The following is a 63,061-nucleotide window of genomic DNA, read 5'->3' as shown; positions in this document are numbered from 1 at the left end:
TTATATATATATATATATTTATATATTCTTTCTTGTCAGCTTTTCTTTCTACCTTATCTAGCTATTCAAGTTATTTCTGTGAGCGTCTGTTCTTTGTCTTATATTTCTGGCGTAGCTATAATGTGCAAGTTTCCCCAGTGAGGGACTTAAAAAGTGGGGTGGCAGTCACTATAATGCTGGTTAAGCCCTGCTGTCTCACAGCAAGAAGGTTCTAGGTTCAATTCCTGGAATGGGGCCTTTCTGTGTGGAGTTGGCAGGTTCCTTCCAGTTTCCTCCCACAGTCCAAAGACATGCAGGTTTAGGTCTGGTGGCATGAATGTGAATGGTAGAGACAAACATTTGTATGTCCCTGTATGTGCATACAAAGTGAACAAAGCATACATTTTATGTTCATAAAAAAAAAATAGTCCTAGAACTTAAAATATTGAGTGAAAATTCCTGAAATTTGCCATGATTTAAAAAAACAAATACACATAAAAATCATGACAACCACTCAACAAACACACAATCAGCAAGTATAGGAACAAATTTATTTCAATTTAAAACAGATACCTTGTCATTATGTTTCTCTCTTAGAAGGCGGCAATGATCATAAGTCATGTTCATGTTTGAATGAGGATCAGGCAACAGTGGTTGAAACAAATACATGAAACACATAAAAAAATATGGCAAAAGTTATGTAAATCAATAAATCGATAACCAACTGATTGAACCCCCTTCATCAAGGACTCTGCTTCAATGAAAACATCCAAGCCCTCACTTCCAACACAAAATAAACAGCACATGCAATTATAATTACAGTTTCTTAAAAAACAGCAGATTATCTTTTAAATCTTCAATCTTAAATACAGAATAAAGTCTTGGTGTGTACTTAATCATCTATCCTTTTAGTCTTTGTTTTGTTTTATTTAAAAAGGGGGACCATCACAGGTGGTGGTCCTTTTGATAATGACCACAGCGTTGGCACTTAGAGAGAGCCTGGCTCTAGATAGAGTGGGGTTGGCACACTCAGTATGATACATAATTTACATTTGGTTTACATACAAATTAAAAAAAAAAAAAAAAAAAGTTTGTACACCACTACACAACTGACCTTCAGGTTTCATTGCAGTGAAGAAAAATAAATCAAGTGGTCCTAAATAAGTGTTCTGGTAATGTCTTATAAAAAGAAGATGGGGGAAGAAGAAGGGGGGGGGGGGCAAGCTTAAGTTTTTGAATATGCACTGACTCCATACTGGTATCCAAAAGATAAGTTTGATTACACTCATTACGACAGGCCCACAGGAAGGGACATCACAAAACCCCGTCGACTGAAATGTCACAGGAGCATTTGCTCCGAAACCATAGCAGGCCGGTAACACCATCTGTCACTATTCAAGGCAAAGAAAGGCAATAAAGTAGTGTTATAGTGGAAAAACATGTCCATTAACACTGGTTCATGTTCAAAAAGGACAAGAATGAAAGAATGACAGGTTTAAGTGTCACACATACTGCCTTCCCTCTTTCCAGCTCACACATATTGAGATAAAATTTGTCAGAAACACACTGCACCAACCGGTTGCTAACCAACTAAGAAACCCACACTTAAAGGCCAGTCGGCCCTTCACCATGTGCCAGAGTTGTAGTATCAAGTTTAAAAATACAACATTGGTTAATCACTAGGAAAGTGAGCTGCACTCAACACATAGTAAATCTTAACACAACTACTGATAAATACTTGGTTATTCATACTGGTATAATCAATCCATTTTAATACTGGCATCCAGACCCTCTTTATCACTGCTGTTGACCAGTTGGCTGTCTGCTTTCATAGTTAGTTATTTTTTTTCAACAGACAAAATGGCAGTTACGACCACACTGGTATTTCTAGAGTATGTTTTCACAGCCCCTTTTTTTTCAATCCCAAGTTTTAAGATTGATTCTCTCTCTTTTCAGCAGCTTTTAGTGTTGAAAATCAACCTGGAGTTATATGAAACTGGTTTGAAACCTGTTCTTTCCTTTATTATTATTTTTTTTCCAAGGTAACGGGGTGATTCAGTTGAGAAAATGGTACAACAAAATATACACCAATATTATTGATCAGTGCCCGTTTTTACCTAATTAAGCAATCAAGTGTATCAGGCCAGAGATTATCAATCTACATATTCAGTTTGTCAGTGTCACTTAGTGTTTTCTTTATCCATTAGACGTGATTCAGTTTTTAATGCCATGGCTGGTTGTATATAAATAAAATGATTTCAATATGGCTGCCCTATTTTGAAAGCAGCTACAAGAAAGATTAAAAATAGCTTCGGTCACTTCTTTAAGACTGCAACAACCGTGCCAAGAACGCAACAGTGACAATAGAGGAGAAAAAATATGAGACTAAACATCTTCTCACAATCACTTCTCAATACTGTGCAAGTTACTTCCCAACATTACTGCCTTAAACAGAAACCAGGAGCTGCCTGGAAGGTAGGAAACCAATCTATATAACCAAGGAAAGATCAATAGAATAGTGAACTGGTTACAATATGCAAAAACACCAGTATGGTCATTAAAAATATCATGGCTATCAAGTACAACTCAAATACTTGGGGAAACGTGCAATACTTTTCCTGGTAGTAGTGTCTTGCGTGATAAGGGTCTCTACACTGCATGAGGTGCAACAGGTAACACTGTGATACCAATGCAAACAAACATGAAGTAGTTGAAAGTCAGAGAGCCAGAGATACTGGGTCCACCTAATTCACTGAAGGGCCAGATACATAAAGAAATACATAGAGAAAAATGCTTAATGAGGGTAAACTCTCTACACACACACTTTATGTTTGCATTAACACCCTGCGTATACTTCTTATAACACATACTGCGAGTAAATCTCCATTTCTAAACAAGAATTAGTAGTGGATGACTTGGTTCACTGTGGTCCTGTACTCCACTCCCTGCTGTCTGATGCCTGATGCACTGTGATAGCCCTTAATGAGGATGAAGGATAAGTCACCTGTAGAAAAGGTCAAAGACCACAAAAGTATCTGCACTTCACTGGCACTATCAAAGCAAGCCTCAAAAAACTGGAAATTAACAATGCAAAAAACCAACAGTAGATTTTTTTTTGTGTTAAATTACAAATAGCAAGCATAGATCTTCAATCACTGATTTAAAAAAAAAAAAAAAAAAAAAAAAATCCACCTATGTTCGTACTGTACATTTTTCTAGGTATGCATTACAGCGCTGTCTATAAACCAAGAGGAAATACAAGTTTCTTGTATGGTTTTTTTTGTTTTGTTTTTTTTTTTATATGAAACGAAACAAATGTGAGGGCCTCTAAAGAAACAGAACAGTTATTATAAATGGATGGAGATGTGATGCAAGTACAACTGGAAATGTCTCAATAAGAAAGAGAAAGCAGAGATAAAGTCCTTACTATACCAGACATTCGTTTTTACAGCAGTTCAGACTCAAGTAGGCTCCATCATGAGAGAAGGAGCACTTCAACATGACAGAATCAAAAGCAGTCAAATTATCAACACCTTCAAACCTGGTCCATAAATTAGATAAATAAAAAAAAAAAAATCTTTAATTACTCTTAAAATCATCTTGTCACCATACTGTGAAGATTTTTACCAGCCCTAGTTAGTATTACTCTGGAGCCAGAGCTGTTGCAGTAGTGTGGAGTTGTGAGGTTGGTTGGGAGGAACCTCTTTTCTCTAACTATTGCTCCATTCTGATCATTTTCCTCAGCACCACTCAACTCTGCGTAGTCCTATTTATCAAGTGAACAAAATCCATAATCACAGTATCAATACTACCATAAATTCATAGGAAAAACTGTATGCTAATGCAAGAAGTTTAGTTTAGTGTTGTTTTTTGTTTTTTTTTTTTCAAATTTTTTTTGTTTGTTTGTTTTTTTGTTTTTTGTTTTTTTTGCCAAAGATGGTGTACCACAGAGCGTTTTTGTAAAGGAGTGTTTTGTGTATATGTATTTACAAACAAGTATACACAATGACATTTGCGGACTTCAGAGTGCTTTTTCTGTGAAAGGTTCACAACTCCCTCTTTCTCTCACCACTCAACAGCAAGCATATTTTTTTTTATAAACAAAGTGACTATACAGTAAAAAAAAAAAAAAAAAAAAAAAAGTAAACAGAAGCACGTCCTGATGTAATGGATGACTATGTCACCATCAGGAAGTGGGTCTGATTGTTTGGCTGAGTGACGCCATCAGAGATGTTACCGTTTGGATTCTACTCATACATCCCCCTCCCCATTGCACTACCTTCCACTTTTGCTTTCACTCAATTGGAGGAGAGCCTGTGTTCACCCCAAAAAAAAAAAAAAGCAGGGCTCTCACCTGCTAAAGGGTTGTGTGTTTGTTGGGGGAGGGTCAAATGGAAGATTGTCCCTGTGAATCCATACAGAAAACATCTGGATGAGGGAAGAATGTGATTAACCTAAAACATTACAGAAACCTTTAAAAGATACTTATGTCAAGTAAATTTCTGGTTGCTTGTTTTTTTCAGATTTCCACGTTTAAAAGTAGTTTGGTTTTTTGTTTTTATAAATTTTCTTACCATTTCTTATCACCATTCCATTTAGCCATTATCTGTTAAATACAAGTAGACGTAGCAACAAATTTCTATCATTAAAAACATTTAAAAAATCTCAGCAATGAACAGATTTTGATTAGCTAGGTCTTGTCCTCTCGTGCTTTTTGTCTTAAGTGTGTTTAAATATGCATTTACTTCATAATATATATATCTATTTTTTGCGATTGCGATGCTCACACTGGTGGGTACATTCGTAGATGCAAGGTGGAGACAGAATCCTCAGCCCCATCCCCTTGCATCCTGTGTGCAACCTCACATCCTGTCCGACTCACTCTGAAGTATCTCTTCTACAGCATCGAACCGCTGGTCCTTGGGTAATTTCAGCAAATACAGCATTTGCTTCTTTCCACACTGGGAGGAAGGAGATGACAGGAGATGCCGCTATTCACCAAAACACAGCTCCTTACGAGTCATTGCTGCGCAAAATACACACCCACCCACCCGCCCGCGCACACACGCGCGCACACACACACAGACACACATACGCGCGCACACAGGCCTTTCAGTCACTGTACAGCCCATGTGAAAAGTTTGTGTGTCAGAGCCAGCAGCCGGGCCCAATCTGATGCACAGAGCAGCTTTGGGAGGAGCGAGGATTCTTACACAACAAGCTGCCGAGCCAAGGAGGAAGAGGGCGAGCTTTGGTGAAGGAGCAGTGGCGGCGTTTGCAGATGGGTAGATCTGTGAATGTAATGTACTTGGAGGGGGCGGAGGGGGAAAAAAGAAAAAAGGAAGGGATCTGTTGGGGTGTCTGCTTGTGTCTGTGAGTGTGGTTGTGTGTTGGCATGGTATGCTGTGTAATGCATGTGGAATTGAGCGCACACTCCCAAAGAGGTGTGCAATTGTGCAATGGGGAGGAGATGTGCGTCGAACGCAAGCCCTCACACCAGGTTGTATTCCTTAAGATTGAGCTGTAGGATGGTGTCTTTGACAGCTGCAAACACAAAGCGGATGTTCTCAGTGTCTGTGGCACAAGTGAAGTGAGAGTAGATGATCTTGTCGCTGTCTGGGTTTAAATCCACAAACATCTTGAGGATGAATTCCCGCGCTGCCTGTGCATCTCTCTGGGGACCTGGGAACATGTAAACAAGTGAAATTAAAAACACACTGTTCTCTCAGTGTCCATATCAGCCCACAACTAGACCTCATAATTTAAATTATGGCAGATAGGGTCAAACGCAATACAAAAAGAATCGTATTTTATTAACTGGGACACAGATTATGTGAAGACAATTGACTACTAGAATGCACTGAGAAGCATAGCAGCTCAACACACACACACACGAACTTTTAAAGAATACCTTTAGGACTGAATGAGTCTCAAGATGCTATCTTTAGCTTTGAGTAATTAAATTTTATTTTAAATGAAAAGCGAAGATGAATAAGTCATTATTAGAAGTAATAGCTCATAGAGTTTTGGAGATTGCATGCCATATCTGGGTTTTGAATAAAAAAATAAAAAAACCTACAAGCGAAAAATCCTGTGGTTGGTCTGCTTTGTTAAACTGCATTGAATTCAAAATTGTGTGAAACAAGCATAGAACATAGCTCAGTTTGTTTGAGCATAGGCGTGAATACAGCCTTAATACCACAAAGTCACTGAGAAAATACAAATGAATAGGATACACAGCCAACAGGCCACAACTATGCTCTGTGGGACTCTGTCACAGTGAGAGAGATCAGGATGTGACACAATTCGGCACGCAACACAACGTATTGATGAGCTCACCATCAAACTCAGGGAAATAGTCCACCAAGTGTGAGTAGGCGATCTTCTCCTCTAGCAGATCCTTCTTGTTGAGGAAGAGGATGACGGAGGAGTTTTGAAACCACGGGTAGGTAATGATAGTCCTGAATAGGGCTTTACTTTCCTCCATTCGGTTCTAGTGTAGAAGAAAAGTGTGAGAAAACACAAGTCCTTTGGCAGAGTGTGATATTTTTAAACCAACATTCAAGTGTTGTAAATATTGTATGACAAACAAAACACAATCCTGGTCCACCCACCTCGTTGTCTGACTCCACCAGGACCTGGTCGTACTCACTGAGCGCCACAAGAAACATAATGGAAGTGACATTCTCAAAGCAGTGAATCCACTTCCTCCTCTCTGACCTCTGACCCCCTACATCCACCATCCTGATGGTAAGATGAAGGTGAAAAGGAGGATAGAAAATGAGTAACAAGACAAAAAAAAAAAATTCCATTGTATAAATCCTGGTGCTGTAGTGAAGTCATTTAACCAAAGATTGGAGACCAAAATGAGTTTGTAAACTTGCTTTAAAGGACAGCTCTTTGTTGTTCGCGCCAAGGGTTTGAATCCATCAAGACAGATTTCATGACCGCAACAAATCCTCTGTGTTCTCTGACGTTTAGTTTCAGGTCCAGCAGCCCTAAAGATATTTTCTGGTGTATGTCTTCCTTAAACATTTTCAGCACATGACCCGAATAAAAAAAATATAGTCTTTCATCCTGGGACGCATGGAAGCATATTTTTATTAATGTGTAAGGAGGCATCAAAAGTAGGCCTTGGATTTATTTTAGGCTCTGGCCATTTGTTCATAAGGAAAAAAGACCATATTATAGTTCTATTAAATTCATTTTCAATTAACAGTCAACTGAACACTTGATGGATTCAAAACCTTAAGAAGATGATTAACCTAAGTCACTTATTGAAAATGTGTACCGTTATCTCTATTTGGCAAAATAAATATACACAGATAAAAGAACCCATGAACATAAACTGAATATGATTTTCTCTTTTATTGTGAGCGAGTCATGCAAGCCACCACAAAGACAAAAGCTTCCCAATTAAGACAGATTAAAAATCAGGAAAACCACCCAATTTAGTAAATCTGATCAGTCCATTGAGGGTCAATTAAATATTTGTGGGCAGAGAAAAAGCAACACAAAAATCCAATGTAAATAAATATAAATTTGATTTTTACAAACCTAAAATTAATCTATGTGCAAGGTTTAACTTTCTTTTGTGGAAAGATAAAAACTGCAAAAGCTTGGATTTCTTACTAGAAATGTTAAACTGAGTGGTTTTCATCTGGTACTACAGGAATTCAACATCAAATCTTTTGCTAGATCAATGTATGATACAGTGAAAGCTTTTCTCACCCGTGTGTGTGTTTGTGTCTGTGTGACAAAGCATCACACAGAAACAATTGCAGCTTTGAAATGCATTTTGAAAAGAAATGGAGGGAGGGAAATAAAAAGATGGACAAAGACAAGAAAAAGAGCAATACAGGTCTAAAGAAGAGAGGACGGACTTGGGATAGGAGGCAGATTTGAAACGTTGTTGAAAGATACAGGGGGCACTTCTGATGGTGGGATTCTTGTCACTGCAGACGAACACCTCCTACATTATCTAATGATAAGCTATAAACTGAAGAGGTATGACATTTATAATCCTTGTCAGATATACTAACAACTAACTAAGCAAAGGTTGTCATGAAAGGTGTGACATTTTCATGCAGGATCCAGCATTCAGGCTCAGTGAAGCCATTCATGAACATCAAGCCTGACTGATGAGATGTGTGAAACCTCAGAAGGTTTCTATTCTCCTGAGCTTGTCCTTGACAAGGTCAAACTTCACTCAGTGGGGAGTTTAGGGCCCCAGTTTTATTACACCTTCATCAACTGATTCTGCTAAATCTTCCATGTCAAGAACCTTTCCCAGTTAAATCTCTTTTATAAATGGCTCTGGGGCTATGCAATGCCTCAGTCTATATTTCTGTCTACCTCTAGAAGTGCAGGTCCAAGCAGATCCAGACAAAGATCAATGTGGTGTCTGAAAGAGCTGACCGATTCACAACACAAGGGTGCCCCCTGGTGGTGGCCCAGTCCACTTCCGTCCACAGAGACCTGGGGCCAATATAGGCCCTGCAGGACCTGCTGCCCAAAATAACATTCCTCCACCGCAGAGAGGACGACCTCGTTTCTTCTGCCAGCCGGAGAGGGAAGGAGGAGAGGAGGAGGAAAGGGGAGGTGACCCATTTACAGAGGCCGGGCACCAGAATGTAGGACTTTGTGTTCATTAGGGGGTTGTGTTATGTGTGGTATGATTGCTGTTGATGGCAAGAGGTAAAAAGATAGTGATGGTCTTTGGGGATACTATAAAACACTAATGACTTAATATTTGTGATTGGAGACTTAAGTAGGAATTAGAAAGAGGCACTCATGTCAGAGTCTTGAATCAAAAGCAACAGGTTACAAGATCTTTCCAAAATTGAGGAGGACAAACAGCATGGTTGAATTGGGGCTTTGGACAAAAACACACTGAATGATGCATGAGTTAATGATGTCACGACAACACGTAGGGACTCAGCGAAAAGTGGCATCTTTCTACCTGAAAATGATGCTTTGCAAGTCGAAGGGGTACTCTATGATTCCTGTGGTGGGGATGCGCACCCTGAGCACATCCTGCTGAGTGGGAAGATAGTTGGCATCTGAAATACGATCCAGATCGGACAGATAACTACAGGCAGGCCGGTGGAGAAAAAGAGAGATATAAAAAAAAAGAAAGAAAGAAAAAAAAAAAAAAAAGACAGGGAAACAGTTATATAAAGCGTTACAGGCAATTACTGCAACTCCATGTCATTCCAGGAAGTGTGGATCAGTCCTGTTGGAGGAGCTTCACAGAAAATGCCACTTCTCAGAAACAAAAAGGGTGTTTGTTAGTGTCACTGCTCCACCAACACTCTATCCATAAACCAGCATCAGACCTTTGAGATTGGCTGTTAACTTGCATTCATAACTTTTGAGTTTTCTGCACTCTTTTTTTCCACGTCAACAATTATTGTGGTGAGTGAGGTCAAGTAGTTTGTGGATATCGTTGCTGATGGTGTGAGGTGACATCAGTGACAGTAGAAGCAGTGAATTCAGCAGCAGAAAGAGCAGCACCTGGACTTAGATAAAGAAGGTTTGGACAAGTGTGACATCAAAGACGGCAGGAAACATACCCCTTTCATTTTCCAAAGGCCTTTAAAATTGCAAATATGCTAGATTTGATTTGTATAAATAGTCTTAGAGAATTTATAACAACTTCCTGGAGAGTTTTTGCCATTGCTGTCTAATCCTTCTTCATCTGGCATTAGGTGGCTGCTCCCCACACGCTACAGTGCAGCATGTCTGGCCTTAGTTTTTATCCAGGGGTCAGAACCTCAGTACAACACTGGACACAAACCATTGGTCTAATCAGGTTAACCAACCTGGCCCTCAGGCTCATTTGACATAAACAGAATTATTTTAATTATCCTCTGAAGAGCAACTCTGTCTTTTTACCAGCAATATTTTAACTCTGGTCTAATTGAAATGACAGGTTACAAAGAATCTTGAAATGTTTCCCCTTTTCTGGCCCAGTTATTAAATTGAGTAAAATTAATAAGAACTAACCCCTTCTGAACTAATGTGCTAATATCCTGGCAGTCATCAGTGGTTTGTGTCCTCTAACTATAGTGATGCTGCAGTCCTGGTGCCTTGAGGGTACCTGAAGATGACGTTCTCCAGGTCAAATGGGTACTCTATTATACCCGTGGTGGGAACACGGACCCTCAGCACATCCTGCTGGGTGGGAACATATCCCTCCGCAGTCACACGGTCTATATCACTAAGGTAACTGGAGATATACATAAACAGCGTAGATGACACTAAAATAAAATACATATTCAACCATATTCTCCTCTTTCCCACATTCAACAACATGCAGGACATACACACAGCTTATTCATTTACTGTCACAAAGCAAACATGCCTCCAGACTTGAAGCAATGGTTAACTGTAGTACAGAAATCCCACAAGCAGGGGGCACTAAGGAGTGACCGAGGCACCTTTGGACATTGAGCATCCTGTCACATATCATTTCAATGTAATTGAAGAAAAAACACAACCACAGAGCTGGATGCTCACATATTTGGTTGCAAATGAGAAATATGAAACACAGTGGGAATACACTGTGCTCTTGTTTAAATCTTTGGTTTGTTGGCTGTCGTTCTCATTAATAACACAGGTAGCTTAAAGTGGAGACCTGATGAAATCATTGCTTTTGTTTTTTTTTTTTTTTTTTAATGATGTGTGAAGTATTGAGATGAGGAGCCAATGTACTTTGTGCTTCCCAATTACTGCTCATAGATGGTGGCATGTAATTTATACATGTGTGAGAAGCTTTGGCTTCAAAGTCACTGTTTTGCGTTCTCTTATTTCAGTGAGGCACTACGAACTCTCGGTCAGGCCACACAGAACCCCAATAACACATCTGCTGCTATCGTATTATCATGCATTCATCATTCCTTGTAAATAAACAACCATGTTGGAAAAGAACTAGAAAATTAAAAGCCAAATAGTGGCTTTGAAAAATTCTTTCATGAGGTTGTTAAATTGTGTAAATAAGCAGGTGGATTTTGAAACCTGTCAATCAGTACTGTGTGGAGAAAGGGCTAATGTGGGGATCTGCCCAGCGTAGGTTACACAGCCCACAGGGTAAACAGATCATATATGCACAACCTACCAGACGGACATCAAAACACACCTTGATTACTCTTAGAACAGTAAAATCTGAGGGTCAGTTCCCCAAAAATCACACAAAATGTTTTTTCAGCATAGTCTGGTTAGTATCTAGCTGTGGAGAGAATTTCACTGACTGATCATTAAAAAATGCTTCTGAAGAGCAATAGATACATTTTATCAGCTACAGAAATATTGTGAAGATATTTTTGGGATTTTGGTGAAGTGGCCCTTTAAACTCAGTCTGCATGGAAACAAACTCACTGCTGTTGGTGCACAAACAGCATTTTGATCCCACACAGATATATGCACATTTACTTTATGGCTTCTTTATGACTACTCAGGTGTAAGGTTTAGGATAGAAGGCTTGGGTTTTTTTCAATAAGGTTTTAATTCCCCATTAAAATCTCTGGCATCAAATTCTACAAAAGCCAGTATGCTTAATGATGGATACAATAGTTTGGGAATTTTCTTTTGTGCATAAATAATTCAATTAGAAAAACTAATAAAATTGTATCACTTCCCAAACCATTACAGGCGCTCACTCAAAACTGAATAAGCACACTTTCAGATTGTGTCACATACATTCACACAAAAATCCCTTTGAAATCCTAGACAGACATCATGGCAGCTGTCTACACAGAGACAAACCTTTACACAAAGAGTGACGGACAGACAAACTTACTATTTAGTTGAGTCGGACAGCTGGTACTCTCTGCGGCGGTCGTACGCCTCCTGGATCCCGGGATCAGCCCACAGGCTTTTGATAGCTGCAATGTAGGGATGGTCGAACCCATTGATCTTCTCAATGTCCACCTCCTTCACAAGCATGGCATTAGACTGGGAAGATACAAACAAGAAGGTGCGATAGAAGCATAAAAAGATAAACAGAAAAAGAGAAGCAAAATGAAACCAGGTCTATTGAGGTGTTAAGTTACACATTTCCTAAATATGTCCAGTTGAACATATTTATCATATCTTTGGATAAGTTTCTATTTTTTCTTGAGACATGTTGGTTGATCCTAACACCCACTTATTTTATTCATCCCAAAGATAATTTTCATGTGAAAAACAAACCCTAAATCAGTTTTTGCGCACGCGCAAATTTTAGATCTGTCGGTCTCTTTGTCTGAACGGTGAAAATAATATGAGGTTGTGAACTAACACAAGAGACATTTTGTGATATATATAAATGCCAGATGATTATTGTTAAGGATTTCTTAAAATGGTCTTAGACAGAAAAGATCCACAATCACTAATTAATAAATAAATGAGCAAAGGTCATATATTAAGTTAAATAATGTCCAACAAACATACCATGAGAAACCCAGTCACCTTCACAGTTAATCTATAGGGGCATCTACTCCCTCATTACCCAAGGTTATTAATAGAACTTAATAGATGTGTGCAACACACACACACTTTACTTTTCTAAACTCCAGAGTGCAATAAAGACAATTCATTTGATTTGACATTTGATTGAAAGAGTTTAAATCAAATTGTCTTCATAGCAGTTCCAAAAATATCACTGTGCCTATATGGGGGCCAGTGTGCTTATTTTATGTTTAGTTTTAACAACTGCTGCTTTCACCAAACTGTTTATATGCTTTTACTAAGGAGGAGCGCTTTTTTAAGGGTAACACAGCGCTGAAACTACCTACACTGCCACCTGCACAAACTATCTCCACGGCTTCAGCTGAAGATGGCTTTCAACCTGACAGCTGAGAAAGATAAACTAAATATATGTGATTACATTTATCCCAAAAATAAAGATATTTCAGTTAATAGTTGTAAATTATTTTGACATTAGAAATTACATTTTCTACCAAAATATTTGCGTCACCAAATTATGCGTAGCTGTGGTAGCACATAGTAGCAAATTATAATTATGTTGTTGTAATGTGCCAACAAAGTCATTAAATCGTTATAAAGTCTTTAAAAATGTTCATTTTCAGTCATTCAAATATACTGAAGGCATGCCTATGTACAAACTGTCAAACAATTTGGTTTGGATGCATCTGATCACCCGTAGTTTTCACAAAATCCAGCAAAATGACAAAGACACAAAAATTCAGTATTCACGTTTAAAATTATCTAAAGGGACCGTGGAAATGAAGGTGGTACGTGGTTGCAGCTGTTATTTCTACGGGACAGTCCTTACCCGATTCTGTTCAAATTTGTAGGGGATCTTGAGGGTCTCAGTGGCACGGATCATGGCCTGCATGGAGGTGAAGACATTTTGGTAAACAAGCCTGATGAAGCCTCTCTTATCTTCATCCGAGTATCCAGCTCCATGGATAATCCTCATCTGCTTGATAAAGGTGCTTTTTCCGCTTTCTCCCGTACCTGAAGAGGACAGACATCGTGTAGTTAGACACAAAGTGCGGTGTGAACAAAGTGGACCAGCTTTGCAAAGCCACGTGAGGTCTACTTTGTCAGCCCACCCAGAATACCCAAAGAAAACAAGAAAGAACAGACTACAAGAAAGTGAGATAATTAACTCTCTGCTTCATAGAATGAGGTTTCGCAAAAGGCTAGAAGGAATAAAGGCATTTTTCATAAACTCACAGTCACAAGTCTAGTGCCACTGGCCTCCAATTACTGAGCTAGATAGCTCATTAAGAAATCAGGCTCCTCATTTGTGCCAAGGCAACTTGAGCCAATTCTGTGACCTAAGACAGATGCCCCATAAGAGGCAAAAATGGCCAAAATCTTTGATGCCAGAGAACACAATACAGTCTGTTTTTGTATCTGATTTTCAATGAGTATTAATTAAATTCTGGTTATCAATAAGCCAGGAAAATCAGCAGAACCTGGAACAAATGGAGTGCACATAATGATGTAACGCAATTAATGAGATGCCCATTTAAGTCAGTTTCACACATTATGAAATCCCTCTTCTGGGATTCCAAGTTGATTAACTAAACTGGTTATGACTGGTAATATGTCAAAGCTCCTTTGTGCAGCATCAGGATGTTATCAAACTATTTGGAAAGTGAACAGATTGAAAGTTCTTCCAGGAAGAAGAGGAAAGACGACGAGTTAATTTAATGACGATGATTAAAACAACTTGCCCTATTTTTTTTCCTTGCATTTAACAGAGTCTGCCAAAAGGTGACAACAAAGGTCATTGTCAAAAGGCTGCATTCCTGCAGTGATTCTCGAGCTAGCCTCCTCTGCCCCCCTGAGTCCACATCTCAATTTAAGATCATTGCAAAGTGGTTTCTGGGTTTACAAAAATAGCACATGTGCATGAGAATGAAATGGATTATAATTTGTCTTACAACAATTTATATTCATGCAATAAATAAATAAAAACGTACAATACGTGCTTTCCATGAAACACTAATTTTAAGCTTTTGACGATCTACAGTGATTTCCAATTAACCCCCCACTTTCTGAGGGGGTTCATTGGGCCTATCCCATATTTCACACTACTCCTCTATGTTTCGCATGCCCAGAAATGCCACCCTCGGGCCATCCAAAAATAAAATAATAAAAGAGGAAAAAGACAGAAGCAGGCTAATAGCATCGCAGTGCTAAGTGAAATCAGAAAGGATCCTTAACATCTATAATATTTGGCAAACTGAAAGGGAAAGATGAGGAGGGGAAAAAGAGGGAGAGAAAAAAAAAAAAAAAAAAAAAAAACCCATAACAAAAAAAAAAAAAAAAAAAAAAAAAAAAAACAACACACACACACACATCTCACCACCACCTACATTCAAGGTTTTTGAAGAGCAGCCATATTTCCGTTACCATGGCAACCACATCCTCTGTCTCCCTCTCTTTTTCATTCCTGTGTTGTTTTTCCGCCTTTTTTTTTTTTTTTTGAAACCCCTCTCACCCATCCCTCGCCTCTCCTCTCTTTCGAAGCAGACAGTAAATATAACCGTGAGCCCCTCAGGCTGATCTGTGCTCTTCATCTTTTGGTGCACCACAGAGAAGAAGGGACTCAACCTCACCAGGACTCAGATGAGGGGGTCTGAGGTCAGTAGCAAGGGCTCCCAAGGAGTGTTATAACAGTTGGCAGAGATAGCCACTGCTCCAATGATGTGAAGAAGAAATATATAAATCCATGAAATTAAATTCACCAAGTTCAACACCAAGGGGACTCTCCTTCCATTGGAAGAAATTTTGGAAAAACAGGGACTATTAAGTCATCTTCCATCATGTGTCCTTGCTCAATCATGCATTGAAGTAAACACTGCAAATTGGTGCCTACAAGTTAGTCAGCCTGATAATAAAAACTGATTATCCAACCAACAAAAGGAGTAAAGTATCAGGGGTGTGCTTTTGTTTTGGGCTGTGGTGGTAGTGTCCTGGTAGTGACTGCAGAAAGCTTCAGAAAAGGAGAGAGAGGATCACTCTCCGGCTTAATGTCTGATTTATTTCTCGTGACCCCATCACAAGATCTCCCTTCACTATGTTCTCTTAACTGTCGTGTCCCTCTTTTACCAGACAACACACTGCGGGCCTCTGTCTTCCCTTTTTCCTCCCCAGATTGTACCAGCACCAGCCACAACCATGTCCTCACCAACTCTCCCCCACAAATACGCTACACGCTTCCCCCCCTCCTCCTCCTGTCAAAACCCCTCCTCACTTCCCTTAGGCTAGAAATATGCCTCTCCATTCTAATCCCTCTCCGTCAAGAATTTTGGATATTCATAACTAGAATCCATCCATTCTTTTTTGGTAACGACCTAGAAAAAGGAGGTCACCTTTTAATAGCTCACACACTACTTGGGTTTAATAACGCTTTCTGTTCTAGGTACAGATGACGAGTGTGAGAGAGAAAAAGAAAGAGAGCCGAGATTATGCCCCAATGCAACAGTGCAAGGTACACTACACCACCCACACACCAACACTGGTCTTTTATGGAGCTGATGTATTTCTTGGAACAGAGCTATGTCTCAATCAAGGGTAACCCAAAGACAATGAACATAACATTAAGACTTGCTCTCAACATCCAAACTATGAAAAACAATCTGTAAATAGCAACAGCTATCTGTCGTGCAAAGACACCGAACACTTCACCTGTATGCTCTGTTTGCCAGGCTAGCTTTCATAAGCCTTTACATAACACGACTGATGTCAGCTTGTGACACAACGCCTGATGGACTTGACGCACCGCTGTCTTAGTGCGGCAGTTTTTGTTTAGCCCAGGTTGCCTCACCCGTGACTTTATCTGGCCATGCCGGCCTGTGTGTGTGTGCGCATGCTTGCAAGGCCTACTTTGTTTACACAGTCTGCTGATATCCTATAATTCTTCCGCCATGCTTCATATGCTGGCATGGTCAACTACTGAGGGCCACACGCGCAAGCAGGGTCAGTGGCTGTTAAACACTGCTTCCCCCTGCAATGGCCGTGACTGCTCTCGATGAACACTAGAAGGGGATTATCAACACTGTGGTAAACCTGCATGCAAATACTCAAGAAAATATGATGGTCCATTGGTTTCAATAGCGTGGTCTTATCTTGGTTTTATGAATTGTCCTTTCAGGCAGGGCAATCAATCTCAGCACTGAGTGTAAAACATGTGCACGTACACAGCGGAAGTGAACTTCAACATTGGTGTTGGTAAATGTATCAGGCAGTCACGAGGGCAACAGAAATGAAGCATGGGTTGGGTCTCAATCTTTCAATAACCTCATCTTGGAAACTGGCCTCATTCAAACGTACAAAGGAAGGGGATTGAGCCCAGGCAGCCTGGAGCTATACGACACACACACCAGCTGCCTAACCAACTGTGGACACACTCAGATCCTGTGGTCAACCTCAAGGCATGAATGTTACCTCCATGGTGATGTCCCATTTCTTCCCTTTTGCCCCACTATGACCCAGGCCGTGCAGACAGTCCTGGAGTCCAGAAAGCACACACACCAGCATGAAAGCAAAACTACCAGCTCAACTCTCAGTTCCACTGCAGCTTTACAGCATGTGTTCCTTAGCATCAGGATTTGTTGCTTTGTGCAGATGTCTCTGCATCTGCCAAGTGTTCCATGCACGTGGGCGCCAGAGCTGTAAATTGAACATACATGCTATAGCATGCACTGCACATAATGCACACCACTCACATGTTCATTTGACCAATTTAGGACAGCTTCGTCTGTTCACCAGTGAGTATGCGCTGAGTGTTGTTCTGCTCGAGTGGGTGTGGGTGAGTGAAAAAATAAAAAAATAAACTAAATAATCAAATACTGGCTTTGCAAAAGATTTGAAGCGAGCACCAGTATTTTAGTCTGCAAACCACACACTGTCCTCAGCTGCTTCTCACTGAAAGCAGCCAAATCCTACATGTTGACATTATTTCTTAAGCCACAGCACCTATTTTGGGATCTCATAACAAAGATTCTATGAGATACCATCATTCTGTGTCTGCACATGGGAAGAAAACACCATTAGTGCATCACGTTTTAAATGACGACCCCATAAAAACATTAGGCTTTCATACTAGAATTCACAATCACATTGACCCATCCTGCAGAAACCTAACCATGTTACCCTCATTTCAAATCCAATGTGATAATCGGGAAGTGAAGCAACAGCAAGTGAAACAGCACATCCAGAGAGAAGTGTGGGCTTTACTGTACACAGCAGCTGGTGGGAGTAAACAGGAATGAACATGCCACCCTGTCGGCAGAGGGGGCCGAGGAAACTGGCAGCGAACAGAAAAGCAGGCTATATGCCTGTCCTGTCTGGGGACCAGGGGTGGCAGCAGTATGTGGGACAGTCACAATCTAGCCTCATTCACTGCCATACCTCCAAAGACCCATCCATGACCCCATTTGAGAGTGTGTGTGTGAGTGCTAGGTCACCTGTGCACTAGTGAGCAATTGTGTAAATTGTTCATATTGTCATACTGTCTTATTGCTTATATTGTCTCTCCCTATGACTTTGGAGGCACAGGGAGAGACAATGTGTGCAAGGCCATCTGCGGCAGGGTGACAACTTTCCCAAGCATTTAATGCAAAATAAGCAGAGATGGTGATGGAGGAGACACTGTTGACGGAGACACTGGCTATGTTGTGTAATGGAGAACCTGCACTGGGTGTTATCAGAATTATACTTCTACAAGTCAACCTTATAAATAATCCTGTCCAACTCAGGTAAGTGTGCTTAGTGGAAAAAAAGAGAAGACAACCACTTGCAATAAAGCCCTAATGTATGATCACACAAACACTTCAATTTACCCTGAACAAACATTTCCAAAAACACTGTACTGCTGCACAAAGCAGCTAAAGCTTTTCCAAGGCCTCACACACACACACACACACACAGAATAAACTTTGTGTCTTTTTTAAAGACAACAGAACACTAGATTTTTTTTGTTCATCTGAGCTCATATAAAGACTATATTTGGGGGACCTCGTGTTCTAGAGTTTAAGGTGTTAATCATGAGCCAATCCAGGCTGACTGCCTCAGTTACCTTATATTTTTGTCATTTTGATAAACGTTCATAAACCCCAAATATATAAAACATGACTGGCCTCTTCTCCACCAGAGGAAAGTTCAGGGTTATATAAGTGAGGAGGGGGGGGAATCATATAAGCCAGTGTGCTGTTATCAGGTCCAAATATTGCAAAAACTCATTGAAATTTCTATGGAAAAAAAAAATCCACAGGAGAATTTCAGTAATAACTGACCATTCACATAGCCCAACATTCACTGGCATTTAAAAAAAACAACAAAAACCTAAGAATTCAGACAGATACACACAGACACACCAACTGAAGACGAGAGCTAGAATATCTATTGCCATATATGATCAAAATAAGACAGCTTGGCAAGAGCAGGAAGGTCAGCAATAAACATCTGAGCCTAACCCGGGAGCCTCTTCTTGGTTCAATCAGACTATTCTTCTGAATGATGTCTTAACCTGGAAACAGACAGGACGTTCTTCTGAGATGGGGAGGATCAACAAGAACAAGTCAATCAATGAGGATTTGGCATAAGACTGTACATTAAACCCACGCCTGGGATGGTGTGCAATCAGGCAGCCAGCTCTTACCCCAGTCAAATCATTGTGCTTGATGACCAAAAATGCGTTGCTGACGTTATTCTGATCACCGCACAGTCTATTACTCAGATATTATGCTAAAACCTACATTTTTACAAGACAAAAAACGCCAATTGGTACAGCCATTGGAGCTTGAATTGGGAGTATACAGTTTACCTCGGTCAGCACTTTGAGAAACCCTTAAGTGTTTGCTCCTCCATCTCAGTTTACCGACCAGTCACTCACTCCAGTGGTTCATTTACCCTAGGCAGCAAGGGCCACAGCTCCTGGCCCACTGTGTTTTGACCAAGTAGAGGCAAACCACTGGTCTGTGGAGCAGGAAGCTGCTGGTATGGCCTGATATGGCCCTCAGTGACAGGCAGCCAGACTGTGGCCACTGCTACAACCCTGGCAGAGCTGTTATTTTCTGATCAAGTGGCTAAGCTTAAAGTTGAAATGGCTATTGCCTACAAATCTAGCCTGAGCACTCACCCTCTCTGGTTTCTTAGTCTGAAAACTTCATCCCTGTGTCTGGCATAGCTACACAACAATGCACGCTGACCATATAGTTAACTCTGCCAGGAAGCGAGCGGGACAGAGTGGGAGGTCAGACCTAAACGAGTGAGAGAAAGACTGCTGTTAGTAAACTACAAACAGAAATGGTAAGAGTACATCAACTAACTGCTGAAAATATATGTCATTCTATTTGTGACTATTTTGATAGTCAGTAAATTAATTTCATTATTAAATAATTGTGGCTTTGTCCAAGCCGCAAAATAGGGTGTTAAATTATAAAGTGATTATGAAGTGAATGTGCTGATTTCCTTGCATTTTCATTCTGGCCCACTGCACAGACATCATTGTTTTAAGACGTCACCTTGGGCTTTAGAAAAGTGTAAAATTTTATTTGAATGTCTTTTCATAAATCCCCAAAATAATTAATTTAAAATGTTAGAAAGAACTTAAGAATAGTTTCAATTTTTCAACAAGAAGTTCCATCTACCATACTTAAATGATTCAATAATAAATCCAGACATAAAGCAACCAATGTGAGGTGGATTTTGATATCTTGAGAATAAATGGCTTGATCACATGCCTTTACACTAAAACATTTCTGTACGAAAGCAACAGCAGTCTGCAGTGACACATTATGTTCGACTAAAAATGTGAATACTGGGCCAGAAGGAACTATTGGCTGCACTGCTGCAAGCCCAGCTCATATGTACAACCTATCTTCTGCACATGCACTGAACTGAACTGCAAGGTTTCTAATGACAGAACAACTCCCACAGTATTCTCCTGAGCAGGCTAAATGGACAGCACTCATTATGCATCATAGTGTCATTTTCTCTCGTATAAAACATTTGATGGAAAATGGAGGGGAAATGTTCAGAAGCAGCAATAGTCTTCATCCTCCAGTGAGGAGAGGCAGGCAGCTCACTGAGGGCTGGAGGCCAAAGAATAATGTCAGGGGATAATAGGAGTCAGTGACAACTCAAAGTATGAGCAGCGGATGTGTTTAACCAAGCCTATTAAGACCTGGACTAATCCTGCCTTACACGTCCTTATCCAGGCGTCTACTGACAGCCTTAACTCACACAAGATGGGCCACTTACAGCATGACTGATTGCAGTTCTTTTTTTCATACAGCCATTCAAACTGACATCCTGATTAGTCTTTTTTAGTGTCTGCTAACAGAATCAGGGATGCATTGTACTAGTAGAATGAGCACATTTGACGCAAAAGCTACAGCGACACTGTCAATGGCAGTGCCCAGATCCTGAATTCACTTAAAAAAAAATTTTATAAAATAAATAAATAAATAAAAATCACTTCATTTGTCATTGGACAAGAGATATATGATCGCAGCACACAAGCAAACCATTTCAAAACAGCAGCACAAAATATAAACACCCTTTCCACCTGTTCACCTTGGCCACCAGGTAGAATGGAGGGCAACTGCGATTAAAATGTATGCCACAGATTAGAATATGTCCTATCGGCGGTATGACTCTAGTGTGGCCTACTTCTCCAAGAGGTATTCAGCAGGGAAATGAAGGGAGACACATGTCAAATAACCAGGGCTGCTTTTGATGGGCGAGAAATGAGAGCAAACGTTTTGAAACCAAGGATGCAACCTAGATAATTTTAATTGTCCTAAAAATGGACACCTGCTTTTCTTTCTTTTTTTTTTTTTTGGTTCTTTCAAAGAGCTTTCACGCTTGAAATCTGTTGTTTCAAGTGCCTGACGGGTCACATCATGCACATTCTGGCGAAGATAAGCCCGTTACACTGTGCATGCACTGAACACACTTTCCTGAGGGCAATCTGGGTAAATTTTGTGTTAAAGTGCACCATATTGTTCCTCTGTGTGTCCACAGAACTATGAATCAATGCAGCATAGAGCAACTTATTCAACAGCAGCTCCCACCTGCCCACACACCAGCTATAAAAATAGCTAACCTACTCAGCTAGACTCCTGGATGAGGGGGCAATTCCCTCCGTACCTTTGTCCACTGGAAAGGGTAGATTTGAGATACTGGGCTGCATGCTAATAAAGAGTTATTGATAAATGAATGAATGAGCAAGCAAGCTCTAGCTGAGGCGCCTCAGTTCGTACAAATGTTATGCAACCTTGTGTGCAACAGTGTAAAGCAACACAAAGCCACTTCTATTATCAAGTGACCATCTTCACCCCTCGACCACCAGCAGCTTACAAAACACAGCAGTTCAGTGGAGAAGCTGGCCAACTGATTAGCTCCAGGGCTAGTCAATAATGCCAAAGTGGCCCTCTGACTAGCATGTGGTAGCATGTAAACGGTGACATCTTAGTAACTTGGACGGCTAATGAGCTGTTATCTGCACACCAGTGTGACACAGCCGCACAGACAGCGTCGGTGGCTGCCTTGTCCATGCAAATGTGCCAAACCGGACAAGCCAGCTAACCCAATTTTAAACCCCAACAAGCTACACGCATTTCGGAAATCATGCCATAATGTTACACACACACACACACACACACTGAATTCAGGCTCCCAGCTAGCAACCTTAACTAGCAGCATACTTGCTAGCTTTGCCAAGAAGGCCCAAGGAGGTTAGTTTTGCACACAACGACACAACACAGCGCATTGAAAGCTTTACGCCAGAGAAACCAGCACGGCTCGTACCGAGAAGGAGTAATTTCAGCTCTCTCCTGGAGTCTCGCTTGTCTCGGCGGAGTTGTTTGTCAATTTCTGCATTGATTCGTTTCGACTCCTTCGCCTCTTCGCTCAGGCAGCAAGCCATCATGGACTCCAGAGTCATCCCCTCTGGTTTTGGCAGCCCGGTTTTAGACGGGACCCGACAAACACTTGCCCACCGTTTTCGGCTTCTCCCCCCGAGTCCCCGGTCCTCGCTTCGATCTCAGGGCGAGGAGGAGGCGGTCTGTCGGGGCTGGACGGACGGATGGATGGATGGATGGACTGGACTTGGAGGAGGAGGAGGTGGTGGTGGAGGTGGAGGGGAGGAGGGGGGAGACTAAGGCTAGGGGCCTCGCTGTCAAGTTGTCCCCCCAGCCGAGAACAACGGCGGCTTCACCCGGCTGTTCTCAGAAAATCACGGGAGTGTTCAGGCAGGGGAGGGGAGACAGGAGACGGTGGGGGCCGGCCCCGAGATGCTCAGCCTTCACAAAACTAGTGTCTGCTTTAATTTTTATTTTATTATTTTTATTATTATTATTATTATTATTTTAATACAAATCTAAATCTCGGATTAGCCACTTAGCGCCTTGTTTATAATCAACCGATTTGATCTCTTCGTCTGTCACTCCGGTCCAAGTCTGCCCTCCCAATCCAGCAAAAGAGCTTCAAAACTGCAGTGTTGCGACATCCAAAGCCGTGAACAGTTGATATCTGTGCAGTCTCCTCGATGTTAGCAGGCTAATTTATGCTAAAAAGAGAAAAAAAAAAAAAGAGGAAAACGGCAGTCCTTGCTATGAAGCTAACATTAGCGATAATCGTGTTTGCACTATCCACGTCGTTCTCCGGTAACTACATCAGCTAACGTTAGCTTAAAAGAAAAGAAAAAAAAAACACGTAACGGCTGCTGCAGCTAAGCTAAGCCCGGCTGGCTCGCATCAACGACGGCTGGAGTTGTGTCGACCGGCGGTGACCGGAGCGGCAGGCTGGTTGAAGGAATTTGTCCGCCTAGCTAGCGATAGATAGCAGGACAGCAGCCCGTCGCATCCAGGCTCATTTTGAGAGTGAGACATCGGGCTACGACCACAAAGAGCGGCGGGTGGGTGGGTGGGTGAATGGGGGGAGGAGGAGGAGGCGGAGGAGGGCGAAGGTAAAGTGCGTGTCGAGCCGGTGTCTTTTTTTTTTTTTTTCCCCCTCAAGAAGTGTAATTCGCTGCAAACAGCTGGCTTTTGGATAACTCAAGGTGGGTGCACATGCATGCACGCACACACACACACACACCCAAGGGAGGAGGAGGAGGAGGAGGAGGAGACACTGGGGTGTTGAGTGACAGATGGAGGATTGCAGGAAACAGGTTGGTGACACACCAACTGAATGGACGAGGCGGGTCCTCAGGGTGGGATCTGATCGTGGGCGCTCCGATCAGCCAGTTCGGTGGATCGGATGCAAATGCGCTTATGTATGAACCGGAGAAAACCGTATCTGTATCACTGACATCAGATGTGTGATCGCATCGTAATGGCGACAGACCGGTTGAATTGGTCTGAGCATTATGTGTGTATATAATGGATTTTTAGATTTTTAACATTTGCATGTATCACTTCTTTTATTTATTCGTTCATTCATATTCTACTGCTCATCTGTTTCCGGGTCACGGGGGCTGCTGGAGCCAATCCCAGCTAAGGGCGGGGTACACCCTGGACAGGTCACCAGTCCGTCAGAGAAAAGACAGACCAACAACCACACACTCACACTCAGACCTAACAATTTAGAGTCATTGACCTAAATGTGATGTCTTTGGAGGAAACCCACGCCATCACGGGGAGAACATGCAAACTCCGCACAGAAAGGCCCCAGGCCCTGGAACCGAACCTGCAACCTTGTTGTGGGAAAACAGTGCTCACCACAATTCCCATGTCGTATTTATATATATCTATTTTGTTGGAAAGATGGAGACTATCAAAACAAGACATATCTGCAAGAATTGATCAATAACCTGCAGTGAAATGCAAGAGGCGCCAGACGAGAGGAATCATTAGAGAGGTTTTCTGTGAAAGCAGTGACATCTTGTGGTCTTAGAATAAAGTTGCATGAGCCATCTGTTGAAGAGGTTCATTCAGCAAGTTCATAAAGCAAGTGAGTATGTTTGACTTTGAGGAATATCTGCGGCATCATAGTCAAGATGTGCCACCTCAGCCTATCTTTCTTAAATTTTTTCAGTTTGCTAAAAAATTTAAATGATGCACAACATAAAATTGTGTCATGATAAGTAAAACAAGTTAGATCCTAAGGTAGAATTAAAAACACAATGGAGAAGGTAAGAAAATGTGACTGTTCCAAGATCATTACTGGTCATCATATATAACATGTAACACTGGCACTCCTGACTATAGAGTCTGAATGATGATTTTTTTTTTCATGGATGAATTGTGATTTTAAGGTACTACATGGGCTTTTTTTCTTTGCTTCGTAAGATTGGAGTGATTTCAATTCTGTGTTTGGAGATGGGTTAGGGTTATCATACCCTTTGTTCATCTTATATCAACTATTGATGCTGTTGAAAGAAGTCACAGAAGAGCTGCCGGACCGTCTCAGCTTGACTCTGGTCCATACTAGCAGAGAGGAGCTGCTTGTGGCTGGGTTGAGGGCTTTCTGCCTTGACCACCTCCACCTGCCACTCTTCCTTAAAAGCGTCATCACGGGACTCGCACATGTTGTGCAGAATACAGCAAGCCAGGATCATGGTGGGTACCACGTCTAATCCACAGTCATTCCTCTTGCTCAGGCACTGCCAGCGTGCCCTCAGCCTCAGCAACGCCTCCTCCGACACACGCAGTGCTCTGGTTAGTCGCTGGTTGAAGAGGCGCTGTGGCTCTGTCAGCACCGTGTGACTTCCCCGCTTGCCCTTTTCTTCAGGGTAAGCCCTCATAAGCCAGTTCTGGAGGGGGTAGCATGTCTCCCCCAAAAGCACATACCTGGATATAACAGATAGTTTTAAGTTTTATTTATGTTGCTATTTTAAAAAAAAACCTGAGAAAACCTGGTTTTTGCATTTTCATTTTTAAATTTAGCCAATATGTATTGCCCCCCTACATTGTTCCCCATCCTCACCCTTTGAATCCTTTTAAAATCACTTGCGTCCTTTTGGTTGATTTTGCTTGATGTAGATTCACCTCAGTCAGACTTAAACCTTTGGAGTGGAACTGCCGCAAGATTTACTTAATGTCCACCTGATTGTTTTTCTCAGACTGTCCCTCAGTAGTGATACATTTTTACAGTATATAACCCTCAATGCCAGACAAGTGACAAAGTTGAAGTGAAACTCTAATAAACAAAGGACAGTAATATATCATGAAATCCTTTTGAAATAGATTTACTTGGTTGTGAATTCACTGATTGATTAAATGATCATAACCTTGGCTTGACTCTAACCTTAATGGTTTTCCCATGAAGACAGGTAGCAGGGCTGGCGACAGTCCACCTTCTGCAGCTGTGGCCCACAGTGATGAGTTCTGTAAGATATCAGCTGGGTCTGTGCCACCTGGGAAACTTGCACATACATCCCAGAATAGACCCTGACCACTGACAGCCACCTGAAGTAGCACAGAGACAGAAAGAGGCTAAATCACAATCTGAGGTAGGACAACTAATGAACGTGTGTTTGTAGCAGGCGTCTCTCAAACCTGGGACAGCACTGACAGCCATCCGGCAGGGTTAGCATAGTCAGACGTGTTGTTTGACGGAGTGATGATGGCTGTGTGGAGTGTTGCGATGGCAGCGACACAGTGAGGGAAGCCCAGGTGGGACAGGAAGACCTGGGCTGAATCCTCCAGCTCCTGCTCACTGGGGGGCCGCAGGTAGACAGAGCTGAGGAGCGCGACGATGGCATGACACATGTCTCGAACACACCTGCACACGGTGGACTTCCCCACACCGAAAAGGGAACTTATGGTGCGGTACTCGATGTTTGATGCCAGACGCCACAGAGCCACAGCTACGCGTTTCTCCACGGGCAGCGCCAGGCGGAAGCTGGTGTCCTGGCGAGCCAGACGGGGCCTCAGTTTGTCACAGAGGTAGAAGAACGTCTCTTGGCTCATACGGAACTTATCCAGCCAATCAGAGGGCTGGAATTCCGTCATCACCACCCGCTCCCACCAATCACTGCTTGGAGTGGTGGTCCACGGACGTGTGCGGATCTGAATGTTGGAGCGGATACTTCCTGCAATCATCATCTGATATGAAAAAGACATTTTCTCTAAATCATTTGAGATATTTTAAAACAATTCCCAATACTTTCTATAAAGGCCATCGTGTTGTTTCTTAGTGAAGTAAAAAGTTTTGTTGGCTTGCTCACTGCTGGAATTATAATTAGCAAGTGATTTATTTTTGTCATACCAGGCTGTACATTAAAAAAATCTACATATTCCCTGGTCTGCTTAGGAAAATCAAAACCCTTTTACCATGTACAATGTAAAGAAATATGTGGCCAAAGTGCACATTTCTTTAAATTCTCATTGTGTGCATTTCAGGTGAAAACGTAAGATCTTTGATTCATTTTCAGCTACAGAATTCTAAACATTCCATTTTACACAATTGAAAATGTCAGATTTGTTTTTTTTGTTTTTTTTTTTTTTTGTCGGCCATACAAAACAAGAAATTTGAAGAGATCACATTTGGAGAGAGTTGTGACAGGCATCCAAAAAATATATATTTATACCGTAACAAATAATAAATTACCAATTCATGAATGTCTCAGCTTTCTAAAAAAAAATGCATTAAAAATTAGAACTACTGAAAATAAGGTTCAAAAAGGTAAAATGGTGTCAGTGGTTTGTGCATGGAGGGGGGGCTGACCATGAGCATCCTCCTCTGTCTCTGGAAGAAGTACTGCCGGTGTGAGATGCGTCTCTGGGCCTCATTGCGCCTCTGGGAGTTTGCGTCGTTTATGTCTCTCCTGCGCTTCAGCAGCATGTAGCTGATGAGCAGCATGAAGGACCGCAGCTGCTCCCCTTCCTCCATCTGCAGACTCCGGCTCGGCAGCACACAGCCTCCTGCTCCGCTCACTTCCTGTTTTCTGTCAGAGCACCACAGAGGTGCTGCCATCTGGTGCCTGATATGTTGTCATAATTTTTCTGTAAAATCTTTGTTTTTAAATAAAACTTGGCAAAATGTTGTAGTGTGATAAAATATAGTACAAGTGAAGGTACAATACCTTCTGTAAAATGTCAGGGAGAAGAAATCTGAAGGGTGGAAAATTTAAATGCGAGTTTAGTAAAAAAAAAAAAAAAAAACTTGAGTAAATATACTTCATTTAATTCTTTCATTTGAATTGACCCCTCATGTGGCTGTTATTTATAGAGGCATGTGTGATCTGAATCAACCGGGGTTGCTCATCTTTGTCTCTCTGGTCGCCAACTATAAATATGTCATTTATGCCTTGTCTTTAATGGCAGACTCCAGACAAAAGCATATAAGTGAATATTAAGGAGCACAACTGTTCCCCTGTGATCCATGGTTTATTCCAACAAATGTTTCCTGCAAGTTATTTCATCAGGATGTCAGTTAAACTCCAGCTTCTATTAGAAAATGCTGGAAATCCTTAAATATATTGCAGCAGCATTACAAACTGCTTCCTCCAAAATGACATGGACCAGTTTAGTCTCAACAAAACAAAAGAAAGGAATTTATAGCAGTGTGGATGTGTTGCTCAGTACAGAGTGGCACTTTCTAGACTAAGCATTTGGTGGTGATGGCTCAACAACTATGGAACATGCCAGGGTAAATACAGATTTCAAGGAATATATTTAATCTATTCAACAAACTCTTCCACACAGTGCATTTACAGCAGACATGAATGAATTGGACAACAGGAATCAATTAATGGAATTAGTTGGTTTGATGTTGCTCAGTGAAGGAGGTATTACCTCTAAGTGCTTTTCTTAATGAGGTGTTACACAGATATAGATTTACCCTTTAGACAGCTGTAGATCTGAGGTTAGAGACGCGGTAATCATTCATGGCACACTGTACATTGTCGTAGATGAATAAATTATGAGAAAACAGAGAAGAAACTAGGACACAACTTTGACTCGAGTGATAAACAGCTCTGCAGCTGCATCCTCAAACTCCTTTGCATCCATGTTTCCGCCAGTACCCCGTAGGTGCGCTCCAGACATAGCCTGAGCTAATTTGCAAGGAGAGAGTTTGGCACTGGCCTCCAGGTAGCATATAGCCTTCACATTGGTTTCCAGAGAGGAATTATTTTTAGTATTAGCATTAACACAGACGTTCGCATCACACCCTTGAGAAGTCTCCAGAGCTTCCTTTAAGGTCTCCAGCACGGCCAGGCACAGCCCCCGCGAGGCAGGCCCTTCGTCTGGGCAGCACACCTCAGCATAAAGCCTCTGTGCCTGCCGGATGTAGTCTGAGAAAACAGCGCACGTGAGCACGCCATGGCGGAAGACATCATAAGGGACGGCCTCGTGGTCTTGGCAATGGAGCCGTCGAAGGAGTGGGGCAGAGGTGGAGGCAGGGACTCCACCTTCACTGCATAGACACTGCAGAGCCTGTGTGTAGAGGCCTCCTCTCACCCCTCCCCCTCCTCCTCCTCCACCTTCTCCCCCTCCTTCTGTGGGGCTGTTGGAACAGGAGCCATCAGGGCCCTCAGGAAGCTCACCTGGACTCCTGTGGGGCCCAGTGAGGTTTAGGAGGTCATAGGCCACTCGGACGTTGTTGCTGAAGGCAGATCTGTGAAATTAGAAAATGAGAAAAAACCATAGGTGTTTACAGTACACAGTATTGTAATACAGTATTTCTTAAAACCTCAGCAAATAAGATATTACTGTCCATGTGGCCAGATATCTGTGGTAGTAACTGAGAAAATACAGACTAATTCATTCTGAATATTTATATAAGAATTTAGAGAACTTATTTGTTGCAAAGGTTGTTGGTTATATAACTATAACTGTATAACCATATTTTACAGATCTGTTATGATCGAGGAGGCCAAATTTAGGAAAAACAGGACTCTGAGAAATCTCCCACCCTGTTGAGTCTTTATCAAACAAATAGCCAGTTAATTTACAAAAGATGCCTTATTATATAATAAAAAAACGACAACTGAGTGCTGCAGTTTATCATTGCAATTATTGACCTTTCTGCATTATACATTATAGTAACTGTGGCGAACACTTACTTTTTGATAAAACCTGTTTATTATCGTTTTCCGGAAGTTTATTGTCACCGTCATCACCATCGATATTAATAAAAACAGTTTTTTTTAAGCATTTATCACATTTGAAAGTGTGCTCTGACTCATCCAGTCACGCAGTTTCGAACACAGACCTCTGGGAGTGGTGCGCCAGCCGCAGGTGCCACAGCGCCCGGTTGAGACGCTGCTGCTCCTGCGCGCCTGCGCTCATCGGGCCGCTGTTGAGCGGCTCCCCGTCGCTGCATCCAGCGGTGCCGGTCTCCGAGACAGAGGCCAGGTTGCAGAAGTGATCGGCCAGGAAACCGATGGGATCGTCGGATCTGGCCTCGACCATCTTCAGGATGGCCCCGCGGAGCAGCTCTCCCACCCCCGCTTGCGACAGAAAGTCCCTGTCGCTGTCCGACTTGGTGGCTTTGCCCTCGGGCATCCCAGGAGGAATTAGCCCGGACCGGCGTTTCTCTTTGTCCGCCATTACTGTTGACGTCCCGTGTCGCAGCAACGGCAGCGGAAGTGACGGAGACAGGTCGGGAAACAGGAAACAGGAAAAAAAAAAAATCATTTAACAAAAAAAAAAAAAAAAAAAATTATTAAAAAAAAAAACTTTTTTGACCGAGTATTGGGACAGACAAAATGTATTAGTTTAAGATAAATATTTTGCAAGAAGACATAAAATTATGAAATAAAAATAATGAGTTTTGTCTGTTTTTTCTATAATGTTGGCTTGTTATCCTGCAATTTTTATCTGATGCTAAATAAAAATGTTGTTTTCTAATCTTAGATATTCAAAAATATGACTTTCTCGTCAGGATTCGATTTTTTGGCCTCTGGTGGGGTCCGGTTTAGATTTTCTTTTCTGGTCCAGTCTCTAGTCCCTGGAGGGACTCCAGGTCTGGTCCAGTCTAGGGCTTGGGGAGGGGGGGTTTCTGATTTTCCTTGCCCAGTTCATCACTCATATGTATTTTTCCTTTACATCCTGAACTGGGAAACAGAAATCATACTAATAATTTATTTTTCGTTAAAAATATGATACATATGATAGATATCTACTTTATTTATCATGAGAGAAATTCACTCACACAACATACAAACAATAAGACATACAGAGACGTGCTGCCTCACCTTCACACTGCAACGTGCTTGACTTCCCAACATGGCAGACACAGCTCATTTTTGTAGAGATTAGATGATGAAAGGTTTACAAACACAAAATAGGCTCAGCAATGGGGAACTATATTGAAATGAATGTTGATACTTGTGGCACATGAGATATTGTGCTACAACAGCCGGTTAACATCCAAACAGCTCCACCTAAGGAAATTTCATATTTCCAATACCACAGCATTCATGCTGCAGGTCAACTCGGAGGAGAAAAAAAAAGGTTTGGCATATTGTCAGTTTTTTTAATGTATATATTTTTTTTTAACTCATTGCCATGCTTTTAAATGATGTCACATACTCGATTTTGTTACCATAGTTTTGACCCATTCACACACAAAGTATGGAACTTGACATCTGAGAAGAGGGAAAAGGATTTAGAAAGCCAACACAATAAGTAGATGAAGTTCAAAGATTTCTCAAAGATTTATTATTTATAAATAGCCCAAATCACTTTTCAACAAAAGAGTTCCTAGATCCATGTTTTCTGTCATTTAGTTTCACACATAAGGGAAGACATTACAAATTGGCAGTGATTGACTACAACATGAAACATAGCAGAAATAGAAATAGAACAATAAAACCAATTCATGAAGTTCATGTACTTTATAACAAACTACAAGTTAGCAGTTACCTGTTTCATTTTCACATCTGCAACACTAATATCAAAACAGATAGAGTATTAAAAAGTATACCTTACAGTGTTCCAATAATTATATACTGTACAGTACAGCTTTTCACATGGAAACCTACTTGATTAGAGTTAAAAGCTACATGAAAAAAAAAAAAAAAATGTAAAAAACTGTATTGACAAAAAGGTAATCCACCAATTTGCTGTAAAATACATTTGAACAAAATAGTCTACCTTGAACAGTGTTATGGTGACTGCAGTCTACAGGTGTGACTCAAGCCACTTCCTGATTGCCTTCACTATGCCCTTCAAGAGCCAATGTACCAGAGAAATTATAAATGCTTCTTGTAGTAATGAAATGGCAAGTTTTTTGTTTTACCTTTTCTTTCTGTTTTTTGCGATGGCAGTTTGAGCTTTTGTTCTGTTTATATAATGTTGTTAAATTGTAATCTGTATTAGGATTTAGTTCTCTTTTGGGCTCTAGTATTGCATTTGTAATCATAGTGTACACACTGCAGCAGCCATATGTGCACTGATGCCATTCGCTTGAGAAATATGGTTCCCGTTGGCAAGGGCATCTTTTTTCATGGCAGCTACTTCACCATTGCTGTAGGTTGTATGTGAAGACAGGAAGTTTCTCTGCAATTTGTGCTCCAGGAGCATGTGGTTCTGAGGAGGAAGGCCAAGACACGCTCTGAAAAAGCAACAAGGAGGAATACTCTTGTTAATCTCTGTCACAATATAGACAACAAAGCCTCACACCTGTTAGCTCACTGGGATCCTTTCAGCTATCTGCACAATCTAAAGCAAACCCTTTAGTCAATGATGTGGTAAGGCAGCCATGATAAAGAAAAAGTCTTGAAATAAAACTGAGCCGCACCTCATGAAGTTTTCTATGCAGGCTCTCTGGCGGTAAAAGGCGTTCACGACTGGGGTGCCTGATGGAACCAGTGGGGCCTTGCACAAGAAGGAGAGCAGTGCTAAGACACTATGGAAGGACAGGCAGTCCTCTCCCTGGGGCTGGACAGTTACACGCTGACAAAGCTCTGTCAGGATCACCAGGTCCAGGATGATTGGGCTGGCAAGTAGAGAGTCCTGTTACAAAGAAACAAAGATGAAGTGAGTTTAATGGTGTAACAGAAGGAGAAAGGAAAGGTTCCTGAATACGTGGAAAGCTGATGAGTACATTTAATTTACTGTAAAGGTAATTTCATTTTTTGGGTGCTGTAACTGTAACATCCATGGCTATATTTACTTTTTTCCTGCTTTAGGTGGCAGTTTATTGATGTGGGGTTATGTGAGGTAGTTATACACAATGTACACAACCATACTTTCTGATCAGTGTGCTAACAGTTTGGAGAAATAGACATGAGTTCAAACATAAAAGCTGAGCAACAAACAGCTTTGGACGGGATCATCTTGTGGCAATTTTTAAAGCGGCCATTGAACACAACCAATATCAGTCAAAGTCCATATCTTATTATGAATATGATGACAATTTTATCATGTAAATGTCAACATTAATCCAAATTAATTAAATTGTCATTCACTTTCAATTTGTGAATGGAGCATGAAAAGATTGTATTTTGTATGATGTAATAAACAATAGTGGGCTAAGGCAGGTGAAGCATGCCAGTGAAACATGAAATAACGACGTCAATGACCTGCTTAAGTATCTTTAAATTAGCTCCAATACTTGTTAAGAAGGATTAACATTAAGCTCTGGCACTGCTGGGCCACATCCTCTTCTTTCACACAAAGAAGAGCTTTGAATCTTCTGTTTCGCCAGCAGTTTGGATTCTTACTTTAAAAACTGTTGTAATGTAGGATTGTGTGGTTTTGCTTGTTTCTGGGACCTTTGGAAACCACTGACCTCACAGGTGTTGTGCAGAGAAATAGTATTTATCCCGCCCATCATTATTTCAGAGGTGTACTCATCCATGGCGCGCTTACTGTCTCCCACATAAGGGACATACTTAATCACCACCTGAAATTACAGACAGTTAATACACTTGGACAGTTATTCTCTGTAATCCCCCACATGCTTCTGTTTGCAAATCACTCACACAGTGGTCGGGTTTCTCTCCAGGCTTGTACAGGATGGGGTTAGACTGCACCATGTCATCCACAACGTTGCTCTTGGAGATCTCCTTTGAGCGGAACTGCTGTGGAGCTGACAAGTTTTTCCCATCATTGTTGCCGAGGTGATTGTAGCTGACAATGGAAGTCGGCTGTCAATGGCAATAAAGTGAATGATTGTGTTGCATTTCTATCAAAAGGCAGTACAATCAAGTTACTAAATACATGACTACTTTTCAAGCATAAAAATCTTCTGTAGCAGTAGTTCTCATCCTTCGTGGCTGACTCCCTGTTACATGAGCTCATGTTTCAAATATCATATTCTGATGCGTTTCAAACAGGATGCTATTTAAAACTATGATGGAAGAGGACATTGTTAAAATGTTTTTTTCCTCCAAGATATCTTAAACCTGGAATTGTTTTTGTTCAGGCTTGTTCAGTCTTTTGCATCAGAGCAGCGGAAACTGTATGTTTTATTTATATATCTGGCACCTCTATCTATCTTTTTCAGTTTCTCTGCTCACTCACCAACGTTTCATGCACTTTAAAAAGCAGCAAGTGATGTTAATTTGTTTCAGGTGACTCAAGCTGCCAAGAGGGGTGCACTTTGCACTTGGTGTATTAGTGACTGGTAATTAACTGGTATTTGGGAGAGTTGCCTCAATGAAGGCAAGTATGACACAAAAAAAAAAAAAATAATAATAATAACAACTTTTCCGCTGCAAAACCCCTAAATATGGATCAGTGTTCTGCAATACTTTACATACACAAACTCATCATTTATAGTGGTGGATCGGTTGATCAGACCCTTTCACTCCTTCAACAATCCACTGGTCTTTCCATGCATCTTTGTCTCTCACCTTGATCCCTGCACTGACCAGGAAGTCCACCAGCACTGACTTGATCTTGGTCTGACCCGATTTGAAGTCATCTCCTCCAATGAACACGCCTCTCTGCTCAGCCAGCTCTATGGCCCCTGGGACGAAAGTGTTCTGTGGCGAGCCATTTATGTACGCACAGCCCTCCAGTATACTGGCCACTGCAAAGAGAGTGGAGGGAGAAACCTCTGCCCCAGCCTGATGGTTGTTGAAAAGAGGAAAAAAAAAAAGATAATAGCCGTTACAAAGTGTGACATTATATTACACAGTGGAAAAAAGCTTGAGTCATAGAGCTACACTTCCACTGAGACGCTTTATATCATCACTGTTGTACAGCTCTATTGTCGATCTAAAATTGAGCTATTTGCTGATCATAAGTCTGTGAAATAGACCATTATCATTGCTGACTGCAGTACTAGCATGTTGACGGCAGGAGATAGTAAAAACCTGGGCTTAAAGTACTCTGGCACCGTGCCGGATCTCCAGTGAGTGTTGTTGGACTGCGATTAAAAAAAAAATTAAAAAAAACCCTGTTGAAGCAGGATATTTTCAGGTTCGAGCAGTGAATTGATTTCGCCTATCAATAGAATGAGAGTAAAGCAGCTTTTCCTCTCAACCAAACTAACATCACTAACCATGCAGCAGGAGTGGACAGTAACGAAGTAAATTTACTTGATTACTGTACTGAAGTACAGTTTTTGAGTATCTGTACGTTACTTGAGGATTATTTTTGGGGGATACTTTTACTTTCACTTCACTACATTTGAAGGACAAATATTGTACTTTTTACTCCACTACATTTCTACTGATCCTCTCGTTCCTCGCTACTTTTGCTCTCGTCTAACTTTACTTGTCCATTGTTTTTAAATTGTAATTGTTTTTGTAACAAGTACACCTTTGTGTGTGTTCCAGGTAAGAATATGGCCATGATGTATAATCCTCATCCCATCTGGGATTATTTCTCCATAACGATCGGCTCATTCTACATTATACATTGTGGCAGTCTTACTACCTGGAACACACAGACCTCTTGCATTCAGATGAGCATGCATTAGCTTGTAGCCAGAGTTTGGATGTCTTCTGTGGACATCACTTACAATGCGGTCCAAGCAGATAAAATAAATTCATGAAGCACTGCAACAGGACCATGAAATAATTAATTCAATAGTGAAATAATTATATATATATATTTTACATTTAATGAACTGCTATATTAAATTCTGTCCCTTTTTCTTCCATAAATAAGTCATCTCAGGGGGTGATTCGTTCTATTTTTTCGCAGTGTAGGTCCTGGGAGGGCAGGGGGGCGTATCTTGCATTAGCCCAGTCCATTACTCATAACCAGATAACCTAGCTGCATTCTGCTGCCCGCACTGGAAATCGAACTGCGTCTCTCTGGTCTGGTCCTGTTTACCATCTGTCTACTATCAGAGGGGCAGAGACGACAAGCCTTTAGGTTTTTTATTTTTTTTATTTTGTATTAAGAGTAAGAATTAAATAGTTTACTATTGCACCGCCCTAACTCAGGATTTTTTCTTACTCATTCAAGAGGCACAAATCACTATTTTTTTCCTCTGATCTGGTATGAAAGGAATGGCTGATAGTTTCAGGCACATGATGGCATTTCATTTACAAATATGCAATAAAGTGTTGGTTGATCTAATCTCTTCATCCTCTAAGATTTAATAATCACTGACTGTGATGAAGCATTACTACTTCATCCTCATCATTAGGAGGAAATTAAAGTTGAATGTGTGATCTGTGACTACGGGCGACCAGAACAATTTAGGCTGGTTTCATGGATTATTGGCGTCTCTCCAATGAACTCACTGAATTTGAGGCTTGCACATGAGAGTATGCTTCATGCTTCATGCTGGGATGTTTCTGAACCAAACTTTTTCATGGCTCCAGCTCTCACCTGGATTGCAGCAAGGAGGTTCTTGGCACTGTCATTGATCCCCGGTATGACATCGCAAAAACGCTCAGTGTTTGCCGTCCACAGAACGATGACTTTTTCCACACCACTGGACTGACGGAAGTCCCTTATGTCATCTCTGATATGTTCCACCTGAAAAATTATTTGTTCTTCAACTCAAATTAAGAATGACAACAGAACAAAATAATCTAAAGTGGAATAAGTGGATAATGATCACATTACGCTGCTAGTGCACTGCATTAGCATGAATTACCTGCTCAGCCAATGTGCCGGTGAGAAAATTGTCAGCTCTGCTCTCTTGGTTTGCAGCAATGAATTCTGGGATATGGATGGATGGCCTGGGTTTCATTCTGCTCATCTGTGGTCGGAGCTGCTCTTGCAATGCCCAATCCAGCACCTGAGCTCGCTCCATAGCCTTCCCCAGATCCATTGCTGAGATATCCCAGCCTAAAAATACAAACACAACTCAAGTTAATAAAAACAGGAAAAAAGAAAAAGGCATTTGATTCCTTAGGCATAGGTCAGGTCCTGTCTTTTTTATTTTAGGAAAATGAGAAACCATTTTCTACTTCTCACTGTCAGCTTTATCTTGTTATGGTAGAAGATCTATAAATAGGTTGCACATTAGAGCTATTCCCTTATGAAGCAGCAGACTAGATTGCATTTTAAGACATTGCAAGAGCAAATCTCTGATCATCCCCTTGTGGAAGGCCTCTAGAGTTTCTGTGTAATGATGAAATGGAAGCAGATATTCACACTTATCCCATTCTCTTCCCACAAGGACAATCCTGTTCTACCCCAACCTCATGACCACGATGAAAAAAAAAAAAGAGAGAGATTCAAATGTTTTGTTTGTTTGTTTGTTTGTTTTTTTTTAAGTGTTTTCCACAGATTGATCATTTATTCCTGGCTGGTGCTACGTGTGGGTTCCTGTAAAACTATGAGCATCGATTGCCCCAAGGCGAGATCTCCCTGCTGTTAACACTAACGTTACATCACTTGCCCTCTCCCACATATAGGCAGAGACTCCTCAGTTTCTGTCTCAATGTTTAAACATTGAGCAAACCATCTACAATTGTCCTTACCATCAAAAACAATATCATCAGGATGCACCATGGGTAGGAGATCACGAAAGGGCACGTTGACCTCGCCCTCAAAGCTTGACCCCAGACAAACAGTAGACGCTTGCAGGAAGGAGCCGTAATAATTTGGTTTCTAAAGAATGAGGAAGAAAGAATGGAAAAACACAGGTTTTATTCCTTCAAAGAGGCACTTTTTTTTAAAACTGGTTTTGAAATTTACCATAAATGTAGAATCCTATGAATTCCAAAGAAATGGCCTAAACGGAAATCTCAAAAACCAGCTCATGGAGGTAAAAAGGCATGCCCATATAAAGGATTCAGATTCAGCTGAGCTCTTAACACTCTACTGAACATGTCAGTATAATCAGCTTTTAATGAGTCTCTATGACTCATGATCAGGATATCTTTACATAATAGGACGAGAAGGTTCTTGATAGCTACCAAGTGTTACTCCAAGCTTAGTGTGATAATAAAAAGGTTCATTTATCCAAAATTTCCACACAGCACCAAAATAACCTTGGAAAGATTTGATTTTTGCTTCATATACTGAAGCTGATTCCACACAGCGATGATCATGTTTACATTTCCATGCAAATCCCCATCTGAGACACATTTCAAATATACCCATTAAATTAATGGAAACAGGCAGATTCTTCCCTTTTGTATGTGCACAGACAGGTTTGCCTTTCTCAGCTCACCTTTTCCCCAGTTTTGGTCTTCCAGGTGAGGCCCATCTTGTTGGCCAGAACAGCTGCTGTGACTGTGGACCCGTTGTTGCCTCCCCAGCCCACCAGCATCACACCCAGCCGGGGTACATGCTTCTCAGTGCGAAACGTCATCTCAGTGGTGCAGGGGGTCACCTGTTACCCCACACGGGAGCACGAAGTTAGTGTGAGCAAATATATATGTTACAGGTAGACAAAAACACAACCCAAGAAATGGGACGAAGTGGACTTACTGTGACCGTGTTCCCTTCTTTTTTCACTGACGTTGTCTGATAGGTATACTTAGACTCGATGTGTGTATCTGTGTACCTCACATTGGGGCTGTTGACATAGATGTTCACAGACATGGCTGCAGAACCTGCAGTCAACAATGGAACAATTGATTCATCTTCTCTGAGTGCATGATTGGAAACTACAAAAATTACCATTTGGCCACTTCCTTAATGCGTCATCAGTAAATTCAAGCGGTCGCGTGTTATATTAAAAATAAAATTCTACCTATTCATGAACACCCTCCGTCCAAATAACAGCGCTATCAAACTGTCACACACATCATTTTTCCACACCGTTTAATGCTGTTGTTACCTATTTAAATGAGAAATACTAAGAATGTCATACATTCAACCAACACAACCCGGAAACTGTCTCACCTTTCCCCCCGCTTGCAAACAAACGCAAAGATGCCTGTAATGGCTTGGATGAAACGCGGGCGGTCCGGCGGTGTCTCGGGGACAGTTGTTGATCTGTTTGGTGGTAGACTTTCAGCGTTTTCTTCGCCTGGAAGTATATGGAAGTGCCTTCTTCACCCCCCACCCCGGTTCGTCAAACAGCGGGCGACGGCGATTATCCGTCCTCCGCCAGACGAAGCACCCAATCAGGCGGCTGTGAAGGAACACGCGTGCACGAGCGCTCCAGTCGGTCTCGCCGAGGCAGCAAATGACTGCCTGCAGGCCTCCTCGTGGGCGGGTCGGTTCGGATTAAAATAAATAAATAAATAAAAACATTTCTAGAGGATTCCTTGGGGGGGGGGGGGTATTCCAGGTAGGAGGTTCAATAAACTCTGAGATGACTTATTCTGAATATCCGGTCCCAGAGCAGCTGATCCGAGTTGGTCCAATCAACTCTGAGTGTGCTCATCTTGCGTTGCGCGCGCATAACCTCAATAAAATGCCATCATCAATCAAGGCCCGACACCACGAGTCACCATGACAACTAAGAGAGCGCGAGAGAGAGAAAGAAAAAAAAAAAAAACGATCCAGTTATCTCACCCCGATGGAGGTGGAGGTCTGAATGCAGGCCGATGGAGAGGATGAGCACATGTTTCACCGTAAATGCAACACCGCTGCAGCAGCGAAGAAGAAACAGCAGGAGAAGAAATTACTACCCGAGTCAACGCCTAAATTTGGATGTACTCTTCCACTGATTTTTACATTTAACCGTAAGAGATCATAGTTTACAGTTAAATTAAATGGGAATAAAACCTGATTTTCATTTAGGTGCAGTCCATCAGGGGAGAAGCGTACTTGGAAGCAGTTAAAAATGAAATATCAAAACATCATTCAAAAAGGTAAGGGATATTTTGCTGGGCTATGATCGTACCTCACCTTGATTTTAATTTTATTTATTTATTTTTTAAATTGACTCAAGCTATTAAACAAAGTCAATATTAATTTAAACCCCTAACAAAAATGTTTTAACATCATCTCATTTAATAGTCCACTGAGTAGATGAACACATCATAGAATGTTTATCCATTTTTATTGAAGCAATTCAAAAAATGTGTGTACACTAACAAAATAAAATCTGATTAAAAAAGAGATTAACATTTGAATTCTGCTTAGCCAACAGAAAGAAGGTAGAGGCCTAAAAAACGAGTAGAGCCTCTGACAGAGACTGAGGAGCTGAGGGCATCCCGGGGTCACCCCCCAGGACTAAAGTACTTACATCAGATGTAAGTACAAACTTGTGTCTTTTAAAAAATAAAATATTTATATAAAATCTCCCCCCCCCCCCCCCCCCCCCCCAGATGGGGGGGGGGGGGGGGGGGGTGATGGTGTCATCTGCCTCGTTCAGCCTCTGACTGAAACTATTGAACACCCGGCAGCTGTAAGTATTCCAGACTCAGATCTTGCCTCAGGTGGCTGTTCAAAGTATTCTGAAACAGAATCTTTTCCTGCATCATAAGAGGAGGAGGAGGAGGAGGAGGATGGTGGTGGTGGTGATGAAGAAGAAACGCTGTCTGCTGCCACAGGGAGAGCAGCAGAATGTATATCATTTAAAATAATAGAATATATGATTTTTAAATCAGTCACCTGCAATCCTGTTGATTTCCTCTTTGATGTTTCTTACAGGATTGTATCCCGGGAACACTTCCATCATTGGAAACAGCCGTTTCATTGCAAGAGTTACTTTTCTCACAGCTCTAAACACTGTTGCCTTTCCAAAGTGCTCTGCATCACTGATATTATAAATAAAACTACTGTTTGCAAAAAAAAAAAAAAACAACTTAACGCCACGCATAAAATTTGCTGTGATGTGAACGCATTTCCACATCAGATTTCTAATCTCTCGCATTTCAAACTACTTGGCCTTCAATATCAATCAGATTGGGAATGAATGGGCAATCCATGTCTAACAACGGTCTTTGTATGGGAGGAGACAGGTAGAAACTCAGGGTTTCTTAAAGAAAACCTGCCAGCGAGCAGATTATGTTCAGAGTCTGTTACCCATGCTGATTGACTCTGACCCTAACCGATAACTCAGAGTTTCCCTCATCTCAGGGTTAACATACTCAGAGTTTTCACGCTTTCTGGAGTACCCCTCTGGAGATGAATGTAGAGATTTCAGACCTTGTCCCAGCTTTCCAAAATAATATGAAGTGCTGGTCAACCAATCAGAGGTTTGAAGAGAGTAAACCTGGTCAATATTACATCTGCAGCAAACAAACTACAATAAATGCACCTTTTCAAAAACTAGTGGCCTGATGCTTTACTGATTATTTGACAGGCCAGAGTCGAGAAAGGAAGCAAAGGAACACAGTGCTATATCATCTATGAGGTTTTGCGGGTGTGTCACAGCTCAGCTATCTGAAACTCTGAGCTATTTTCAAGATGTTGTGGACCAACAACATGAGACAAGATCTGACTTACAGGGTTTCAGCAATCAAGTGGTCAGTCAGTTTTTTTTGAATAATCTTAGAGGTCTGTGTCTTTGACTGACTGCAAGACATTTGCATAGAGAGTTTTTCGTTTTCTGATATTTACTAGTGTCCCATGTGCCACTGGTTGCCACACAACCAGAGAAATATTTCCACCTCTTGCATAAAATTTGGCAAGGTAGGGTGTAACTAAGCACTGACAGAGCACAAGCCACAATTCATTTTTTCACATTTTCCATATGTTTCAAGAAATGTTATTTTTTAATGTTGAATGTGTAGAACATTTTTACATAAAAATATTTCATGCCAAGACACCAAGGGTCCCCAGACTTTCCAGTATTGACAACAACAGTCAACAATTACAAATAGTATTTCTGGTGTGTGAATGTTTGAGAAATACTGTTTCATGAATGTTTCATTATGCACAGTATGCACCAAAGATATTTTACTGTATTAGAGAATAGAATAGTCTGCATATCAGGTATATGATGTTAGAAATGTGCCTAAGGGCTTTATCTTCCTGGAGCCTGCTCTCTATCAAAGTGAAACTTAGCATGACAACTGAACCGAGTTAACTGAGATAACCTCTACATTCCTCTACAATAAGATAGAAATTAGACCTTTGACCTTTCGACATGCATAGAATGTAATATAGAGATACTGAGCAGGTCATGAGGCCATTATTCGCATAGTATTTACTGATCTTTTTTTTTTTTTAACACAACCCATTTTGCTCAGTTTGACTTAAGTAAAAAAAAGTGGTCAGTGATAACATCTTTCATTATGTCGTTTTAATGTTGCATGGGATGGATGTGAAGGCTACCCTATCCATTCTCCATGGCACATGACGTCACAGCTGCTCCATCCGTCCTCTCTCTGATTGGCGGGCGTCTGTTTACGTAGCAACGGTCCGGAAGATGTTGCTGAGGCCAGTCCTAAAAAACTTCCGCCTTAAGTTGTAAAGAAAACATAGCAGCTAAAAGGCAATCGACGGCGTAACCAGCCCATTTAAGAAGTCAGACTAAAGGTAGATACAAGTACACATTTAACACGCACAGCCCGCCTTAAAAATCTGCCCTAAAGCAGTTTGTTGACGTGTTTAGGCCCGCCGTCAAGTAGAAATGTACAATTTACTGTAGCTAGCACGTAAGCTACGCTATCCACTGCTAGCACTTCGCTGCCATCGATCTGCCCGGCCATAGGCCTCAATTGGGAATCTTCACGGCAATTTCCCGATAATGTTGCTATTTTACCCAGCCGATTGTTCTCCGGGAAGTGGATTTTGACCGTCTGTTGCATAAAATTAAAGAGCCAGCCGTAATTAGCGTCAGATCAACTACTTTTGTAGCTGTATCCAGTTAGCCGAGTAGCTGTTCAGTTTAGCCTTCCAGCTGGGAAGCAATCGCGTCTGATACTGTGGCTTACAACCTGTAATATTACTGTACATCTGAAAATATATCAGAACTCTTGGACAGGCCATGAAAGGCTCATATACTCGATTAGGCCAGCCGGTTACCCAAATGATCGGAATTTAGTTAGCCAAGATCTCAGCTGCATTATCAGTCATTACATTGTTAGTATTGTCTTCTTTTCCCTGTGAGCCAGATTCTAACAATGTATCAGAACAAGCCGGAAATGGTTGAGTGCCTAGTATGTCATTAATTATTACTCAGTGTTTTTCTAATGCTTCAATTAACAGTTATCTGAGTTGATGTGCAGTCTCATTGTTGTTAGCAGGCAGGTAACATATAACTGTGCCACTCCCTCCCTCAGGTGTAACAAACCAATGCGTCACCTCTTTCAGCTGGTTAGAGAGCTCAGTTTGATGTACAGTATCAGCTGAGAGATATGACAACAAGACAAGAAGGTAGAGCAGCGACAATTAGATATTGATATATAAGATATTTTGCGTTCCTTGATTAGTAAATGTGAGGATTTTATGTTTTTCTTTTACACACTTTAGAGTGATTTGAATATCACTCTTATGGAAATTTGTCATAGTTTAAAGACAAATCAGAAAAAGTATAGAAATTGACTGCAAATTCATCAGCGATGAAAATATTAATTACTTGGTAGTTTTACAACAAATCGCGTACAGAAATGCCTGATTGATGTAATACAGAGTTATAGTTTGTTCATGTTGGAAATGTCATGCTGCTCCATTTTTTTCTTTCTTAACACTAAATCCACTGCTCATAAACTCAGACTATCTGCCGATACTAAGTACAAATCTAATACAGTCCCCTCCTCCTGTAAAAAATCTCTCCATCTTGCTGTATGGGAATCATTTCAATGCAATGCAACACAAGGCCACAGTGTGATGTACCACTAGTTAGCAGCTGACTGAATGTAACCAATACCTGACATAATGAATTTTATAACTATCTTGACTCAACAACATCATTCCATATAGGACCTTGTTGTCACAACCTCTACCAGGATCACATCATGATGTCCAGATCAGCAGCAATACTGTTTTGTTGCCAGATTGGTCTGCCATAACAAGCACATTTAAGTTGTCCTTGTTAGGATATACTGGACTACATCGACTCCCAGTGTCTTAAAAATAACTTGATATTGTCATTTTCTTCCTTCCAGGCTCTTGCCACTCTGGAGCTTGTGTGGTTTTCAGGGTGCGTGTGAGTGTGAGTGGGCGAGTGTATGTGTGAGTGTGTGTGAGCTGCGATTTCCTCCTTACCGTTTTACCAAGAGCTGCTCCTCCCTGGAGGATGACAATGGAGGAGATGAAGAATGAAGCGGAGACAAACTCCATGGTATCCATGACGCTGTATGCCGTGATGTACCCAGTTTTCAACGAGGTAAAACACAGTGCTGTTAGAAGGTAGCTTTGGTAAACTGTTTGCCTTGTCTTCTGTAGCCTTTATTCTCTTAAATACTGTTTGTAAATCATATATGGTGGAGTAGTTTGATCTATAACTCACCATGTTTTTATTGAAAGTGTTATGGGAATGTCAATTAATATTAATTATACAAAACAAATAACAAGGCCATGAGGCCAGTTTGTGTGTATTTTAAGCACCTAAAGTAACTAAAACATACATCCTGCTTTGTGCCTGTTTTGACAGGGAAATCAAGTGTAACTGCATATAAATCCCCAGAAATCCCTCATCACTACATGTGACAAAGTGTTACCTCAGTATGTACAGATTTGTCAGTGATGTGTTTTCTTGTTCCTTTAGCTTGAGAGGATCAACCTATCAGCAGCTCAGACACTCAGAGCAGCCTTCATAAAGGTAAGATGTGCATGGATCAGAAACCAATAAACACGAAGCGCAGAGAAAAATAAAGAAATCACATCTCCACAACCCCCACTGCTTCATGGATCATAAATGTAGACCGATAGACATTAAACTGTAGACCTTGTTTCCTGATTTTAGTTTTTTTCCTGTTTTTTCCTTTTGAATAATGTAATGATTATTTTTTTACATACTTTAAAGGGGCACAAAATATCGAAAACATGTGCACATTACCAGAGCCTTCTGCATTCACTCACTGGATGTCTAAATTTAGCCAACTGGTAATTCAAAATCAAAAGACTTTCTGTTTGCCATCATAAATAAAGAAGGAAGCCACTCGAACCAGATCATTTCCTGCGTTCTGTGCTTGAGGCATAACTAAACTGATGAATTGATAATAACAAAAGTTTGTAATTTATTATCCAGTTTATTTCACCATAAGCAGCAGCAGTGAGATGATCATATAAACTTTAAAAAAGCTCCCAGACAAGCCGTCCCAGCTTCAGCCCAAAATCATGGTTGATCTTTGATCTGCAGTTATCAAATCCATGGGTTCTTAGTGGCATGATGTTGCAGTCCTTTTTGCTTTTTTTTTGTTATTGTTGAAGAGGTTTAGAAAGCCATGTTTGACCTGTTTTTAAAGATGAATTTGCAATACTTAATTTGAGAAGAACAGGGCTGTTATGACTAATACTGCTCCTGTCATGGTTAAGAAAAACATATTTTCAATTGTTCTAATGGTTAGCCAATAGACAGCCATGGCCAGAGGTATGTTCATCTGCCTCAAGGGTGTTCATTTTCTTTGTTTTTCTTTTTTGAGAACAAGGTTGAAGCATGAACTCATTCGATTTTCTAGGTCAGAGTTCAGAGATTACTGACCCCAAGGTTTCTGTTATATCTCAGAAACTTCTCGACAAAATTTTACAATGTCGCTGTGACCTAAAACCACTAAAAACTGCTGCAAGTTTAGGATTAATTCTAAGATGCTGCTCAGGCACCCATGAACATCTCTGGCCTACTCGATTCTGGTAAGACAAATTGGTAGGTAAAATAGTTCGATAAACATGAGACCAAACAAAGGATGAGGATGAACAAAAAAATAAAACCTGTTGACACCAACAGAAACCAGTTGCTGCTCACAAACAGACACAGACAGCGTGAAAATGCAACACCTCAGCCATGGTTGGTGTCGGCATGGAGGCAAGATAAGGAATTAATAGAAATTTTAAAGTAAGGGGATAAAGCAGGAGCCAATCAGGCAGTAATCCCAAAGGCCCCCAGTCTGAGGCGGGAGCAGCAGAGGGAGCTCCCGGGGAGGGCCTCTCATGCAAAAATTTAAATAAGTTAAACCAGAGAAATCAGACACTTGTTTGTCTTTCGCCTTCAATGCCACTTGAATACAGTAACACGTGTGGAGGAACTCCTTTTTCTCAAAAGGGGTAAATGTGAATTAGAAGCTCTTCATGCACATTTGAATGCAATTCATGTATTCAATGGCATCATAAATGAATAATGTATGAAAACGTTTTAATGAGTTTTTGTATTAAACCCTCGTTATGAGTCATGTAGGTCTGCTTCAGTCTGATTCACTTTATGTGGTATTCATTATACAGAAGTACTTCCATTTATGTGATTGATGCAACTGCTGTCAGTATAACGTAAAAGCTTCTGATTTTACAAGTGATACCGACAGTGCTCATCAGGCGAGACTTTGTCACTGTCTTGATCTCCCCTGTTTAGTTTTTTTTTTCCTTCTTCTTCTTCTTCTTCTTCTCAAGCTGCTGTGATTGCGCTAGAACAATAAAAGCCCAGAGATCATATATTAGCTCTGCTCTGCTGCTGATGAGCAGTGGTGTTCATCGTGTGTGCAGTTGAAATATTAATGAAGATGGAGCAGCAATGTCATTTTACAAACCAAAGGGGGGATGTGTGATCACCTTACGGACATTTTTTTTTATGACATGTATTGGTCTTTTGTCCACTCACTTGACTGATTGGTGTCTCTACCGCCCCCACTGCTTCTTGGCTGGTTGCAATTCAAAGTTGAATTATTCAGGAGGGGAGAACATTTGTGAATTCACCTGAGTTACCCGCAGTTGACATCTGACATTCAGTGAAGTTCGAGCTTTGTTCTCTGCTGCTCTAAGCCTCTTCTTTCTTTTGTTGGAGAGGGCAAACTGTGCCATATCTGATTTTTTTTTTTTCTTCTCATAAATTATTGCGCCCCTTCCTCCCTCCACATGCCTAATTCAACTCCTTCTCTTGGTCAGGCGGAGAGGGAGAACCCTGGTCTGACTCAGGATATCATTATGAAGATCTTGGAGAAAAAGAATGTCCAAATCAACTTCACTGAATCCCTACTGCGCATGGCAGCCGATGATGTGGAAGGTGAGTACATGAGGAACAGATTTGTTTTCCAGTTTTTCCAGGCGTGGACCAGTGTATACTGTCTTATCTTTGCACCAACCCATTCACCTGGAGTCTCCACCTGGATGTGCTGCAAATTCTTTTCCTGCAGATTTCATGATTGACCGGCCTGAGCAGGAGTTCCAGGACCTAAATGAGAAGGCCAGAGCTCTGAAGCACATCCTCAGCAAAATCCCTGACGAGATCAATGACAGAGTACGCTTCCTACAGACTATCAAGTGAGTCAGTATGGTGCTACAGTGCATTTTGCTAAGTAATCTATAACCTGATCTAAAATAAAATATCTAAATTCAGCACAGAGGGAAGCTCAGTTCTCACCTGGTGAAAACTGAACAGTGAGAATATGCTTAGTCCAGAAACGGACCTGGTCATTGCCTATATGCATGTGGGCAAGCTAATAACTAATAACCCATTTGGGATAAATAAAGACAGAAAAGTGATGCTGCTCTAAACTGAGACACTGCCTTCTCACCCCTCCACTATAAACCTGCTTTTATTATGATCCTCTGTATCTCAGGGACAAGAAAGTGCCTCAACTCTGTTTTCTCTTTTAACTCTCTTTTTGCTCTAGAAATAAAAATGTCGAGTGTATAGAGTAACACATTATAGGCTTATTATTATTTCATAACACTATTATCATTTTGTATTTGTTCATCGTACAATTCCAAGGTAGCATGTTGGGACGTGTCTTTTGGATATTCAGTTGGCAATTATAAAAATAAATCAAAGGAAAGCACCAAGTCTTTTTGTGTGGAGAGAATACCAAGATCATAATCTGTTATGCCACTTAGATCTGGTGTGGATGAGGTTGTGTCGGGTTACACATCCTCCTCACAAGTGTGGACGTGCATTCACAGCTTTCACAAATAAAAGCTCTGTAAATGGCTGTAAACAAGTCAGGACCAGACCTTTGATGCGAGTCCAACATAGCTGGCAATAGTAAGCAGGAAAAGGAAAATATGTTATCAGAGTAGGATCAATATACAACTCCCTTGTTTTTCTGACAGAGACATAGCCAGTGCCATAAAAGAGCTCCTGGACACAGTCAACAACGTCATAAAGAAGTATCAGTACCAGAATCGCAGAGTGAGTAATGCAAACACATGCCCATATTTTTTTCACATAATTTCCTAGTTTTGAAATGCGGTTTCTGTTTGTTCTTTGCTTCCCAAGGCCCTGGAACACCAGAAAAAGGAGTTTGTGAAATACTCCAAAAGTTTCAGCGACACCCTCAAAACATACTTCAAGGACGGAAAGTAAGTATAATCATAACACCGTGTAGAGAGTTTCAATTTGTGCCCCTGTTACTCATTCAAAATAATAGAGACAATAGAGACACTCATCCCCATTTCCATTCATTCTGCTCCCCTACGTGTAGCTTACCAGTTGTTTAAACGATGACTGGGAGCCTTTCCAGCCTGTCTTCTTAAGTTTTGCTTTTTTTTTTTCATTTGCAGGGCGATAAATGTCTTCATCAGTGCAAACCGGCTCATCCACCAAACCAACCTCATACTGCAGACCTTCAAAACTGTGGCCTAGCCTTAGGAGACCACAGAGTCCCTGTGTGCTTTGGGGAGCAACTGCTAGGAAGGTGGAAGCTTGAAGAGCGCCTGACCCATATATGTAAATTAGAAAGAGTTGATTTTAGGGTTGGGGGGTCGACTCCTTCAAGAGTCGAGATTCTAGATTCCAGTTCAAGAGACTGAAAAGTGCCATTTGTTTTTTTCAATGAGGATTTTCCAGTCTTGAAATGGAACTGAATGGGCCCAAAGTCTTGGTTGATTGATTTTATTTGGACAGTTTTAATTTATAACCCTGGTCTTGTTGGGAGTAGGTGAGGCGAGGTGTTTATTAAAGACTAATTGCCATTTTTTTCTAATATATTCATGCTGATCATTTTACTTTTAACTTTTCAATCATGGCTACCCATGTGAGACCGTCTACACTGGTTTTCTCTTCTCGCCTCCTGTTTGTGTCATTTTTGCCATGGTCAGTACGCGCAGGATTGACAAAAGCACCCGACTGCAGGTGAAAAGGCTGCGAGGAGAGGGGAGGAAACAGTGTTGGACATTTAAGAGGCAAACTCAGATTTCTTTTCTCTTTATTACCACAAGACAGAAAGCCAAATGACTTCCAGCACAGTGTGCGCCTTACCAAGTCCTGTAACATTCCCTCCTCTCAGAGTGTAATGAAGTGGAGCCAGTCCCTGCTGTTGGGGGATGCAGAGAGAGAAATGAACGTTCTGTATTTAACTGATATCTGGTTGCAAATGTTCAATAAATAGTTTCCAAATGATGATGCTTTTTTAAATATGTCCGAGTCCAATATGTATGAGGTGGCTTCTTTATTTGTGGTGAAAGCATGTACTGTAGTTTGACTTGCTTGTGTGTCCATCTTTTCCTATGCTCGCTAAATTTAACATGCAAAAAGATTCTAATAAGTCACCTTCCATCCAAAATTATCTTAATCTTTGAAATTTAAAGAAAAAAAGAAAAGACTTCAACAAAAACTGACCTATAAAACACCCTTGATGTTGCCTTTGATGCAGGATTGCTGTTGTACACTGCTTTAGTTCTTGTTCGATGTTCCTGAACACTGGCAGCTAAGTGTAATTGCCTGAGCACTGTGCTGATTTAGCATAGCCCTAAGGTAACATTTTTGTTTGCCTTTTCCATGTCAAGACTTGACATGTGCATCACCTGCAGTGCAAATCTGTTGCTGACAGCTCTGCAGAATGCCAGAAACTGCTGATGTTGCCTTGAGTTTCAAGGATCTAGCCGAAGTTAAGGAGGTGAAGTCGGTTTGCAGAGGTCCTTGTTTCTCCACACCATTAAATTATTTTCAGATTCAAACTTGCACTCTTAAAGCAAGGGGTCTCAAGTGATGTCACTTGTGGCAGTCAGATTTTTTAATCCTCTGTGTAGCTGTGCAGAGGAAGGACAGTTAAAGCCTCCTGTTAGAACCAAAATCTGAAAAATCCTGTGCTCTTTACACCAAACTGCCAGCACAACAGTGCATTAAATACCTCTGAGCAAATCTTAAACTTTGCTATCTCCAAGGCCGGATGCTGAAAACTCCTAACTGTAGCAGGTCATTTCTTCGGTGATGTCCTTGTCAGCTGAAGTGCTGTTGTTCATTTCCAGGAGCACTGAGACAATAACATTTCCAGTGTTGATTGAAAACAACATAGCAGCAAACCATGAAATTGCCATGGTTCTGAAGGACCCCATAATGGCACTGTGGCATTGTTGTGGGGAGTCTTCATCCTCATTTCCTGCTGCTTGGTAATTGGACCTTTTTTCGTCTGTGTGTGTGGGTGTAAGGAGCTTGTTTGACTTTGGCAAGGGGTGAGAAAAGTGACAGAAGAACCCGAAAGCGCTCAGCTCTCTGCAAGCCAACACTCACTGATGTCTGAGCAGGTAATTAAAACAGATCTGTGGCACAAATGCTACATATAATGTCCTTAATCATGAGCTGAGGAAAATTGGTCCTACCAAACCAGCCGGGGCCACTATCTGTAAATAACACTCACAATAAATAAATAAAGATGTATTACCAATAGTAAAATGTTTCCCAGGAAAGGAACAACTTTGGTTTCCTGTGGTTTTTCTATTTCTGCCTGGTGTACATGTGAAAACTGCACTGTGGTGTGCGTCCCTTTTTCCTGTGTGCCCTTTCATCTAATAAGCAGTCTTTGTGCTGCAATGACAGATAGCCTCTTTTTTTTTTTTTCAACAGTGGAAAAAAGCTGAGACTGGACAGTTTTATTTAAAAGTCAAATGAAGTGTCTCTGCTTTCTTGACATTTAAAAAAATGGCATGCAATTTATTAACAATTTGGTGGGGAAAAAAGAAAGAAACAGAAATACTACAGAGGTGCTTGGCCAAAAGCTCACATGAATAAAAAAAACACATTAGTACTGGCACACAGTCTGATAAGAAATCACATGGTTTTCATTATTTCACAAAATCTCAGCCCCATTTCTACTATATATGAAAATGAATTTAATAAGTCAGAAGAGAAACTGGCATAATGGCCTCTGAAGGAAATCAGAAGCCATTCTTTATAATAACCTGTTGCTCAGTTTAATAACAATGGTTGTGACGAAGGATCCATCTTGACTGAGCTACAGGCCATAAATAAAGAACCCATTCGTCTTCAGTCAGTTAGTGCAGCACCAATATTTCTTTGGTTGTGTGTAACGTTGTACACGAGGTCTTACAAGTTTAGTGCAGATGAATTATGGTTCAAAGTTTCTTCATGACGTTCCTTCATGAATCATTTCCCTTAACTTCTAAATCAATTGACTGAGTTTAATGTGCTTCACACGCTGAATACATTAAAAAACATTCCCTCTTCACCAACTGCAAGAAAATCAAATATTAGCATGATGACGCGCTAAACTGAAACAGTAAGCATTTGAAATATCGCACCAGCTGTCAGCGTTTTCACGGTGACCACAGCTCCTCCATCGCAGTATGTCCAGCTCCATCCTTTAGCTTTGGCCCCCTCTCTTCCTTCAGGACTTTTTCCATGCTGGAAATCAGTTTTTCATGGACGTCCCACAGATGTTTATCCACGCGGAGTTCCCTAGCACCCCCCTAATCCCCAACCCCCCAAACTTTTATTGTTTTAGTTTTATTATACCCTCAGCGAACTGTCCTTATGACCTTATTGTCCATTTCCAATTGACGACTATGTATCTGCTGAGACTCCAGTATGCTCTATGTGATGCCATCATTTACTCTAATTATAAAGCATGCCAACAGTGTTTTTACTGTCATAAAAAGTTCTTCTCCTTAAACGACTCATATACTCTTCCAAACCGCCTCTCGCTCAATGTGCTATCTACACAAACAAACTACTGAACAAGTGTTCTGCGTGAGTGAACAGACGATTTCACTCATCCTTGGCTGAGCTATCATCTTGTGATGTATCTTTTTGTTTGTCTCCTCCCTGTAGATGTGCTCCAGAATGTTTATTCCTGGCTCCCTGTTCCACTGAGCCAGATGAAACCTCCCACCTGGCTCAAAGTGGTTTTTGGGAAAGATAAATTTCTCACTGAGGAGCACAGCTGGGGAACCAGCGTGGGAAGTAAATAAAACTATTAACACAACAAATATATATGATGAAAGTCTGAATGTTAATGTAGTATTTGGCTCAAATGCACACAGTAAATACCTGCCCCCCAGCCAGTTCAAGAATTTTTAGATCATGATCTGGGGATTTCTATTATTTGCATTTAAATAAAATGTACATTTTTGTTGAGTCAAACCTGTTTTATTTTGTTTTATTTTGTTTTATTTTATTTGCCATTGGGGAGCAACCCTGGCATTCATTTGGAGTAAGTCCAACTCTCTGTCTTAACACAAGGGACTGTGTTGAGGGGTTTGTCTTGAGATCCAGCAGGGGGCGGTCTTGAAATTGATTGGCTCATTGAATTCCCCTTTGACCTGTCAGGAAACTAATACAATGACAGAGGTTAGTGAGTGAAACCATGTTAAATGGATAATCACAACACCAGCAACTAAGAAGTCACGTGTGGAATTACTTTGGGTTCTTCAGCAACGTCTGAGCATGTAATGAAGACACACAGTGGAGCTGTATGAAGACCTAAACTTCAAGGTTAGAAACTTGTGTTTTTGGAAAGTCCAAGCTCACTTAATCTCAGACACAGTGTTATTTGTTGCATTCAAGTAAAATGTATTCAAGCTTGACTGAAACAGTATGACAGTTTGATCCAAGTCTACCCAACTTTCCAAAGTCATAAATCTGCCCTTAAGCAATGATGTTGTAAGTCTATCTTCACTACAGCATTGGATTGTGCCTACTTGGTGTCAAGAACGATTTAGAAGATTTATCTGTAAATAAAAACAGCTCACTGATTTTTTTTTTTTTTGTTTTGTTTCCTGATGTTAGGAGAAATGTTTCAAACATTTCCCTGAGTATTGCCTGCAGGCATCATCATCAGCTGCACAAGGTCAACACAACTTCCAAAAACAGACGACAGCTCAGGTAATTGTCACCTTCTCCTGCTTAGATTAAAGATTTGTTGATGATTGTGATGGGATAATAATGGAAATCCCCTGAAGCCTTGAAAGGTAAGGTGATTTTTTTTTTATTATTATTATTATTATTCCAACTTGTGAAAATGTGTTTGGAAAAATATATTTGTTTTTTATTCAACCACAAGAGTATTTCCATCTAGGTAATTTCAATACCCTGAATCCATTTCACGTAGGTTGTTGTTAAGTATATAACATTACTACTCTAACTTCATTTTTAAAACACTCCAGATTTTGGTTGCAAATTCAGAATAATTCTTTTCATCTTATGCAGCTTCCATGTTGTTTCATGTGATAGATGATGTGTCTGTTTCTGTCCGCTGGATTATTTGTCCATTTGGCAATCTTTTATTGAAGATTTAAAATGTGAAGAAAGATGATGAAGTTAGGAATAGAATAATATGATACTAAATGAAAGTAAAAGGTTTAACTCTTTTCTTAATCCCTCAAATAGCCATGTGACCAATTTTCTTTCACCTCGTCCATTAGTCTTGAACTAAAGTTGTGTGCTGGTGACCAATTGTCCATTTCGCTTTCTTTTATGGTTTTGGTTGATGTTGAGGAGTCAAACTTTGTTTTTATTTTGAGTGAGACCAATTTTTCTCCAGCAGATGGCCCTACATAGCATCCCACCATCACTCTCTTGCTGCACTGTGCTGCATGTCTTGTACACCCAGCATGACAGGTGGCACTTTATCACAGCCATATTCCATCAAAGCAAAAATAAGGCGTATGAGCGACCGCGCCATCGATTGCTTTAAAGTTGTCAGCACTGGAAAAGTGTTTTCAAAAATGGGTCAATAATAAATGAAAAAGAAAGGAGGAAACCTTTTGAATGTAAAAAGGTGGTAGAAATATGGGTAGAATACAGACACACCAAATAATTTATTTCTAGCTACAACATCTTTATACTGATGAGTCCAGAGTGTGGAAGCGCCTGATCACACACTATTGGTAACCAACGTCATAAACCACAGGTAGCCCACTGAATAATTGAATAATCACTGTGACAGGCTGCTTGTAGTTGTGTGCTGCACTGGTGAAATGTGTTGTATGAGTTTCCTTAAAGCATGACAGTTTGTCAGTGGTGGTTTTGAGCCTCTATAAATATGGATGCACAGGTAGACACAGGCAGATTTAGATCCTGCTATCGTCAGACGATCACAGTGTGTTCACAGCAGTTCATTACAAAATCTATTCAGCAATCGAAAAGGGGGAGCAGACGTCCTCTTTCAAATCAAAGTCTACACGCTGCTGGTGAGCGAGTCCAGAATCAAACTGTCCAGTCGTATCTGTTCCCTCTGCTCTCCTCAGCAGCTCGCTCACGCAGGGCGATAGTTTGTCTTTAAAGCCCCACAGTCGAGTGTCCATGTGGAGCTGCTCTACTGGTCTCTGTATCGGCGTCCTGAGTGGGTTGTGAATGATCTGACAGTCCTCTATGGGAACCTTGAACTTTCCTCCAATTATCTGGAGCCCTCCAGGCACTGAGGTCTCGCTCCACAGCCCTGTGACGAACACAGACTTTCACATGTGGTCAACTTTCGCAGACGAGCGTGTGAATATTATATTTGATACTTTTAAACACTTCCTCTCAAGATATATGTGCTCTGAGCGCCGTGATCATCCATATTATTGTGTGCAGGCTTTGAGGAAAAGTAAATAAAGCTCCTCCTGAAACATCATAGAGCGAGAAGTCCTCCCACCTTGGCTGAACTATCATTTTGTGGAGGTGGTATACATTTCTGTCAACCTCCTCGCAGTAGATTTGCTCCAAAATACCCCTTTCCATCAAGGCAGGGAAAGCTTTTTACTTTTCTTAAAGGTTGTCTTGGAAAGTAAGTGGTTCTCTATGAGGAACACACCAGCCTGCAGAAAATGGATTCCGGTTTTTCAGGGAGGTGGGCAGAGATGGAAATTAAATGCTGAAAGAAATACTTGGCTAAAATGTTATTTTGTGTTATTTTTAAATAAACCCCACATTAAGATGCTGCTGTTGGAGTATTTTCATCACAGACGTCAGGTTTTTGTGTCAGTATGTCATCGGTGTCTTTAACTGGACGTAGCGTGACCACTCCATGGATCTGCAAATGTATTTGTGGAGCGTTGTTAGCTAGAGAAAGTAGTGCCAGATGGATTTGGATACTGGTTGATGGGAACGTCTTCACGAAGCCGTCCTGGCTGTGAGTCTGCAGCAGACGCTCCAGGTCTGAGCCACAGCTGGTGTGATAGATCACCACTCTGTCCACACCCAGCAACCTCGATTAGTGAAAGGTTAAAATGAATACATTTGCATTTCTTGCCAGCAATTATATCCTTGCAACTCAATAATGAGCCTGTTCATACAACGCCGGAACAAGAGCTGCTTCCTTTTAAACATTTATCTAAAGACTTGTTCAGTGCTTAGAGATATTTTTGTAGGCATGTTCAGGCAAGGACTGCTCTGATGTAGTCTCAATACAATGTCATTCAAACGTAGTTGGAAGCACAAAATAATACAGAAGCTTGTCTTCCTCCACAGATGTGTGCTTTGTGATGCCTGCGATCAAATGCTCTAAAAACAAAGATTTGCACCCTCCCATAGCATTCCTGTGCTTGTAAAAGTGCCCAAATACTCTCGCTCAGACACTATCAGTATTTGGTGCGCCGCCTTTTGACTCTGATGGTTGACGTTTTGTAGAAAAGCGCTCACTTCTTTCTGAGAGGTAGATATCACTCTCATGAACTAGGAGAGTTGTTTGCTAACCTGCAAGAAATGTTTCATTTCCCTTCCCTTCATCCTTCACCGTAGAATATACAGACATCTGTACGAAGAGATGAAATCTTGATTAGGTTTGCGATATCATTTTTCCAAACAGTTTCAGGTGCTGATTGAGTTACATTTTGACACAGTGGTGTTGTTGATGTAATGGCCTGTATATTTCCAGAGTCTGTGCAAACTGAGGAGCATTACTATCGTCACCAAACAGGTTAGAGATGCAGACTGTGAAGTTAAAACTGCAAATCCTTCTCCATTTCCCATTGTTCTTCTTATTTCTTTAAGGGGAGTCTGGTTAGATCCAGTCATCCCCTTGAGTTCAGTCAGAGGGGTAACATTTGTACCGTTGCACTTTTGAGGAATCTGACACATGACATCTGTAGTGATGAAGGGAAAGACAGCCACAGATTAAGCAACAGTTGGCGTAAAGGAGAAACAGTAAGAAGCAAACGGTGGTTCTCATTTGGGTAAAGCTGGAAAGAGACTGAGAGAGTTGAGCTTCCCGGTTCAATAGATCTGAATCATTGTTGGGACACAAATGATGCCTTTAAGGTGAACAACGAGCTGCAACAATTCAACAAACTGCTGTATCTTAGCCCATAGCCTACATAAATATTTTAAGTGAAATGATCATTCTTTTTCAAGACTTGAATGTAGTTCGGGTCTTTACACCTTGCTCATTGTTGACATGGTGCAACCAATTTATATTCTATATCGTTTCAGGATCTCCCTGTGCAGAGTAGCCAATTGTCAGATACACATAAGTCAAAAGAAGAGTGATAAAGCAGCATAAAACTATCCCAATGTCATGCCACAAAATGGTAGACAACTTGAGTCCAGTGATTCAGTACTAATGTACTAAGTTAATTTCCACTGCTGTCCGTAGTACAGCTGACCTCTTCCCACCATAAAAAGACTAATTCCATTCCAAGAGGCAGTCACAGCAAATGATGCTATAATTAAACAATGTACTTCATGTCATACATAATAACCCTTTTATAAAGGTCATTAGACGCTCATTTAAATTTGAATAGTTGGATTATTTCAGTGTACTCCTCATGCAACTTTCATCAAGTGTCTTGTTGCTGATAAAAGACAGCGCGCATGTTCTTTGTATTAGGAGATTCTGAATTCTTAAATAATCAGCTCCTTAAAGACAGCACAATCCCGAGGAAGAAAGAGAAAATATAGGAGGGCATACAGTCAAACAACCAGGTGGGGGGTAAAAAAAAAAAAAAAAAAAAAATACCCATTATTATGACAACTGTACCTCAGATTAAAAATAAACACAAAGCAAACTGTGCTGAAGTCTGACTACTTTGGCTGAACTATCAACTTGTTTGGCTGGTACCCTGCCTGTCTGTCAGGCTCCCACTTAGAGATGGGCTCCCGAAGATTAAAGCCTGCCACCCCCCTCCATCGAGGCATCGGACCCCTTTTACTTTCCTCAAAGGGTTTCTAGGGATAGATGTGGTTTTCAACAAGAAACACTCCAGCCTACAGAACACAAGAGGTCAAAAACCTTCTGTGAACACCAAATATGATCATTGAGTATCACTTGTAGTGTGATTTTTAAAATGCATGGTAAGCTACTTTTGGATGCTGCTGCTGCTACATGTCCATAAGCGGTTTGGGGCTGTCGTTATAATCTCGTCAGTGTTGTTCAGCAGGACGTAGCGTGACCGCTCCACGGATCTGTAAATGCACTGATTCAGCGTTGCCAACTGGCCAAAGTAGTGCACGTCCCCTCCGTACTTTGAGAAGAGCCATCCACGAGATGAATCTCCACGAAGCCCTCCTGGCTGTAGGTCTGCATCAGACGCTCCAGGTCTGGGCCACAGCTGGTTTTATAGATCAGTCTGTCCACACCCAGCAACCTGAAGCGAGGCGACACAAGGAAAGGCATTTAGCCTGAAGCGTTAAAATAGATAAAATCGGCAGATCAGTGGGAGGGAGGTCCTTTTACCATATTCATAAGGTGTATTAATCATGTTTGGGACCATGAATATCTGCATAAATTTCAGTTTCTAGCCATCCAATCATTCAGTCTGGATCAAAGAGATGGACTACGCGACCAGTCTGGCTATCCACAGTGTCTGTACAGTAACATTTCTATTAGTGAGAGCTGAGTCAGCTCGTCTCAGGCCGTGCTTTGTGGCGGTGTTTCTGTTAGGTCTGCCCTCTGCATTGTGCGTGTTGTTCAAAGCGCTGACTCCAACCTGTTTGACTTCAGTTTTCTGTGACATCTGTGGTGGCGGAGGGAAAACCAAAGTTGTTCGAGTGCTCTTCGATATTTGCTTGAGTTGTTGTCTGCGGCATGTCTCCTGCACAGCAGAAAAGACAGTGAAGGGGCTGGACGTGGTCTCTCCTGAATATGCGAATGATGCGTGTATCGAAACCTTTCACCCTCTGATCCATGAAGGCAGACACCAGCAAGTGCTTGGTATTTTTTTAGCGGGGTGACGGTCTGGTCAGAGATCTGCAGAGGGCAATCATTTGGAGGGCGGCGCTGGTGCTGGAGCAGGCTTTCCTTGTACATCCCAGGAAAACAGACCATGAAGATGATGATAACAATGGCGAGGAAGAAGAACTGTCCTCTGAGATTAATCCACTTTTCCATTGAGCCAAAGTTTGGAGAATCCTGTGGCAGACGTTAGAGTTAACATTACATACAGGCTTTAATGGTCTGGTTCATCATTTTCTCCATTTCAAGTTGCTGTTTTTCATTTTATCAGACTGTGTAATAGCAAAAGTTAACTTGTGCCAATGGAAAATGATTTCCATTCGAAAGTTGGTTGGTCTTTACTTGAACCTTCTGAGGGCTCTTAGAAAAGATTCAAGAGAACGAGGAAGTAAAATCGTCATCAAGACACAACTCACTCCACCCATACAGACACACACCGAGTGATTCTCGCACACTGTCTGGTTTAGTTAATTATTTAATATGGGCTGCAATGATTGTTGATACAGAGAAACAGTCAAACTGTTTTTATAACTTCCATGCTGGACAGCAACTTTCAGTCACCACTAAACTGCCCAGAGCACTCAAACAGGAAGGGCATCCATAATTAATGAGACCACTCTAATATGTATTTAGGTGCACTTGGAGGTGATGACAGAAAGTAAAACTGAACCCAGTTAGTACTAAAGACTACACTGATTCAGTGATGGAAGCATTTCCAACATCTTAATGTAATGTCACCGACACACAAACACACACACACAGACACACACGAAGTTAAGAGCTTTTGCAGTTTACAGATTGTTGATCTCAGCATCAATGGGCTGTTTGAATGAGCACCACTTCAGGCACTGCTTTTTTTGTAACAGTCTAGTGGGACTACAGAATTACACCTACAGTACCAGTGGGGAAGTTACTGGATTTTATTTCAACTCCATTTTCGTCAGTCAATCTGTTTCTCCCCCAAATTCTGATGGCATTAATTGAAATGTTCGGAAATGTCTTACAAGTCATAAAGCTGATGAGAGCAAACGAGAGGGAACGCTAACTAGCAGATGATAGCTGCATCAATATTAGATAGACATTTGATAGTTAGATCAGCAACACCACCATAGGAAAAAAAACACACAAACACTTTTGCAATTGTTATTCAAATGTTTGATTTTAGGGGTTAGATTTAAAGTTTAGCTGCCGACGTAGAAGGCCTTTGAATTTCTATCCAAGCAGAAATAAAGTTACAGTGATCCAACAGATAACCCCCCCACCCCCCTGCAGGTGCATTTGTGGGATTTTTCCAGGTGGAGGTAGGGAGGGGGCGCACTGAGGCACCACTGAGCCACCAGGGAGGCCTCTGAGGACAAGACAGCCAATCAGAGCTCTTAATGCTGGGCCCAAATGAAGCTGGCTGCTGGATTCACAGCACTTAATACCTGAGGTGAGAGAGCTTGTTTTTACTGACAGGACGAGCGCCACAATGACAAAACACTCTGCGCATACTGAATGTTACCAAAGCGGAAATGTAGAGATTTAAGCAAAACAACTCCAAATAATCATTGTGAAATAAATATTTTGAAGCTATTTGAAGAGATGCATCAGCGTATGGGCAATTCGTTTTTTTTTTTGTCCAAAGGATCCAAAGTTTAAAAGCAACAACAACCATGCATTGTATTGTATCAAGTGTGATTCTCATATGTTTTACATACATTTGGCGTTTGCGAGCAAATGCTGTCGAAGAATACAAATATAAATTATAAGCCATTAGAAAATAGAAATACAGAAAAAATAAATAAGTCTGTGGTCACTTTCCTGGCCTGGTTCGTAAAGAACAACACGGTGTAATGATGGTAAAAGTCCACGTTTAACCGCCTGGAACACCAAAAAAGGCTGTAGATGGATAGATAGATAACACTGCAGATTAATTTACTGTTGGCACAGTATATAAGAAGTATTCATATTCTATCCTTTGTCTGATGTGTCATCGTTATTCGAATCTTTCCGTGTTCTTACACACAATCAAAATCTGTATCCGTGGCTGTGGTGGGGTTGATGGTCATAGAAAATATTCTCATCATATCTGCATTACCAACAGAAGTAATCTTAGTGAAACCTTTCATAGAGTCCGTATTTTCTTCCAGCAGATGTCACCAAAGAGCAAACATTAACTGTGATTCCCTGTTGTTGCGTCAGCGAGGCCCCTGGCTGCAATGTATTTGTTGTCTCTTATCATGACAGATGGCATTTAAAAAAAAAAGAATAAGAAGCCATTTTTATATGAAAGATGGAGGGGGGTGACTCCCTTGAAAGTCACATCAGATTGGAAGAATATCCTGAACTGATACTGAATACACCGTGTGGGCTTTCTGTAAATGTATGCATAGAGGAAATGTGTATGTAAACATAAACATATACAAAGGGGAATCCTAAAAATATCAGATTAGCTTTTACCTCATGGCTTTATATCACTCATCGTTTCCACATAGAATTTAATGTAGTGCAATGCAGAGCTTCCAGCAGACAGTAAACATCAGCTTCCTTATTTGCACAGATACTTAAAACTCCTGTCTTGGAATATAACCTGCTCCCAGGTTTACTGCCTGTTAGTCTGCGGTAATTTGATTGAACGCAATCACTGTACCGTAACAACAATATTAAGACCCTAAAACTAGATTTTGAAGCGGGGCCCACAAGGCAGGGCCACATCATCAAGTAATAATGTAAGACCCACTTTAACTGGTGCAGTAGCTTTCTTTAGAGGCCTCAGCTATTTGCAATAAATCACATTATCAAAAAAAAAAAAAAAAAAAACAAGATTACTTTGGCACAAGGGTGCTTTCAACTCAACGCAAATCTCCATGCTAATATTCTGGCAAACACAATGCTAACCAGCTGTACAGTTAAAGCTGGTTGGAATGCATTTAGTTTAACATGTACTTTCTCAATAGACGAATAAATCTGAGTCCATAGAACCAAAAGGCACTTTGAGTACTGAATATCAGGAGCAAATTTAATGGCAACGCATCCCACAGTTGTTCAAACATTATAGGTACCAACTTGCCTATCTGCAGGTGGTGTGGAGTGGATTTTTACTGCTGCTGCTGTGGATGGCGGCACTGAAAGTGAGCCTCGGGCCAGTAATCTAAAACAATGAGCGGAAAGTTGCGCAAAAGCTTTTCAGAGCTTCTTTAAAGTTTTTTTTTTTTTTTTTTTCTTTCTTTTTCCCGAAAGTGACCACTCTGACATTAAATCTCAGGTTTTGATTTGTAGTTGATATAAAAATGTAGAATTTCCAGCAGCAGTGCTTGTGACCCTCTGGGTGTAGCTTTACCAAGATAAGAATGCGTTGTATGAGCCTCTTAATGCAAAAGCATTGACTTCCGTCAATAACGTTTTGACATTCAGACCCACTCTTCAAGCTTCAGGTTATTTTTCTTGCTGTTCTTGCCAGCTGTTTCTTTTTTCTTTGTTGGGTTCAACAGGGATGACATCTCCATTAATATCCAGCCATCTGGTTTCTGTATCTGTTTCAATGGTACACAGAGCAAACGACCCAGTACAGTTTGACGGGACTGCTGCATCAAAGGAGGGACTTTGCATGTGTTTAAATTCAGCAGCCCTTTGTGGTAACTAAACACCACTTTGCCCCGCGCAAAAACTGGTGACCAATGCCTCCGCCTTGATCGAGAAAGACGGCAAAATGTGCCGCATGTTTTATGAATAATGTGACCATCTGCCTCGCTTTCATCTGTCATTGTACCAAAATTGAACTTTAGTTTCTGAAAAGCTTGCAGATCAACAAATGATACAACCAGCCATGTGTTTCCCCTGATGATGGTGCTGAGGATTTTCAGCAGGCTGAGGTGTAGTCTTTTCAATATATTTGTGATAGGTTTCTTGGTTATTACATGAGCCTTTTATTCCTGCCTGGGGAATCCTGCCGAAGTAGAACAGAGAGAACATGCATGTCCCCATTAATATTTTCATTTACTCTCTCAATACAATGGAAACAAACAACAGCAACCAATTTGCAACTTGGCCTCACCGGAAAACATGCAGCTCGCAGATAGCTCATCCCATCAGATTTTCCGTTTCCTCATCACCATTCTTCTTCTCACAGATCAACAGATCAACATATTCACAGTCACCATCGTCATTATCAGAGCCATTAATCTACTCAACTCCCTGCATTTCCTCTTCAGCATCTCCATTGCCTCTAAAAGCCAGGATGCAGAGTTTCTTTTGCAGAGTCAGGAGCAGGAGCACACTCGTAATTTGATGAAACAGCATGAATTCATACGCAGTTGATTGTGAAATTCTTTTTTCTATAGTACTGCATCAACAATAGTCGTTTTCATTTGGCAATAAAGCTGTAATGTCCAAAGTTTGGAACCAGTTTCCTTTTTTAAAAAATTTAGTCTATCAAAAAACGAAGGAAGCCCTAGAATGTGACAATGTACAGTTAAATTTGGCTAGAATTTCTCAGCTATATAAGATTGTATTATGTGTGAGTTTCTTATTACTCATGTGTTGTTGTGGATTTGTTTTCAAGGCCAGACTTTGAAAAGATCCATATAAGAAATTAAAAGTGTACGGGAAAAATACAGAAACTGAAAGGCATCTGAACCATAAATTTGTGAGATATAAAACTGAAACGCTGAGCTTAAAGATTCTGAAGACTCGTTAAAACTGATGGCAGCTTTAGAATCTGGTGTTAAGGTTCATCATTCATTATATGAGTAATTGTACTAAATATGACAAACAATTATGAAAACATTGCTCCAGGATCTTAGGAGTCATCAAAAAAAAAAAAAAAAAAATCAATAGGCTTTCCTGGCCTGTTGAAAGTTTGTTCTCACTGTGAGGGAAATTAAGAATCGCGAGAGAGCAGATGTGTTTAGTCAAGTTGGAGTATACTGATTGACCTGTCGTTCATTTTTAGGATGTTATCCTTCTGACTATTTTGCCACAGAGAGGCCTGGA

General features: G+C 41.0%; 4 protein-coding genes across 5 annotated transcripts; 1 reads left to right on the top strand and 3 right to left on the bottom strand.

Moving 5' to 3' along the window:
- Positions 1–5,470: 5,470 nt before the first annotated feature.
- LOC115036408 (guanine nucleotide-binding protein subunit alpha-11-like) lies at positions 5,471–22,393 on the bottom strand. Of its 2 annotated transcripts, none has more exons than XM_029494600.1 (7): positions 22,258–22,393; positions 13,256–13,440; positions 11,780–11,934; positions 10,082–10,210; positions 6,594–6,723; positions 6,319–6,472; positions 5,471–5,661 (listed from the first exon to the last, which is right to left on the bottom strand). In XM_029494600.1, the coding sequence occupies exons 1-7, from the start codon at positions 22,391–22,393 to the stop codon at positions 5,471–5,473; spliced, it is 1,080 nt and encodes a 359-aa protein (XP_029350460.1). The 2 variants fall into 2 exon arrangements, with proteins under 2 accessions (XP_029350460.1, XP_029350459.1); XM_029494599.1 differs by lacking the exon at positions 10,082–10,210 and adding an exon at positions 8,942–9,070.
- Positions 22,394–27,775: 5,382 nt separating this feature from the next.
- Positions 27,776–29,948, bottom strand: tpgs1 (tubulin polyglutamylase complex subunit 1). The gene is made up of 2 exons (XM_029494612.1): positions 29,611–29,948; positions 27,776–29,013 (listed from the first exon to the last, which is right to left on the bottom strand). The coding sequence occupies exons 1-2, from the start codon at positions 29,946–29,948 to the stop codon at positions 28,338–28,340; spliced, it is 1,014 nt and encodes a 337-aa protein (XP_029350472.1). The 3' UTR covers positions 27,776–28,337.
- A 1,073-nt stretch (positions 29,949–31,021) lies between these two features.
- LOC115036394 (inositol-3-phosphate synthase 1-A) lies at positions 31,022–38,927 on the bottom strand. Its single transcript, XM_029494573.1, has 11 exons — positions 38,613–38,927; positions 38,196–38,320; positions 37,936–38,097; positions 37,241–37,370; positions 36,409–36,602; positions 36,138–36,287; positions 34,202–34,417; positions 33,329–33,493; positions 33,136–33,249; positions 32,143–32,357; positions 31,022–31,956 (listed from the first exon to the last, which is right to left on the bottom strand). Exons 2-11 carry the CDS (start codon positions 38,307–38,309, stop codon positions 31,761–31,763), a joined length of 1,656 nt encoding a protein of 551 aa, XP_029350433.1. The 5' UTR covers positions 38,310–38,320; positions 38,613–38,927; the 3' UTR covers positions 31,022–31,760.
- A 3,103-nt stretch (positions 38,928–42,030) lies between these two features.
- On the top strand, positions 42,031–49,105 carry LOC115036421 (programmed cell death protein 10). The gene is made up of 8 exons (XM_029494618.1): positions 42,031–42,146; positions 43,718–43,938; positions 44,320–44,373; positions 46,647–46,764; positions 46,895–47,021; positions 47,811–47,889; positions 47,977–48,059; positions 48,261–49,105. The coding sequence occupies exons 2-8, from the start codon at positions 43,849–43,851 to the stop codon at positions 48,340–48,342; spliced, it is 633 nt and encodes a 210-aa protein (XP_029350478.1). The 5' UTR covers positions 42,031–42,146; positions 43,718–43,848; the 3' UTR covers positions 48,343–49,105.
- Positions 49,106–63,061: the final 13,956 nt, after the last annotated feature.

The sequence above is a fragment of the Echeneis naucrates genome, chromosome 22, assembly GCF_900963305.1.
Source record: "Echeneis naucrates chromosome 22, fEcheNa1.1, whole genome shotgun sequence".
Lineage (NCBI taxonomy): Eukaryota > Metazoa > Chordata > Actinopteri > Carangiformes > Echeneidae > Echeneis > Echeneis naucrates.
Note: the sequence above shows the minus strand (reverse complement) of the source record. Positions and strands in the feature narration are given on the sequence as shown.

Coding starts and splice junctions, on each gene's coding strand:
- LOC115036421 (XM_029494618.1), top strand. CDS start 43,849: ATGACAATGGAGGAGATGAAGAATGAAGCGGAGACAAACTCCATGGTA. Junction 46,765..46,894: donor GGCAGCCGATGATGTGGAAG/GTGAGTACATGA, acceptor CTTTTCCTGCAG/ATTTCATGATTGACCGGCCT. Junction 48,060..48,260: donor ACATACTTCAAGGACGGAAA/GTAAGTATAATC, acceptor TTTCATTTGCAG/GGCGATAAATGTCTTCATCA.
- tpgs1 (XM_029494612.1), bottom strand. CDS start 29,948: ATGGCGGACAAAGAGAAACGCCGGTCCGGGCTAATTCCTCCTGGGATG. Junction 29,014..29,610: donor CTGGCGCACCACTCCCAGAG/GTCTGTGTTCGA, acceptor CTAATTTCACAG/ATCTGCCTTCAGCAACAACG.
- LOC115036394 (XM_029494573.1), bottom strand. CDS start 38,309: ATGTCTGTGAACATCTATGTCAACAGCCCCAATGTGAGGTACACAGAT. Junction 32,358..33,135: donor CTCTGCACAACACCTGTGAG/GTCAGTGGTTTC, acceptor TCTTTGTAACAG/GACTCTCTACTTGCCAGCCC. Junction 31,957..32,142: donor TGCATAGAAAACTTCATGAG/GTGCGGCTCAGT, acceptor TTGCTTTTTCAG/AGCGTGTCTTGGCCTTCCTC.
- LOC115036408 (XM_029494600.1), bottom strand. CDS start 22,393: ATGACTCTGGAGTCCATGATGGCTTGCTGCCTGAGCGAAGAGGCGAAG. Junction 13,441..22,257: donor GCTGAAATTACTCCTTCTCG/GTACGAGCCGTG, acceptor TGTCCTCTTCAG/GTACGGGAGAAAGCGGAAAA. Junction 6,724..10,081: donor CTGGAGAACGTCATCTTCAG/GTACCCTCAAGG, acceptor TCTTACCATCAG/GATGGTGGATGTAGGGGGTC.